The 61054-nt window shown below is 39.5% G+C and overlaps 2 protein-coding genes and 1 long non-coding RNA gene across 19 annotated transcripts in view; all 3 read right to left on the bottom strand.

Annotated features, from left to right (window-relative positions):
• Positions 1–13680: 13680 nt before the first annotated feature.
• On the bottom strand, positions 13681–43399 carry LOC100495427 (solute carrier family 2, facilitated glucose transporter member 9). Of its 3 annotated transcripts, none has more exons than XM_002936772.5 (14): positions 43309–43399; positions 42348–42393; positions 41544–41722; positions 35330–35428; positions 33853–34013; positions 31797–31921; positions 29967–30112; positions 29241–29373; positions 25234–25421; positions 25042–25152; positions 20717–20818; positions 20242–20317; positions 14529–14656; positions 13681–14143 (listed from the first exon to the last, which is right to left on the bottom strand). In XM_002936772.5, exons 3-14 carry the CDS (start codon positions 41586–41588, stop codon positions 13913–13915), a joined length of 1545 nt encoding a protein of 514 aa, XP_002936818.2. In that variant the 5' UTR covers positions 41589–41722; positions 42348–42393; positions 43309–43399; the 3' UTR covers positions 13681–13912. The 3 variants fall into 3 exon arrangements, with proteins under 3 accessions (XP_002936818.2, XP_004915911.1, XP_004915912.1); XM_004915854.4 differs by lacking the exon at positions 43309–43399 and adding an exon at positions 43245–43282; XM_004915855.4 differs by lacking the exon at positions 43309–43399 and adding an exon at positions 43222–43244.
• Positions 43400–51806: 8407 nt separating this feature from the next.
• Positions 51807–55119, bottom strand: LOC116412145. The gene is made up of 2 exons (XR_004223565.1): positions 54474–55119; positions 51807–53389 (listed from the first exon to the last, which is right to left on the bottom strand). It is a non-coding gene; the product is annotated as an uncharacterized LOC116412145 (long non-coding RNA).
• A 1602-nt stretch (positions 55120–56721) lies between these two features.
• btrc (beta-transducin repeat containing E3 ubiquitin protein ligase) overlaps positions 56722–61054 on the bottom strand; it is a 101865-nt gene continuing 97532 nt past the window's right edge. For 14 of the 15 annotated variants that reach the window (XM_012966585.3, XM_012966580.3, XM_012966576.3 and 11 more), the window contains one exon: positions 56722–59230. The gene's annotated coding sequence lies outside the window, so the exon portion shown is untranslated. The remainder of the gene's footprint in view (positions 59231–61054) is intronic. The other variant, NM_001016386.2, reaches the window with a different exon arrangement.

Below are 61054 nucleotides of genomic sequence, written 5' to 3'. Positions count from 1 at the left end.
GGCCACAAATGGACCAAGTAGTTCCCAGGCTGGTAGGACCTAGCAACATCCCACAAAACAGACAACCATAAAACAGTGCAAGTTGGTGTCAGTCCTGGATGACAAACTGGTAAGTTAGATTTCTTGTTGGACCATGCCTATCTAGCTAACTGCCACTTTAAAATTGAGCTACAAAGAGCTACATACAACAGAGCACATAGGCCTTGTAAGTAAAAGGATTCTGGGAGATGTTATTCTGCCACAGCTACAGTGTTTAGGGTTGCCTGTCCCTTTTTTAAAATGAGGCATTACGCAATTCTAAGGCACAAATTCTTCTAATAAATAAATATATATATATATATATAGAGTTCAGGCCACAGCTTAAATCCATAGCATCCATAACATAAGACTATTCACTTAGGACCAGAGCTATGAGCCATTCAATGAAAGGAAGCCGCAAGAATAAGTTATGAAATACCCCTAAGAAAATCTGTCGACTTGTAATTAAGAAAATAAATTGTGCAGATCGTTACAGGCGAATTATCTGGAGATGTCTGATAAGAATTACTGTCCTGTTTATTTCAGATTTCTTTAACTTGTTTTTTCCTCCAGTTTCCAGCAGAGATGTGATAAACTGAGAATTAAAGTGTATCTTGCCTGGGTGTATTGGAACAGTGTAATTAAAAAGGAAAACAAAAAACATTAAGAGCATTAGTATTTAAACGAAAAAGGGTTAGTGTGCCTTAATTTATACAACCAAACACTCCGAGAATAATGGAGTAGAGCCTTTGGTGTAGGTATTTAGGGAAGGTGGAAAGGATAAATGGAAGGTACTGCAGGGACTAATTAGTATATTTGCTTAACTAATGCACATTTACTTAACCATTCTTGAGAAAGGACAGGTTATTTAAACAAGCAGCCCCACGTAATAGACAAGAATATATGAAACCAATACACCAATTCCCCTGACTTTTTATAAAAATGAAATTATCCACAGTGCTCTGGGATGTAGAAAAAATGCAGTCAAAAGTGCAAACAACAGTGTACCTAATATTATTTCATTGCAATTGTTTAGGGCATAGATTCTTTTACCTGCACTTATATTGTAGCAAAGAATTTTAAGGTGCGATCGTTGCGGCAGTTTAGACATAACTACAAAGGCCAAGGTTACGTATCTAATCCCTATGGGGCTGTCGACACTAGGAATTTCAAAAATGTAATGTTGACCATCCTATGGCCAAAACCTACAATAAACATTAGACCCCTGATGATTAACCAGATATAAGCACAAGTTAGCAATATGTGGATGACCTAATTGGATTGAACTGATGGCACAATATTGTTCCATAGATAGGCAACAGCATGGGTTTATCAGTCAACCAATAAGAAATAAAATGCATGTAAAGTCATTAGGTCTAGGAAATCTTTTTGCCAATTAATTTGAGCAATGGTACAACTTCCATTAAAGATTATACTCCAGATCCATTCCATAAGGATCCATAAGGACTTAAAATGGTCCTGTATCAAGCAATGTGCTTTGAACTAAGCATCACGTGGATATGTGCCCTTGTCTTTCTCTAAAATGCATGTTATTCAATTTAAAATCATAAGTGGTCATTGTAATGCTTCTTGCTGCAATGTTGTCACACACTTGTTGGAATTAGCATCTGAGATTGGGCATCGGGTCAGGGCTGTATTTATATGTAGGTACCCGGGGGCCTGTGTCTAGGGAAGTAGCTTTTGGGGGGTGGCCCTTGGGTGCCTATATAATTGATTTCTTTGTTTTAAAAAAAATAGAAGCTAGGGGTGAGGGTGTACACAGGCACGATGTGCAGAAGTGACGTCATGTGTGGTCAGAAGTGACATCACGCTGCAAATGTTGCCACTTCCACTGACTGGGGGGGAGCATTTAGGTCCGGTGCCACCCTAGGCCTTGCTTTGGATGCTACCACGACTTGGCTGTCTCCTTCCATGGCCTACTGACAACATGGGTATTGGTAGTCTATTGTGATATTTATGTCTTCCTACAACCTGCTCTGCCCCTTTTAACAGGTGAATATTACAAAAAAATGACCCTCAATGCTTATATTTATATTTAGAGGGTGAAAAAGACAATTCCACATCTTCTGTAAAAAATACTTACAAAATAGATGTGGGAGAATTTTTTTAATGTTTAAATAAATATCAATTTGCAGATCTGCTGCACTGAACAATTATAGAAAAAAGTCAACTGCACATCGGATATTTGAGAATTCAACACTGAGTGCAAACTGAGGACTGAACAATAAGAGAAGAACTTGCCAGTCACAGATCTGTACATGCAAGAAATATATCTCTAAACTGAATTTTCCATTTAAGTTATTTCTTATCTGCACAAGTCCCTTTTTGTCAACCACATACAGTAGATACATTTGGTTCAATGATGTATCCCATTGTTGTGTATGGGGAGATGACTGGCTGCCATGGAATAGACAAGGGGGACACAACTCTCTTGCTTCTCATACAATACAAGCCCTCAGAGCATGGACTGGCCAATGAGATGAGTGTTATTAGCCCATCATCAAATATAAATACTATTCAATGATGAATCCAAGTTGGTAATTGCAGTAATTGAGAATCTACAAACATACCCTGTTAATAAAAAAATAACTAGTTTTTTTGTCAATTCCCTTGCAAAAAATGATTTGAAAAGGAAATACGTGTATTATCCTGAATGATTACAGGAATGCTACCATCTTATCTGTGTTTCCTCAAAACTAGAAAAGAAAAAAAATATTTCCCAATTGATTTAAACCAAAGTGTTTTCTACACAAAGGAACTGATGGATCTATATGAGCACCACATGAGGTTGGCTATCAGCCACGGAAAGAGCCAAAGCTTGTTGCCAGGGTGTGTGAGAGATTAAATTAAACCCAGGTGCCCTTCTCACCATGACACAATAGCTTGTCACAGGCAGATGACAGCATCTCACACAAGCTGAAGAACATCCAGAGAACCCCTGGAAGAAGGTTAAACAGGGAGTTTAGCACAGCTGATTGGGTTTGAGAGACTGAATAGCCCTGGCTATAATATAGACTATGTTACCAGTGAGACCGTGGTACCATGAGAAATGCGCTTTGCTATTTTATCTGTCTAGGGACTACACCAACCAAATCAGCCCAGGGGAGTTTTATTGAACTACAATTTACAAATAAAATAATTATGAATCTGAATGTTAAACTGATCAGCTTTAATGTCATATTTTCTGTGTTAAAAACTATAAAATAGTACACTTGAGATTATTACGCAAGAAAAATGTATGAAAAGGAGAAATTTCGTCAAACACATTGGAGGCAATGGGAATTTTTATTGTTACTGGAGAATCCTGAAAGATACCGAGCAGTTCAATATTTTCCTCAATTATCAAAACATTCCTGACCATCAGTTGCCTATCTCCGCATTACCTCTTTATGATGTAGACAAGATAAGCCCAAACGATACTCAGTCAGAGACAGATTGGTTCACTCATGCCAAATGCAGTATAACACTGAATATAAAGTAAGAGTATTAGAGTAAAAAATACTCTGTAGACATATTTTTATACTAATCCAAATACAGAATTTTCTATTTGTGAGAACTAGAACAATCCCATAAGCTTACTATTTGCCTGTACCCTGTTTTCCCCCTTTTCTAGCTGAAGGACACAAGGCCACCTCTTTAGCCTCCTGAACTTGCTCTACTGATTCTTTGAGTCCCTGGTTCCTAGTTGGATCGGTTTCCTTGAGTCCCTGGTTGGATCGGTTTCCTTGAGTCCCTGGTTCCTGGTTGGATCTGTTTCCTTGAGTCCCTGGTTGGATCTGTTTCCTTAAGTCCCTGGTTCCTGGTTGGATCTGTTTCCTTGAGTCCCTGGTTCCTGTTTGGATCTGTTTCCTTGAGTCCCTGGTTGGATCTGTTTCCTTAAGTCCCTGGTTCCTGGTTGGATCTGTTTCCTTGAGTCCCTGGTTCCTGTTTGGATCTGTTTCCTTGAGTCCCTGGTTGGATCTGTTTCCTTGAGTCCCTGGTTGGATCTGTTTCCTTGAGTCCCTGGTTCCTGGTTGGATCTGTTTCCTTGAGTCCCTGGTTCCTGGTTGGATCTGTTTCCTTGAGTCCCTGGTTCCTGGTTGGATATGTTTCCTTAGTCCCTGGTTTCTGATTGGATCTGTTTCCCTTGAGTCCCTGGTTCCTGGTTGGATCTGTTTCCTTAAGTCCCTGGTTCCTGGTTGGTTTTTGTTACTTAAATCCTAGGTTCTAGCCATGTTTGCCCTAAGACAGTGGTGCCCAAAAGGTAGATTGCTGTCTACCCGTAGATTACTTAAAGGTTCTGGTAGACATCGAGGTGGAATGCAGTAGGATGAAATCCCGCCACTTCTTTTTTCCCCCCAGCATACTGGAGCTTTTTGTGGCTGCATAAGCCATCCGTCTTTGTGTTTCATCCCAGTATAGATTATTCCCACCAGGCCGCTGTATATATTTGTTCCTGCTTTATATATATTTCTGTGTGCAGACTACAAAGTGGGCCATGTAGAAAGGAAGTAAAAACTACTACAATCCTTTCATATTAAACTTGAAGTTGGCACTTGAATAATGTTATGTGGCCATTAATTGTGAATTTGGCACTGCATTTATATATTGCTATGTGTATTTGTTAAACATCGATTGATACTTTTTCTTGCTTATTGCGCCAAATGATAGACGTCGCACTATTTTAACTGTGGTAGATCTCATGATGGAGGCCAGGTGGCAAGAGTAGATCACAGGGTGACAAAGTCTGGGTGCTCCTGCCCTAAGAGAACAAAGACCTGACACTAGTGTATAAACATGCATCTAAGACCTATGTGGCTTGGCATACAAGTTGCTGTATTTAATTCACAGTACAAAGATAAGAAAACACCATACAATAGCCAAATAAACTAATATCATACCAATGAATCCCATTTCCTGCAAAATGAGGAGTTAAATATTTAATGTATCTGCTTTTATTTAAGGAATTTGCTTGTACAAGCATCTGTTGTACTTTTGCCTTATTTTGAGATCATATAACAGAGTCGTACACTAGTTTTCATTTTCCAGTTGAATTCTTTCATTAATGAATACTTGTTAAATTAACATCATTGCTTACTCTGGTCCATTAGTTAAGTGTTTAAAGCATTTTTGTAATTTGCACCTTGAAACCTTGGAAGAATTCTGCAAACAATGGTGGCATTCATAGTCTATGCTAAGTACTGCATGCCACTTAATACACACAAAAAAATAGCTGATCGCTTTACTGTGTAAATCTGAGTTGTGCTTATATATACGCACTCTTACAATAAAACTGTTGACGATTGGGCATTTTTAATTCCTAAGTACGTATCATTTGGAATAAGTAGGAGAGTGTGAAGCTGCCTGTGTTTAGGAAATGATTGCAAGCCATTCATTGGGATACAGTAGCTGCCAGCTCTCCTGGGAGAAACAGCATTTACGTATTAACAGTAGAAGAAACTTTACTGGCTCTCTATTAAAGTGCAATCTGTCTTCCGCAGAGAACATCTCCTTAGAATATGGTAGGCTAGGCTTAATTCATTAGAAACAAAGCTATTTGTTAGCAGTGAGTTAGCTTTGATGATGCACAAACAGAAATATTGAAAAACAAATTGCAAAATAATGTATTGGTCAAACAGAGGAAGCTACACATTTCCCCAAATTTGATATAATAGCTCAGTTTAAAAATGAATTTGATTTTAATGGATAGGTAGAACCAATGTTGTAGATGCATGTCTATGTTGTCAAGTGCTCACTTCTATGAGATTGGCCAACTCTAATGGTCTTAGCAGCAACTGGTGTTTCATTGGGTAAAACCAAGCTTCAGACTCCAACAGATTTACAAAATACAATGTAGAATTCTTGACTGACAGTGCCACAAACCCTTGGTGTAGTCAAAGTGATCTACTACAGAGGAGCTTTTGCCATCTTTGAAAAAATGTCCAGACCTAGATAGACTGCTTCACTCACCATCACTCAGCAAGAGGTTCCAAGAGCAAACATTTCTAATGGATAGCATTAGACTTGCACTATTTTATTCTTAATGGCAGCTGGCATATTGGGATTTGGGTTAACCTGGTATAATGCTGCTGTTAAAGGTTTCTTACTGGCATTTTAGGCTTAAGTGTTTTTGATGCTATGCCAAGGCAAACCCTGATGGTGATTTCAGGCGCAATTTGTAGAGCTAGGTGCTACTAAAGGTAGTGAACAAGGTGCATGTTTTGTCCCATAGAGCACCTATCTCTACCTTCTGGGAAAGAAATTATTTTTGCTTCAAAGATTTCTATTTTCTTAGGATACACTGTGGCAAATGTATTAAAATTTGATATTGTGTGAAATGAGTCAAGAAAATTAGAACAAAAAAGCCATCTTGATTTTTTCAAATTTAGGTTTTATGAACTTGAAATTTTAGATAGTTAATGTGTTTCCCTCAAGTTTGCATAGATTTCCAGTACCCTGGTTTTGTTCCTCACGCCAAAAACATATGGCCGGTAAATTGGCTACGGACCCTACTGCACTCCATTAATGAGATGCAGTAGCCTATAGGGCTGATTTATCAATGTTCAGATTTGTTTTTCTGCAATTTAAACTTTTTTCTGTTTAAACTCCAAAATTTGACTTATGGTTTCTAAAACTCAAATGTACAATATTTATGACTTCTGGAAGCTTGTGAGTTTGTGTAGAAGTTAATGGGCGATGTCCTTGGCAACATTTATGCAGTTTTTTAATAATAAATTCTTTTTAATAAAAAGCAATAATTTGAGTTTAGTAAAATGTTGAGTTTATTCAGATTAAAAAATGACCTCTCAATCTTCAATTCACAAATTTGAAAATCAATAAATAAGCCTCTTCGATTCTATTTTCTGCTGTAAAATGATACAAAAAAGAAAGTTCCATTTTGTTTGTTGCAGTGTAACAGCCGGGTAAAAAGCACCTTTTTCCTTATTAACCCTGATCACTGAAGTCAATCAGCGGTTTTTCGTGGTAACATTTTCCAGTTCACACAGCTTTTTTTGCGACCATTGGAGTCTATTTACACGGCAAAACCTGGCAAAAAAATTGGCTCATCGCTAAAAAGGTGCTTAATTCTTTGTGGGAATCCTTTGCATCTCAGTGCAAAAGTGCACTAAGCCATAGCAACCATTAGACCTATTAAGCCAGATTGGCTGCTACAGTAACACGTTGAACCATTGCCTCTGCTTCCCATGCACTTTGTTCATAGACTGGATAACATACGGAATAGTCCTCAACTTGCCTCCTACAGAATTTGTATTTTCTTGATGCAAATGACATTCGCCAATTAAAAATAAACGCAGCGAGTAAAAATAGCACAAAGAAGGGGGAAAATACGGAAAGAAACAAGGAAAAGAAAATTCCCACTTGGGAAGTCTATTGCTTGTTCCTTGTAAATGAAGAACATAATTAACATTAAATTAAGGTAATACAAATGAAGGCAACGTGAAGCTTGACAACATGAGTGTTTGGGGAGGCAGCAGAGATGTGATTCATATTTTTAATTTACTGTACAAATAGACTGGCAAAGCCAGGGAAGAGGCCTTCAAAGTGGAGTAAAGGTTTTGCCTTTTTTTTCCACAGTGTTGTTTGCTGTGCTTAAATACACAATGACTATTAAGCTCAACTGTCCATATAATAGGACATCCACTACATGAGTGAATTCCGAGAGGCAGCTTGCTGTAGCTATAAATTTTTTAATGCCGTCTGCTGGTACACAACCTTGGGGATGCATCAAAGGCAATTCTTTTATGTAAATACCCTTTCATCAGAGATTTAAGGGCAACTGCTGACACCGCTCCCTCCAGCAAGTGACAAGCGCTTATCTTGTGTGAACCAAACCAGTGATATTTGGGTATTAGACGAACAGCCAGCTCTGAGGCTAAACAGGCTAATGCGTTGTATGAAATGACGTATCACATGTCAGGCTCCCAAGAAGCGCCCCACTCGGCTTCTGATGAGAGCACTGGGCCTGGAGATACTTTCCTTATTTCACTATCCAATATCCCTATGTTTCCGTTAAGTCGAATTAAAGGAAATCAGCCTCCCTGCTTTACTGCAGACTTTATAAATATTCCAGTTTATATGCACAATAAAACACATGGCTAAAATCTGACTTTTACTTCTCCAAAGCATAAAGTTTGATAGTAGATTAGATTGCAAGCACATGGGTCTATTGAGTAGTTTACAGGTCTGTTAGTCTTATAGAGAGTCAATCTAATACAAAAAATTGTGTGTGTGTATACAATATACTAGATCCATAAATAGCTGGTAAAGTATATTGACATAGAAAGTGATAATTGATACAATTAATGGTGCTTAGTGATGTCACTTGTGTCACATGGTTCATTGATAGATGAATATAGACATAATGTAACCCCAGTTATAAAATATAAATATAACAGGAGTCACCTTGGCTTGTTTAAAAGTGCTCAGCCCATGTCCTTGGGCCTTTATATGGCCATTGTGACGTCTACCATCTGCAATCTGTATTTTACAATAGGGGGTACATTTTATATATATTATAGGAAATACTATACCACCTATAGGAAATAATAGGGATATTAGTAGTCACCAAGGAGTTTTATGACTCTATAAAAACACATGACCAACTGCTTTTATTGAGTTCATGGAAATACAAGGTGACATCTAAAATTATTACACATTAATATTCAGTGGTACATGATTTCTATAACGCAGACACATGATATTATTAAGCTCAGACTATAACGGATTCCATTATTAAACACTATTTTTACGAGTGCATTTTATAGTTTCACAGTTTAGAATGTAAGCTCTTTTTCCCTCTGATCCCGATGCCACTCAATGTTGAGTGGAAAGAGTTTTGAATTTGGGCACAACAGTAAAATGGCTTAGGAGTAAAGTGTAAAAAAGGGGATATTTACCAGTGCACTATAACAGCACAGTTGTTACCGGACATTTAAGGGCAATAGTATTTAGTAGCCCAAACCTATAGATCCTTATGGGGACACACTACCCAGTACAATATATACCAACATCTTTTTTTAATTAAATGAATGTATGCCCTACTTAAAAACAGACAATATTGTGCCTTATATTGTGCTTAGAAGATCTAGAAAGATGTTCATAACAATCATAATATGATGAAATCTCCATCCAGAAGTTTAGCTTGGTTCCGGCCTGACTCCTAATTTTTAATCTTCAGCTGTGTAAACATTATACTATTTTCCCCTTCCCCACCATGTTCCCCAAGTTAAACTAGAAATAAATCACAAGGACTACATAATTCAAACAGTGTCCTCCGCACCCCAGCTAATTTTCTTTTGTATTACTATTTAACCCCAGTCTTGTTCTTTCCTGACTGTACAAAACTGTGTACGCTATAAAAGCAAATAAATCACACTAATTATAATTAATGGAAGGCTTTTCATCGGGACCAGTTGCTAGTGGAGTACCTTCTGGATCTGTTAGCAGCCCACTTCATTTTAATCTGTTTATTATTAAATAGCCATTGAGAGTCTATCCGTGCAGGCAGACAAACAAACCTTATGCAAGGTAATAAATGCCAAGCAGAATTGTTATTTTCCCATTCTGTCTCTCTCTGTCTGTCTGTCTATATACAGCTGGTTATTATCTAAAAGTTTTTCTGTTTTCTTCATGTGTGCATTTGTGTGTGGCCCCTTACATCAATCTGCTTGATATTTCTCTGGTTTAAAAGCACTCATAATAACAGTCATATTGTATAAGGCTAATGCCCTATGTAGAAATTTGTCACCCACAAGATTAGTCGCCCTTTGTTTTTCTGAAGTTGAGTGAAGTTTCCTCCCGCAGCCAAATTTGTGGGACTTCGGAAAAACAAAGCGACGTGTAGGCCTCTCCTCCGGCTATTTACTGTTGCTGGTGGAATGACATTTCAACCCACAGTAGCGGGCGACTAATCTCTCTATGGGGCATTAGCCTTATGGTACCATATACAAAGATGATCGTATAGTTTGACATGATACGGTGACACCAGTAGCCCCGGCTATGCATCACCGCGCTCAGTGTCCCCAGCAATTTATGTCATGGTGGCCCCAGCATTTCTGAACATTGCTGCAGAAGAAAAATATGTTCTGGAGCACAATTAGGGATGAGCACATTTTCTACCTGATACAGATGTGCAGCATTTTTTTTAATTATGCAGTAGAATGTCACCATGTTTATTGGCGTAAAAAATGGTGTGAAAAAAAATATTTTTTTCTCGTGGGGGAAAAAAAGACAAAAAATTTGACTTCAATATATTTGGCATGAGAAATATGTGCACAATGACTTTACTGCATTTGGCATAAGAAAAAAAACAAGAAAAAAATGCCTGTTGACAATGAGAATGAGCAAAACAGAGGAAAAAATACTCACTGACTCAAGTGCATTTGACATGAGAAGGGACAAGAGATAAAAAGGCCATTGACTCCAATGTATCTGGCACAAGAGAAAGTGCAGAGAAAAAATTTGCGTTTGGTGCCAGAAATGACTTGAGTAATAAAAACCACAGTGAGCAAAAGGGAACTTTAGTGTATTTCTCTTTAAAATTGACAAGAGGGCTTTGGAAGGATATTGGACATTTGTAGAAAGAGCAATCACCTGCTTCCATAGGGAAACCTGGGTTAGAAACCTTTATAGAAGAGAAACCTGTTTCCCTAAAAAGTCACTTGTTGGTTCTTCATTGTACAAATCACTATTATTGCTCGCCGCACATTGCTCCTCGTATTGCTCTCATTACAGGTCGATTGCAAGCTTGTAAGAGCACAGTCCAATTAACAGAATAATTAAAATTCATTTCCTACCTCCCAGATTGTGGGCTCTATAAAATTGTTGGGGAACAGCCAACTGATTAGGCATTCGGGGAATACAAAGCACTTAGATAAAATATTTATTCCTCAAAGTCTCGCATTGCGGTCAGAAATATTTTCACAACATTATGCTGCGCTTCATCGACCATCTGTTGGAAATAACAACCCACTAAGTATGTCATCTGTATTGCACAAATACTATCTGCATATATACTTATACAGCACTGAACAGAAGGGAGACGAACTGGTTAACCCCTAAAATCATTACTTCCTTAAGCTTCTAAATACACCCGAGGTCATAAACCGAGCAAAAAAGATTCTGTCTAAAGACAAACCTAAGTATTTTAATTCCGGTCCGCGTGCTTTTCCAATGCAGCGCAAGTGTAATTTAGATTAAGATATCATGGAACTCTCTCTGCTCTAAAACAGCGGGATACTCAGTGGCTCATTAATAAAGAATAAACTTGGAATCTATTAACAACACAGTTTTTAGTTATTTACACTCTGTTGTGGGGATGTAACACAAAATTGCAGGGAAAAAAGCACACACAAGCAGGTTATTGGTTGAATCATTTTACAGTTATGGCTGAATTTTAAAATATTCAATTTTGTGCAGAAAAACACTTATACTGTGGATCCTTCCAGGGGGAAAACCTTAGTTGTAATGAGGTTTTGCCCTTGATGAAATCTCTCCCTTGATTCAGATGAAGCCAGATATCTCCAAAATCATTTCTAAATGTAACTTTTTTGGTCACATTGAAGGGGAAGCAAATCCATTCTTGTATTTATCATGTGATCAAACCTCATACCAGAGAGACTTGAAACTATCTAGTTACACTTGCATTGTAAAGTATGATGATGTATGGACTAAAGTGAGTCAGGGGTTATTGCTTTATTGTTACTTTATTTCTCTTACATGGAAGAGAGTTGGGTAAATTATTTTAGTTACCAAATCCCACTGTCCCAGGAATGGGGCCTTGGCTATAAGTAAATAAAACATTTTCCTTCACAAAGAAGTAGACTATAAAGGGGTAATACATATTTTTCAATGAGATCTAACTTAAATAGCCTAGTACCAACTGTTTTTTTGAAAACCCCATAATTATTTACCTTTTCTTCCTCCCTTCCCCTTGAGTGGTGTTAGTTGAAATGAATGGGGGGTTTCAAATACATTTCCCACCGTTCCCTTCTCTTCTGTTGAGAATGTTATTTTCCCAGGAGTAATTGTAGATTCTAAACTCTTTAACACGTTTCATATAGAACTGCCCAGTTTGTAGAATTGATAAATTATGACTGAACTGTAAATGTGGAAATGGACAGTTATAATAAAATCTAGAAAATCTCCATGAAAATCTCCACTTGCCACTTGTTAGTGGTAAACTCTATGGCAAACACTGATAGGTAGGGATTGCTGAGGAACCCTGACTTATGCAGAGAGTTTACCATTTATAATAATGGAAAGTAACTGCCAGTAGATCTGGTTGTTTGGATCACTTTGAATTCCAAGACAGAACTGCTACAATGTAAAATACCCATGGCCAATGGCCAGTCCTGTGGGGTATCATATAAATCGGCTCGCTGGACAAATGAATGAAACTCTACTATATACAGCCCAAACAACTAGAACTTTGGCTTCTCTTCTCTTTTTTATTGGCTGATGTAAGATGAACTGGGACACAAGGAGCATAAGAGATAAAGAGTAACAATAACAATAAAATTGTAGCTCGCAGAACAAGTTTTTTTGACTGCCGGGGCCAGTAACTCCAGACAGCCAAGGCAAATTCAGAAACTAGGAGTGAATTGCAAAGATGCTAAGATTTCCATAACATACACAAAATTAACTAAGGTAAATAAAGTAAACTACGTCTAGAAGAGTGATGGTCTGTCTTCTGTCTCATATATGGACTCCATGCTGTGGGCAAGGTGCAGATTTCAGACAGAAATCTCCATAGTGTTTTTATAGTGTTTTCCCACAATGCAACAGTTTCTCCAAAATTCCAGCATTATTGGTGGATGCCAAGTTGCATCTGAGCAAGATGCACCAAAACATGCTCTAATTACCTTACATTTACACAAGTTGTGTCCAACATGGTCTTATTTGAGATGCCATCACTCGCTGCTCACCTATGCCTGCAGGGTTAACAACAACATTAGCTTCTACCGACTAGTGTGAATACATACTATTGATACAACCTGACAGGGGAACCCTGAGCATCACTCCATATGCACAACTTTGCATCCACATTAGTATGCCTTAAAGGGATTCTGTCAGGGAATAATGTGGTTTTTTTTTTGTTTTTTTTAAAGCATCAGTTAACAGCACCGCTTCAGCAGAGATCTGCACTGAAATCTGTTTTTAAAAGAGCAAACAGATTTTTTATGATTAATTTTGAAATTTGACATGGGGCTAGCCATATTCTTAGTTGCCCTCAGTCATGTGACTCTTTAACTTCAGTCACACTTTACTGTTGCGCTGCAAGTTGGAGTGATATCTTCCCCCCCCCTCCCAGCAGCCGATCAGCAGAACAATGGGAAGGGAGCAAGATAGCAGCTCCCAGTAGGTATCAGAATAGCACTCAATAGTAAGAAACCCAAGTCTGACTTGGGACTCCTCCAGTTACATGGGAGTAGGAGAAACAATAGGTTAGCTGAAAGCTAATGTGTAGCGCTGGCTCCTTCTGAAAGCTCAGACTCAGGCACAATGCACGGAGATGGCGCCTACACACCAATATTACAGCTAAAAAATACATTTGTTGGTTCAAGAGTGAATGTTTTGCTATGTAAGGAGTGTAATTTAGAAATAAAAAGAACCCCATAAAATATAAATTCAGAGAATTAATATTTAGAGAACTGGATTTAGAGGTTTTTATTTTATTATTTTTTAGAAGTGTTTTTTGTTCTGCTCTTTAAAGTTTATAACATTCTGTTTAAAATAACAGTGGAATGGCTTGTCCATTTGGAATACTTAAACAACTGTCAGACCAGTCCATCCTTAGTATGAAAATATAAAGTTCCAAAGAACCCGAGTCCCGTCATGTTGTGTTGAGAGTCTTTGCCGCTCACCGCGCTTGTCAAGAGAATTCAAAGGAGTTGCTCTCCATTGTGCCGTATCCATTCAGCCTCCTAAGTTTCAAATCATCTGCAGTCACTTCATGGGTCACCGGGGACTTTGAGGAGGAAAACATCAGGCTGATTTCCATGAAAGTTCTGTTCTTGGTCTCAGGGATAATGTAGTAAACATAGGCGGCTACAAACAAACAAATCCCGCAAAACACCATATAGCAGAATGCCCCAGCTGATATCTACAAGGTACAAAGGAAAATCTTCTTAGTTTCACTGAAGTAAAAAAAAACCCTAGAATATACCTTGGCCTAATCTAAGGCCTTATTTCATAAGCCCAACTGTAACCGGTTTCCTACTAAGAATGAGCGTGTCATCATTAGGGAATATCAATTAAGAGCAGTATCCCATAGCAACCAATCAGCAGGTAGAATTTCCTAGTCACCTGTTTAGCACACATCGTATTAGTTGCTATGGGTTACTGCTACAGGGTAAACTTAGTGCCTTTTATTGCATATAGAGGTATAACTCTTTCAAATTCCAAATGAAGTTTGCCATGAGTTCTCCAACTGTTTGTCCTAAAATAAGTATGTAAGAACGGCAGATGGGGTGACTCGGGTGCCTTACCTGAAGGAAAGGGAAGACAAATCCCACAGTAAAGTTGGATAACCAGTTTAGTGTTCCTCCCACAATGAAGGCGGCAGGACGATGAGACTGGGTGAATAACTCTCCAGTGATGATAAATGGGAGCCCAGCTAAATAGCAGTAGAAAAAACAGATAAAGTTTTTTTTATAAGTTTAGAAAAGTTGGGTTAATAACAAATGAACATGCTAATTATTATCTATATTATATTAATTGGCCGATAGGACCTTGCATGTATGTGTGCCTTGGCTTGTTTGTGTGCACTGTGAATCCTATGATCCCAGGAGGTGGCCCTTAATTCTTAAAATGGCAATTTTCTATTTAGCATTACCCAACTGCACATACTACTAAAAAAGTATATTTTTATGAAAATGGTTTATTTAGGTTTTACAAATGAGCGTGTTTATGCAATATAATTTTAGGGAGACCTACATGGTTTGGGGGTATAGTTTTCTTTTAAGGGTTTGCTTAAAGTCTACATCTTCTTTATACAGCACATCAGCTTTTTAGCAAATTAATATTATTACAGTTGAGATATGAGAGAAAAGAATCCCACTCTACTGGCAACCAGGACATAGAGGTACCTTACATGTCTGCCATTTACATTGATTTTGTTATTTAAAGAAAATAAAGTGAGCTACAAAGTGTTACTCCACTCTATTTAACCTCCCTAATCCCCAAGTACCCCCCAGATGTAACCTTCGCTCTGCACACAACCTCCTTCTCTCCTCCTCACTCATCACCTCCTCTCACTCTCACATCCAGGACTTCCCACGCTGCACCCATGCTCTGGAACACCCTTCCCCGTCCCATTAGGCACGGACAGACTCCCCAAGCCTTAAATGGTCTCTTAAAACTCACCTTTTCACTCAAGCCTATAACCTAAACCCCCAAACATTCAATAACCACTGGTTCCACCCTTCACTTCGCACTTACTGTCACTTTACACACCTACATGAACTCTAACACCATGCTAGTTACCCTGATCTTATGTCTCACCCCTCCCTTTTAGAATGTAAGCTCTTGCGAGCAGGGCCCTCCCCCTAGTGTCTCCGATCCTCATCTGATGTAACTGCAAAACATTTTTGTGAATTGTTTATATGTACATGTTAACTGTTATGTCTTTTGTACCCCTCTATTCTGTAAAGCACTGCATAAATTGATGGCGCTATATAAATAATAATAATAATAATAATAATATTACAGAATAACAATATATGTCCATGTTGAAAGAGTAGAAATAAGTTCCTCTTTAGACTTCACATCTCACACATTAATATCATAATGTACCAAGCTTATCATGACACAAGGCAGGATGAAAGAACAAAGACGGTTTGCTATTGACAGGATACCCCTATATATGTGACTTGTTTAGGTATCTATGAAAACGACTTCCTTTCAAACTCTTCGCCAGTTGCAGCCAGGAGAGGGCAGGCACCTTCAACATTTAGCAGTTGCACAGACAATTAGAAGAAGTTGAAACATAACGGCTAGAATCTAATACTCTATGTGGATAGAATGAACATGATTTTGTAATTTTAAAAAAGTGCATTGCTGAATTAGAATTAAACCCCCACTGAGCCTTAGAGACCCAAACATGTTCCCTCAAGCACTTTAGCTTTGGTCTCCATGATCCCCCAAAATAATGTGAATTTTTTTTTTTGCGTCAATTATTCAGTGAAAACAAGGCAAATATGTAGTTTTTTGCAACAAAATTTGGGTCCCCTGGCAAAAAGGTTAAGAACCAGTGCCCTAAAAGGATCATAGTAAATGCACCCACATTCCAATTACTTGAACAAGAAAAGTGCCGTCTGCATAAAAGCTTCTATTGATATGTCTAAGGGATACACCACCTACCAACAGAAGTACCTGCTGTAGATACGACATTTATTATTAAACCCAATGGAAAGTAAAGGGATGACTGACAAGATGGCAGTTTGTTTTGAACACCACAATTTTTCTTGAGACAACTGGAGCATTCATAGATGCTGAAAGCCTTGATAGTTGGTTAAATGTCGGCTTTTAAATATCTCCATTGAATATACATAATACAGGTATAGGACCAGTTATCCAGAATGCTCAAGACCAAGGGTATTCTTGGATCTTTCCATAATTTGTATCTCCATACCTTAAGTCTACTAAAAAACCCAATAGGATTGTTTTGCATCCAATAAGGATTAAATTATATCTTAATTGGGATCAATTACAAGGTACTGTTTTATTATTACAGAGAAAAAGGAAATCAGTTTTAAAATTTTTAAGTTTTTGATTAAAACAGAGTCTATGGGAGACAGGCTTTCCGTAATTCGGAGCTTTCTGGATAATGGGTTGCCGGATAAGGGATCCCATACCTGTACAGCTGTTTCACTCCTAATGGTCATGTATATTCAGGCGAGTCCTAGAGTTTACATGAAACTATGCTAAAGATATTAAACTAAAGTTATTACTTGTAGCCATTCAGAATAAGTGAGATGAATTATATAGAAACAATTCTACAGAACCACATGGCACTGGATCTGCACTGGTTCTTTCCTACAAAGGATTATCAGAGAACAGAGAAGACTTATTTGAGGCATCTGTGCACATGAAGTGAATGTGTTGTGGGGCACTTACCTCAAAAGGTTTGTAGGTTTGTAGCTTAATTCTGTGTGTAATGCAGAGTAGTTTGGGAAAATTACTACATTTATGCTGACCATAAACCTCTTGTCTCCCCCTTCTCCTATCTGATGGTGATGCCAGTTTCCAAACAGATAAAACAAGCTATTTATGCAGACATGAATGATTCCTCAGATTAAGAGACTAGTGATAGTGTGCCTCCGACTCACATGGAACATTCCCCCACCCACCCTTACAATGAGTCTTTCGAGTCCTCCTTCCTTCCATGTTAAAGTGATAGATTCAGGGACTTGAAGTTCATGGCAAATTGTACGCAAATTCTCTAGAAAGCAATGGGCATTCAGGTTTCAAAATCCATTACTTAAACATGGGACAAGGGAAGGGTTGAATTACTGCCAGTCAACAAGGGTGACAGTCATAGTTTTCACTCTCTCCCAAAACATATACAGTATGTCTGTGTAAGTAGCTTGTTTTATGCATTTAAATATCATGACTCCCAGAAAAAGCTAATAAAGAAACTAATATAGATCCTGCACTGCTGAGCCTTTTCAGGAGATAATCTTCTCACATCTAGATAAAGATTTTCTTCCTCTTTCCTCTTTGGATACAAACAGAAGACTGAAGGCACCACCTCCATCTTTCATATGTGCTTTTGCTTAGGGAACATCCTCTATGGCTGCCGAGATAAGAGTAACACCTCCATGCTTGTTTTATGGAAGACGTTTCCCTATCTTATAGGCTTTCGCTAATTGTAGAGCTTTTCCTTTTGGGGAGAAGAATTTTTCCTTCTTCTTGTGTCCAAGATCATGACCAAAACTCCCCCAATCATTTGAATTCCACCCTTTCTTGTAGTTCTTGCAGTGTGCCCTTTCTGCCCTTTGTCTATACATATACTACGTATTCCTCTATTTATCAGTACAGCAGTTTATAGGAGACATCTAAATGATCTATTCCTTTCTTTCAATGAAATTAGCATGATATTCTAATAAATACCTAACTCTCAGTGAAACCGCCAGTGAGAATTTCAGCAGCTTACAGTATACAAAAGAGATTATTTTTTCTCACGCTGAAACAATATTCTTTATACCCTGACACTTTTTTAAACACAATCTACAAACTGGTTAAACCGCATCGTTCATTCGGAGCTCATTTCTGAAATAATGAATTTCTTTGATTCCGAGCGACATTTAGAAAAAGGTTCATTATTTCCACATTACAATATATACAGTTTTTTTTATATGCCGAAAAATGTATTCTGAAACAAAACAAGAGAAAATGGTGCTCATTGTTCACCCTAAAAAAATTTTTTTCTTAATCCTTGTTGCTTTAAAAGTCATATCCATCATTGTTTATGAACAATGAGCCATAAAAATCCTAATTAAAGATGTAATTACACTGAATAAATTCTCAGCTGAAAATGAATTATAGATTTGTTGGAGGCACTGCTAATACATCAATGGGATAAACCACCCCAGTCTCCATCCATCATTTTTAGATAGAGTCTGCAAATTTTACATTAGAATTTTAACTCGTTCATTCTCACAAAAATGAGATATGTTTCTGTACCTAAGAGGCCACATCTTTACTCAGTAGAGGCTCACGTAGGCAGAAACGCTTCTACAGTGCTTTTTCAGACAAACGCAGCTAAACTGCTTTGTCCGTGGAAGTAGAATAGAGGTTTTGCCAGCTAGTAAACAGCTAGAAACATCCTAAGAAAAGCATAAGTAGGAGGAGAGAGCACTGTTTCTCAGTCATATGTTGATGCAACTGGTTGGCACGTGGTGTTCTTATAGGGCACTAATCATAGGTTTCTACTGCTTTCAAATAATACATATAGTAAGAAAGAAACTTCAGCTGGAAGCTCTTAATGGCCACCATTCATGACCAAGACTTGCTGTGTTCATCTGATGTACTGAAAGGTAAGAGGCTAATAAAAGTCAGAATTGGGAAGGTTATTTAAGTAGAAGCCACAGAATGATGAGATTCCCCACTCTGAATGCTGCCCGACAGATCTACTTTATTATCACCCAAAGCGTTTATTGTTTATTTTGGTCAATCCGTTCTCACAGTTTACCCATATGGAAAGGCAACATGCCCTGTCAGTACTGTACTTGCTTAGAGCTGCTATTATTGTTCCATATTATAATCTGTGTGTGTATGTTGGCCTTCAGATGCTGACTGATATACATGTACAATTGATTACTTTTTCAAATTGTCGCACAAAAAACCAGCGCCAAAAATAAGAAAACCGCTAAAGTTTCAAAGTAAAAAAGGATCCTTCAGGGAAGGGACATCTGCCATTGACGTCTACATGATCTCGGCAAGTTATAGCTGGATAATTTTTAGCCATTTTGTCACTTAGTAAATCTTATAAAATTCACAACTTGTGTCTCAACCCTTTCTCCTTGTAGTTTGTAAGCTCTTTTGGGCAGGGCCCTATTCACCTCTTGTATCGGTTATTGATTGCTTTATATGTTACACTGTATGTCCAATGTATGAAACCCATATATTGTACAGCGCTGCGGAATATGTTGGCGCTTTATAAATAAATGTTAATAATAATAACTTTTCTACAACTTTTATGGCTAATAAATCAGAATTGGAAAAAAATCATACTTGAACGCCCCTGCAAGGGAGTGCAGCAAAAAACGTTTAAGTACAAGCCTTAAAATAAGTGTATTGAGGGAACATAAATGTCTGCTAAATTTACTGAAAAAGACCAAAAACACAACATAAATTGAATTTCTGTCAAGTGAATACTAATCTTAAAGAAACTATTTCAGTAAGAGCTTCAAAATGCATTACATTTCTTATAGATTATTATGGGAATCAGGGATAGGAGGACTGGCATTTTGACCACCACTGTTATTTGCTGTAGAGAGCAGTTAAAATCTCAACATTAGCCTTAAAGCTACTAAAAAACATTTAAACATAAAACATACAATATAGGTTATTTGCCATCAACATGGATATACTGTATGTTGGTTTATTTAACAATATACTGTTAGATTTACCTGTGCAACTATACATTTCTTGTAGTTAGATATATTAGCACAACATGACTGCAGTATCATGACCTACCTGGTCCTATGCAAAACCCAGCAATTATACCAATCACACAGGCCACGCTGACGTAGCGCATCACAGGAACCCTGGCCTAAACAGTATAAAGAAAACATTAAGTCATTATAATGTAAGACCCTCACACCTAATAAATTATGGTGAAATTAACAATTTATGGCAAATTTCAGATCATGGACACAAATGAAGAGATAGACATGGCTGGGCCACAGGACCTATAACTGGAGACTACTGCGTTATAAATCTACAAATGCGACTTTTGGATTATTGTACTTTAAAGCCAGACTGAGAAGCAACCCCGAAGGATACTAATATATTGTAATATCAATAGAAACCAAGCATCTGTGGATACACCCTACAGCCGGCCAGTTATTTCATGCCTAATTCAGCCAAACCCATAAAATGTGCGAACATTCTTCATAATTATATAAAATTTAGAAGGAAAGATATCTATTTCATGAACGGTTGCATTTACCTGAAACACCAAGGCTAATGTGATTCCAGCACAGCAGAAACCCATGAAACTGAATCCACCAATAAGAAGAGGTCGTCTACCCAATTTTTCAACGGTAAAACACTGCAACAAGGAAGGAACAGAAAAATTGTACATTCCATAATGTGTGGGATAAATACTGCATGGGGTTTAACGTAATAAAAGATGCAGATTCTGGTACAGTTCTATTAACCAATAGCAATATATAATATGGTTGGTTGGAATAGGATATCTATGCCCGAGAGCTCTATTTTCTTTTATTTACCTCTCCACCATTGTAGCTATGATTTAGATTTATCAAGCCTTAATGTGTTAAGTTGTTTCTTGGGGCAGTTTTTTACGTCTTTAGGTAAACAGAGTCCAAAACTATCCAAATCGCACAAGCTATTGTTATGGCTAGCAAAGACTATGTATGGTTTAAGAGGGTTTGGGCAGAGTGTTACCCAGAATTTCTAGCTGCATGGTAAAATTACAGAATTTAAAAATGAGTCCTACTATGCTGATACCTTGAGCAGTAAAATGGCCAGAAAAGGTAGGGCAAGGGATGAGCATGGTCGGTGCATTTTTGGAGCAATTCCCTGGGGCTGGACGTGAAGTTCCTATCAACTTGGCATTCCCCAATGATTGTACTGTTTCTTGTACTGTACAAAGAGTCACAGCACTGCAAGTCTTTGTATAAATCAGAGTTAAAAACGTGTGGATACCCAAGATGAAAGGGGGTACAGTATAAGATCATATGGTTGGTTATGGGGGTAAAATACTTATTTTCTTATCTGGATGGTCCAGGTTATCTTTTACAATATTTTGGGATTGGAAAAGAACATGGACACAGACCTTGGCCAAATAATCCATAGTGACCAATTATTAATGAGCTTTTGCTGGTTCTTTTTATTATAACATAAGGAATGCAAACATCTGTTAGGTTATTGGGCCAAAGTTTGCACCTCTGTGGCTTGTGCAGTAGGCACAATGAAAACAGAATTGCAGTCTGTTTATATCCTGGTGTTTATTATTCTAGATATTTTGACATGCAAAGTCAGCATGTTTCTCAGTGGGTTGCTTTGAGCAATGTCCTTCCCACCCACCCCTGAGGGGTTTCCAGTCTATGGGATGGTAAAGTAGTTTGTGTGACTGCTTACATTGTCACAGCTGACAGTACAATACCTTACACCAGGGTTTCTTTATAACTAGGTAATCAATGGGGGATGAGAGATATGCTCTCTGTGGGTACAGGTCCTGCTAGTTGGTGCAATCAGTTGCCTTTCTAACTTGCCTATTGGACCCCTAAATCAAGTAGGTGGCATGTATGGGAGCCATAAAGATTGTGCTTGGTGGGATTTGTGGCAAACATTCTTTGGGGGTGGGTTTGTATTGTTAGTTTGTCGTTTTTGAAACTACTTTGTAGCAGTTATCATGTTGTTATTAATATTTGTATGTTAATCCAAAACTAGAATCTCTTTCATCTTGAAATCGCTCTCATATGGTTTCAGAATGGTTCAAAAAAAGGAAACAAGGCTGTAGGTGGGGTAAGTAGTGTGATTGCTGCCTGCCCTGCCTACCCTACACATGCCCAAATCAGCCAAAGCATGTCCAGAACTGTCCAATCAGCTTTTGTTGGCAATGAGACTTATACATATCTAGCCCATTTTGTGGGCGAAGGGGGCAGAGAAAGAGAAACCCTCGGGTATCAGTGTTGGTATAGAAATATTAAGACGGCATGCTTGCATATTACTTCTCCCAAATTCTAATTAATTAACTGTATGTACCCATTTATTGTATTGTGCTTTTAATATAACCCGCTGTAACGTTAATCTGCACAAAGTCTTTTAAAGTAAAGATGCAAAAAGAACTGGCTCGATAAAAGCTTTTCTACTAATCACGGCTATCGAACGAAAACTATGTAAGAAGGAATCTTAACAGCAACATTATCTTTAACTTTCTTCCTCTCGTCTGCAAAATGAAAGGGAAAAAAAAAGCTTTGAGCAAAACCAGCAGAAAATATTGACAGCAGAACAAATGCTTGTAATTTTATAACCAATCTCATGGTGTCCATCGGGTGCCATTCCTGTCTCCACTCAGGACCAATCAGACTTCCAGAGCTATGAGTCTGCCTGAGTGAATGTGAGGCGCTTACTGTAAAACCATTCCTTCTCCACCTCTTCAAGCAATTTTATTACTGCTCAATAGGAGATGGCAAGGGCCGAGGACCATTTAGCGGGTCGGAGTCTAGCGGAATAAAGAGGGGAAATTGAGAAAGATAGAAAGGGGTAAATAAGTAGAATGGGAGGGAGATCTGGATTTCACTTCTGCAGTGCGTTATGTTTATTAAAGGAAGACCATGCTGCGAAATGTTGCTCCTGGGATCCGATGGCTCACATTAGTCTCTCTAATTGTCAAAAATCTAATTTACTGTTATGTAGCGCAGCTCAGGCCAGCCCTGGGTTAAAAATATGGAATGTGCGCCTGGTTATAAATCTGCGCTCCACTGAGGTAACTCTCAGCTAAGGAGACTATAAATGGTGTTGGAGTGGGGATTGGTGGGGGGAGGTCGAGGAAAGGAGCAAAAGGGGAGAAGAGAGAGACACAAAAACAATCAGCTTGTTAAGCTGCAATTTTTCTTTGTGCTTATAAGGGAAGCCACCGGCCGGCACTCACACAGTCCCTGTCACCGCAGAGCTCACCCTTTTGCCATGGAGAATTTCATTTCCAATAACAGACATATTTCTTTTCATTACACATTTATGTTTTGATATACGCCCAAATATGCCTGAAATGGAATCACTTTAATTGTACTAAAATATTAAAGCCCAAAACTGCAAGAGCAGCAGCTTCATTACTCAATTGTGCTTACTCCAATTAAAGGGAAACTACACCCAAAGTTGCAGCAGTGTAGCCGACAACTGGATCTGTTGGCATTTAGATGCGTTAGTAACACAATTAATCATCCCTACCCCCACAAACGTTAAATATCACGTACAGGTATGGGGACTGTTATCCAAAATGCTTTCCCTTAATTTAGAAGACCATGCCTTTTGAAAATATCATTTATAAATTTATGACATTTTTCCATTGATGTAGATTTTGTTTTTTAATACAAAGAACTGATTATTATAGAGAAAATTCAAATCCAAAAATTAAGAATTGCTTGTTTGTACTCTGGAAATTGGAGCTTTCTGGGTAATAGTATTTATTCTGCCAACTTTTAAATCCATTAGCAGTTGTTATACAGTTACTGGGAAGCTGATTACGTATCTGACACACTTTCACTTGCAAAAAGAATAACCTATATAAATAATTAAAATGAAAATATACCCCCTTTTACAAACAAAATGTTTTTTTCTTAACACGGCATTGCTGATTCCACAGACTGAAAGTAAATCATGATACTGCTGCAAATTATTTCCCTGCCTCCTTAGGCTCACAGTATAATGCAACCCCTGCCTTACTTTGTGCCAATGTGAAGTGATGGATTCTGGGACTTGTCTCACTGCTTTGAGTAGTGGCTGTTACACTCATGTTTAAGAAAGTAGAAGGACTCGGCCTCCCAGAATCCATTACTTTACAACAGAGCAAGGAGATGGAGGGGTTGCATTAACACTGTGAGCCTAAGGGATGTTGGAAATTCAGTAGTCTCCTTTCAGCTGTGAATCAGATTTGTTTGTGTAAAAAAAAAAAAAAACTCACAAAAACAAAACAAATTACACATTTAAGTGTTTATTGCACCTTTTCTACGTAAGCACCTACAAGTGCAAGTCAATTTGGCTGCAAAAAAAATCACCGGGCGAAAACGTAACCAGTGAAAAATGCTGCTCTGTAGGGTTGGATCTCTCTTTTTTGGAAAAGCATAGTATCATAACACAGAATTCTGTTTTACCCCAACATTTGTGCGGTTGCTATGAGTTACAAGACCAAACTTTGCCACCCTCATAAGGCCTGAAGCAGAAAATAATTTTTTTCTTTATATTCATCTATTGCCCCAGGTAATGATTCTGGGCAAAGTTCATTAATAACAACTAGTGTGAATATGGATAGAATGAGTTAAAAAATGTACGGATTTGTAAAATACAAAAAAATAATTATTAATCACAGTAGTTGAGTATGAGCCAATGGTTGTTTGAGTAACAAAAAATGATTATCTGAGCTAACTGTGCATATACAGATGATTACCAGAGGTAATGGATGCAAATGCCTGGGTATCTGAGGTATGGAGCCATAATTAACTGGTTTCAGTAAAAGCTAAAGGCAATGGGGGTTGCGGTACCAATAAACATGTACATTTTACTTCTGCCAGCAGAACGGAGACCTACCCCAATCAATCCTGCAACTATCTCAATTGCACCAGTCCCCACTGTTGTGTATGGGATCTCAGCCATAGGAATACCAGCATTCTCAAATATGGAGTTGGTATAGAACCAGATCTGTAAGTAAAGATATGCCAGTTATTAACTAAACTAATAAAACAATAACCAATAAAACACTGCAATATAAATTCAACTTACTGCATCAATTCCAGAAAGCTGCATACCAATATTTATGACAATAACAGATAAAATCTGCCAAAACAGGGTCGGGTCAGACAAAAACTGGCACACCGAGACAGTATCAACACTCGAGAAAGATTTCTGCTCTTCTTGCATCTCTTCAATGACATCTTGGACATCATATTCCCCAAGGAAACACCTCAGAGCTAAGGAAATGGAAACATTATGATATTTTGTTACTACTAGAATGGCCCCAAGTAGGTCTATTCCCTGTAGCAGGAGTAAATACAGTATATGTCACCAATACATAGCTTAACCTTCATTTGGCTTTTGGAAAAAATTAATAAATGATTTCTCGCCCAAGCTAAAACTGGTATATCTGGCACAAGGCTGCTGATAAATTTAGAGACATCTGGGGTCCCTGGGATGACTTCTTTCTTCTTCCTAGTATTATTGTATCACTGTATGAATGTTATTTTTAAAAACTGGTAAAAACTTAGGAGGGGACACTAAGTGGTTGGGGAAAGAAGTCAGGCCTGGACAGGAAATCGTGATACTTCTCCAAATAATAGGATAGCTGCAATAAACTTCCATAGACCGCTCGTATATAGTTGGCCTGTGTGACGCTGTTTGGTCCTTTGTGTACTTAATGCCAGGATTTATTTTGAATCTCAGTCCAGGCAAGATGCACTGTAGGCAGCAATGGGGAGCAGAGAATGTTGAAGCATGGGGGCTAAATGAAGAAGGCAAGGGAAGGAAAATCAGGAGAAAGAAGGAAGGTGTTATAGAGGAGGATACCAAGAAAGTTGCAGAAATAAGAAGGGAGTGTTTAGATCAAAGAATGTAATTCCTATGAACACAGTGGCAGTCATTTATAAACACTGGGCAAATTTACACCTGAGCAGTGACTCATGGCAACCAATCAGATGATTGCTTTCAGTGTTCAGCCTGCAGCTGGCTGGAAAAATGTAACTATTGATTGGTTGCTATGGGTTACTGCCCAGGTGCAAATTCGCCCAGTGTTTATAAATGAGCCCCCATTGTGTGTGTTGGTGAGAGACCCTTATCCATGTACGATGAGCTCAGTAAAGTTGCATAGCTGTTTATGCTGTTTTAGGTATCTATAGAATAGCAATTATTTTTTCCAAATCACTTTATCCTTGTATGTTGCATTTTGAAAATTAAAAACGTCCCCAAGTAGTCAAAATATATCTATTGTTAGCTATTTAACTGTGACATCTTTTATTAATAGAAATGCAGTTCAAGCATCAGATTATGCATCGCAATAATAATATCGACTGCATTTGGAAAAAAGGAAATCTGTCCAAATAATCATACCAAAGATAAAGTGCTAAAATCCCTGCCCATTTGGTTTTCTCCCTCCTTTCAGTCTGTTGATTATGAGTCATTATAATGGGTTGCAGCGTTGTCTGGGTATCAAATGATCATTGCTTTGTGTGTGCTGGGCCATCCAACAAGCCGACAGAAAGAAGAGTGAGAGAGAGGAGGCCACAGGTACCTTTCCTTCCCCGAGGGAGGCAATCAAAGTGAAAGACAAGACTGCTAAGGAAATCACACATTCATCTTTCAAAGCGCTTAAAGGCTACTGAAGGAAGCTAGAGCAAGGCTTCAAAGGGAAAAAAATATCCTGTCACAGGACAAGACAGCAAAAGTCCAGATTGTAATGCAAACATTATCAAACAGTTGTATTGTGATGGCCGGCTAATGATTTCCTGCTAAAGCTTGATCTTCTGACAGCTGAAGAGAAACTAGCGCAAGGCTGGGAAAAAAAACAAGGAGTTCAAGGGAAAACTTTCTTAGAGATTAAAGGAACAGTAACGCCAAAAAGTGAATAAAAAGTATGGTACTATTTACAATATTAAGTACTGTTTCCCTGCACCAGTACAACTGATGAGACTATGATAGTTTATATAAACAAAGCTGATGTGTAACCATGAGGGAAGCCATTCAGAGGAGAAAAGGCACAGGTAATTTAGCAGATAACAGATAAAACCCCATTATATTCTACAGAGCTTATCTGTTATCTGCTATGTAACCTGTGCTTGAATGGCTGCCCCCATGGCTACACAGCATTTAGCTGTAGCATTTCTGTAGCAAACACACCAGTTTTATCAGTGCAGGGCAACAGTATATTATATTTTTATTACTTTAAAACACTTCTTTAAGAAGCAAGCGTTCAGTAAAAGACCACCACAACTGAGTTGGAAAGGTTCAAGTTGGCTAATGGGTAGCAGTCTGGGAAACGAAGAGTGGCAGTTCCATTGACCATTGGAAAGTCCTATTCAGCAGAGAGTGGTTATCTAGTATTATAGACTTTAGAGTTCTATAACCCTATAAAGGCACTGAGGGGCTATAAAACATTTGTTGTTTTCATTTAAACTCCCAGGGCTGAGCACAAACTACATAAGATGGGCTACAGATAAGAGGGCTGCCATTTTTAGAGGTTTCATTTACGTTTACCACTAGTTCCTATTTGTGCTAAAAAAATATCAAAGCACCAAAAAACACAATTTACGTAATGGCAAAAAGTATTTTGTGATTGACCCTAAAACATCTTAAAGAAATGGTTTAACCAGACCCATGTCCAGATATATGGGCAGCAGTAAAGAACAAAATACAGAAAATTATTGGAACTGAAAAAACTCAGTATATGAGAGTAAGGAGTATTGCGTCAGACCCCATGACAGAGGAACCAAAGGCTTTGTGAGATGCAACGGAGACTTGCAGAATGGGGTTATCCAGAAAAGTTATTGATAACACAACTATCCCAAAACAGGAACGCAGGAGAAAAAAAGAAAAGAAGGGAGACATGAGATTAATTTTTATTAGCAAATAGTGATGAGCGAATCTGTTCAGTTTTGCTTCGCCATAAAATTCGCCATAAAATTCATGCGCTACATGAAGTCCTGTTAATTGCATACCATCGTGGCAGAAATTTTAGCGATTAATCCCTTACAACCGATATTGGGCCTTTAAAACAGAAACAAATGTTTCTTTGAGAACCCAAATTTGGCACTTTCCCTTGCCTGAACTGTGCTAACTGTAATAACATCACAAAGGGGTCCTTTTTTAATGATGAGCAAATCTGTTATGTTTCACTTTGCCAAAAAATTAGCGAAACTATGGAAACATTTGCGAAATTTCGTGAAAGTTTTGCAAAACAATGGCAAAATGCAGAATTTCACCTGGCGAAAAAAATGCTCATCACTACCTGGGATTGCCGTTCACTGCACTTACAGATAGACCCAACAGTGTCTAAAATCAATGACCCAATGGGGCACATTTACTAATCCACGAACGTCATGATCGGTATTTTGCGACTTTTTCGCGAATTGTCGCAAATTTTTCGAGCGCTCAATATGAATAAGTCATAATGGCTATGCAAAAGTCGCGACAATTCACGAAAGCCATAATGGCTATGAAAAAGTTGCGACAATTCACGATAGTCATAATGGCTATGAAAAAGTCGTGACAATTCACGAAAGTCATAACGGCTATGAAAAAGTTGCGACGGTGACGAAAAAAATCGCAAAAATACGAAAAAGTCGCAAAATGCTCGTTTCCAATCCGATTTTTTCCCATTCGGGATTCGGATTCGTGGATTAGTAAATCAGCCCCAATGTGTATATTATCTAGGTTCAGCTCAGCATTTACCAACTCCTTGTATATTATTGTTGCGACAATTCACGAAAGTCATAATGGCTATGCAAAAGTCGCGACAATTCACGAAAGTCATAATGGCTATGAAAAAGTCGCGACAATTCACGATAGTCATAATGGCTATGAAAAAGTCGCGACAATTCACGAAAGTCATAACGGCTACGAAAAAGTTGCGACGGTGACGAAAAAAAAATCGCAAAAAATACGAAAAAGTCGCAAAATGCTCGTTTCCAATCCGATTTTTTCCCATTCGGGATTCGGATTCGTGGATTAGTAAATCAGCCCCAATGTGTATATTATCTAGGTTCAGCTCAGCATTTACCAACTCCTTGTATTTTACTCACCATCTATAGTGCCATGCACATTGCTTTTGTCAATGAGAAGGTAACGAGGGCTTTCTGGAAACCAAGGCAGGAGCACAAGCTGCACAAAGGTAGGTACCACAACCAGGGAAAGGAAAAGGGGCCATGTTTCATCCTGTAATAAAAATGAAGCACTCATTACAGATTTCTGATATTTGAAAGAACATTTAATGTGAAACAAAGAAGAGATGTGATTAAATAAACAGATATACAAATACAGCCAAGATCCTTTCCCATGTTGTTGTGTTATGTCTCTTCCAGTTACCCCCGGGGGTCATATGGTCTATGGTGTTTTCTATTGTGGTTTGCTGGCAAGTCTTTGCACTCTAGCACCATCTGGAGGCACTCCAAAAATGGTGTCTGGACATAATGAGACAATATGTGAAAACTTGCTGGCTGCATTTGTACATTAATACCTACATCAGCAATGTCCAACCTTCTAGAGAGCCACAGCTTAGATATTCCTGATTTATTAAATGTTTTCTTCCTTTAGACCCTTCAAAAAGGGTCCTGCTGTCAAGCATTAAAAACTACACTAACAGCAAAGATTTTGCCATTTGGGGTGCACAAATGACTTGCTGCAAAAGACTTTGGCAAAAGATATTTATTATTTTCATTTATTATTGTCTCCAAAAGGGCAACCTTAGAAGTTATAGCAGAAATCAGGGAACTAAAAAAATAGTAAAATAAAAACAATGTTGTACTAACCTGTCCCAAGAGCTCGGGGAGACCCAAAACCTGTGCAGAAAATACGCCCAAGCAAATGAAAATACTTGGCACTAGTCCTAAAAGCCCTCGCAAGTTCTTTGGTGAAATTTCTCCTAAATACATGGGTACCACACTGAGAGAAATACCTAAAAATAAAATTCAAAATAAAAGGGTTTTGTGGAAAATATGAAAATACTCAAACTGAAAACAGGTTATCTATTTACCAGTTAGGTTTGGAGAAAAAACGCAAAAGCCTAGCAAATATTATAAGCTTGGCAAAATGTAGTTGGATAACAAGGTGCAAAAATTAAGAGGGAGATAGCATGAAAAATAGACCTAAACCACACCCTATATAGCAGTGCTGTCCAACTTCAGTGGTACCAAGGGCCAATTTTTTAAATATCACTTTTCATTCATGCGTGAAAGAAGTTTATTATGTCATATTAAGCCACACCCTTAAATCCATATGCCTCCCCTGTGGGTAGCACAGCAACCCCCAGCATAAAATTACACACCTTAGGGACCCCTGCCAGCTTCTCCTCCCACAGGCAGCATAGGGCAGGCAGAGTATGGCACACACAGACAGACAGGGTAGGGCAGGCAGAGTATGGCACACACAGATGGCATAGGGCAGGCAGAGTATGGCACACACAGATGGCATAGGGCAGGCAGAATATGGAACACAGGGGCAGCATAGGGCAGGCAGAGTATGGCACACACGGGCAGCATAGGGCAGGCAGAGTATGGCACACACGGGCAGCATAGGGCAGGCAGAGTATGGCACACACAGGCAGCATAGGGCAGGCAGAGTATGGCACACACAGGCAGCATAGGGCAGGCAGAGTATGGCACACACAGACAGACAGGGTAGGGCAGGCAGAGTATGGCACACACAGACAGACAGGGTAGGGCAGGCAGAGTATGGCACACACAGACAGACAGGGTAGGGCAGGCAGAGTATGGCACACACAGACAGACAGGGTAGGGCAGGCAGAGTATGGCACACACAGACAGACAGGGTAGGGCAGGCAGAGTATGGCACACACAGACAGACAGGGTAGGGCAGGCAGAGTATGGCACACACAGACAGACAGGGTAGGGCAGGTAGAGTATGGCACAGTATGGCACACACAGGCAGCATGGGGCAGGCAGAGTATGGCACAGTATGGCACACACAGGCAGCATGGGGCAGGCAGAGTATGGCACACACAGGCAGCATGGGGCAGGCAGAGTATGGCACACACAGGCAGCATGGGGGCAGGCAGAGTATGGCACACACAGGCAGCATGGGGCAGGCAGAGTATGGCACACACAGGCAGCATGGGGCAGGCAGAGTATGGCACACACAGGCAGCATGGGGCAGGCAGAGTATGGCACACACAGGCAGCATGGGGCAGGCAGAGTATGGCACACACAGGCAGCATGGGGCAGGCAGAGTATGGCACGCACACAGGGGGCATGAGACAGGCAGAATATGGCACACACAGGGGGCATGGGGCAGCAAAATATGGCACAATATATGGGGCAAAATATAAGGATTTAAAGAGTGAGACTGACTGCCTCATCCAAGAGAAGAGAAATCAGATGGCCAGTCAGGTCTAAAGAATTATGTGACCTGTTTGGTGTGAATTAAGTACATTTCTTGAAGCTTAAGGGTATGCACATACAGAGTAGAAGGGGGAGTGTGTAAAATGGCAGCTAGAAACAAGACCTGAGAGGAAAAGACCTACATTAATTTAGAGAAAGAGGACATGTGACAGAAGATAATGAGTGCATATGTTACGATTGGGTAGAATTATATGAATTGGTCACTATCTTTTGATCTCATACCTGAGTGGATGCCAGTAATGAACCTCCCAATGATTACCATCTCTGGGGATGAAAAGATGCGACTGAGTCCCATCAAGCCGCCAGCAACAAAGACCAAGGGAGTGCTCCTTATTATCGTGCCTTTCCTGCAACACAATACAGAGAACCTGCACTTTAGTGTGTATCAGGAAAAAAAATATCACCACCCTCACGGATCTAAGTTCTGGACACTCCAATTAAGTAACCAGCCCTCTAAAATTTCATTTCCCATTTACACTTCATTGAGGCAAAGCTAAACTACTACTATATAATTAAGCTAGCCGTAATTAAGTTAAAATTAATTCCTAACGTCTTGCATTTGACCATTCCAGGAACTCAGAAATGACAGAGGGTAGTGTTTCTTTTTCTTTTAGCTTCAATTCACTCTTTGTTGCTCTTATGTCTGTGCACTTCTATGTAACATTAACCATTTAAGTGTTAAAGTTGTCCAAGAAATCACATTAATTCCAACGTAATTGTATGTTCTTTTAGGTAATTATATACAACAGTGCACTTATTTGTGCAACTATTTTCATTATAAAGGACCACCAATAGAAAAGCTACTGAAAACAAAGGCCAATTTTGTCCACAGAAAGGCTCCGGAACAAAAGTGGAGACCATAGAGGCAGGGTCATGATAAAGAGACAACCCGACATAATGCTCCTCAAAATACCCACTGGTTATCCTTGTGTGTTTAACAGCCCCCAGCACCCCACAGTTTTCTCTTGTTGTAGAGGGGCAGCACTCTGTACATCTTGGAGTCTCACTATATCATACAATTATTGCATAGAGTAATAATAGGCATTAGTACCTATACCAACATATTATTCCTTCCTTATAAACACTCTTTGTGGCTGGTGTCCCCAGCAGTAGACATTCTCGACTTCATTCTAATATCATCCATGTGGGTGGAGGGAATTTTTTCCTACACACACCAGATTTCCCAAGTAAAATAATTGTAGTGCTATGTGAAACAGTACATGCCTTTTACGGCATATTGATTGAATAAATACATACAACCTGTTGTTCAGACTTGGCAACCCTTTTGCAAACAAATCTAAACACATCTGAAAGAGATCATTCAGTTACCTTGGTTTCAGAACAAGCCATAATCTCTCATGTACTTATTGTTAAATATTAAAATGCTCTGCGGTGAAAGAAAACATGTTAAGGCAAACATAAGGCTTAAGCTGATAAAAAAAAAAGAACGGCATAAACTGTTATTATCTACAATGGCAACCTCTTGCCATTAAGAGAAAGACATTATGTAAATCAGAAGGCCTGGGTTAATAGAGTGAGAAAGTGGTTAATCTGGGATGTTGATAGCAGGCAGCCTTGGATGAGGTTGGAGTAAACTATATTCTGCTCGGCTAGACACAATATGTTGTCAGCATACAGATATATTGTTATTAGGAAAGTGCAGTGAGCCAAAATCCCCAGTTTTAAGACTGGAGCTGAACCAGTATAGGCCCTCACACTGTATTTCATATACCCTTAGAGAATATTATCCATTTTTCCATTACATAGAGTACAGTATTGCTTGCACGGTGCACTTCTTTGCACATTTTCCCTAATACCTGCAAATGCAAGTCCCCATGTTGCAGGGGTCCCCAACCTTTTTCCCCCCAAGAGCCACATTTACACGTCAAAAAAGTTGGAGAGAACCACAAGCATGTAAAACATTCCTGCAAAATATGGACTGTAACTGGCTATTGGTCGCCCCTATGTGTATTGGTGGCCTACAGGAGTCTGGGTTTGGCAGTACATGTTCCTCAACTAAAGCTTGCCTTTAAGCTAGGCATTTAAAACTAAGCACCTGCATTGAGGCCATTGGGAGCAACATCCAATGGCTTGGTGAGCAACCATGGTACTAGTGAGCCACTGGTTGGGGATCATTGCCATTTTACTTGCCTTAGTGGAGACATCAGCTGTCAGAGGTCCGAGGTCAGAAACAGAGATAAAACAAAGGTTGCACCCTGCGCATCACATTGTGACAGATTTATGGAATACGTGCTGCTTAATAACTGCATGTTCTCACCTTCCAAACCTGGACACCAGGATTCCAACCAGCAGAGAGCCAAGCATTCCTCCCAGAGCAAAGACTGACACAGTCAGAGAGTACATGAGCGTCAATGGACTTTGTTCAAGTGCTTCCCCATATCGTTGGTTCCATGTTGTATTGTAAAAAGCTTTTATATACTGAAAAATTCAGATGAGAAAGAGGAGATTTAGAGAGCGAAAATCACTAGAGACGAGCTGCTGCAGAACTACAATTAGCACCCTACTCTGTCCAGGTAAATACAAATACCACCAGGGGAATAGGCGCCACTGGCAGTTATAGACACAAACATTCCTCTACATCAGGGATCCCCAACCTTTCTTACTTGTGAGCCACAGTCAAATATAAAAAGACTTGGGAAGCAACACAAGCACCATAAAAGTTCATGGAGGTGCCAAATAAGGGCAGTGATTGGCTATTATGCAGCCTCTATGCACACTATCAGCTTACAGGAGGCTTTATTTGGTAGTAAATCTTGTTTTTATTCAACCAAAACTTGCCCCCAAGTCAGGAATTCAAAAATAACTCCCTGGTTTGGGGGCACTGAGAGCAACATCCAAGGGGTTGGGGAGCAACATGTTGCCCCTGAGCCACTGGTTGGGGATCACTGCTCTACATGATGTTCATTCTACTGTCTATGCAAAATAGTGCAATGTTTTATTGGTTGTCTTTGTACCTTCCATATCAAAGCCAGCTTAGGTGCAGTAGTAGTAGTATTTTTATCTATGTGCTACATATTTAACATAAAAGAGGAAAAAAACAGCTACAATTTTCAATGAAAACAGACAAAGTAGATGAAGGTATGCCCTAAATCACTTTTTGCTACAGGGTAGAAATCAGATTATGATACCATTGGGCCCCTTTGGTGAGGGGGTCTAGTTACGTAAGTTTCTAGGCAAGTCAAGGAAGTTACCAAAGTTGATCATTTTAATGTGGCTGGCCCCCCTTATTCAGTTCAAAAATCAAAGGACCTTAGACAACAGTTTCCCCCACGGTGGTCCTGAGGCTGTCAGTCCCCCTACTGATACCTGTTAGGAGCATACAAGGTTGGGCTGCCATGCTGGCACATTGGGAGAAATCCTGGTGGGGCCCATTGCACCAGGCTCGTTGTCTGCCCAGGACCTGGGTGGTTTGTAGACAGCCAGATGTTAGCAGAGAGCTAAAGGTATGTAGTGGGGGGGCCTTGGCAGCTAGGGGGGGGGCTTTAGAAGTGACAGTTTTCAGTGGGCCCCAGACACCTCAGTCCAATGCTGGGAACACAGGTTTGGTTGCCACCTTTTCTGGAAAAAAATTTCCATTAATGACATTGGCATCAGGTTAAATGTTTAACTGTGGTTTCTGTACAAGATTATTATAAAAACAGTCCTTAATGGCTACAATAGACTCTGTTATTAATAGAGTGCCCACAGTCAGACCAACTCAGTGTCCTAGGACAATATGCACTTTAGTTTCTTACCTCAGAAGGAGAGTTGACTACAGCTAAGTTGTATCCATACAGCATAGAGGATCCAAATGAGGAAAGCAAGGAAACGGCCAATAGCGAAAACGTCAGGTTCTTCAAAAAAAGCAGAATGAGTAAAAACCTGTAAGTTACACTAAATATGTTCTGAGAGCAAATGATCAGAGGCAAAGGACTCCGCTTCTTGTTGCTTCTAAAACTACACAATCACCAGAATACATTCATGTCTGATTACAGCTGGGAATAGTTATTTAAATATGAAAAATATTTCTGTTACGTTTTTATGTTCTCATAGGAAATCAGTTCCTAGCGCTTATACAAAGGTTTCAACTTTATTAGCAAATCGAACAGCAATTCAGCGTTGCTTTATGGCTAGAAATTAAATTCTGGCAGAGTCAAGCAGATAAGTCACAACTGCTCAGTCTAAATCTGGGAACCCCATCCTTGTGAGCCACACTCATGAGTACAGAGTGTTAGCGAGCCACATAAGCATGAAAAATGTTCCTTGAGGATGCAAAATAAGGGCTGTGATTGGCTATTGGGTAGCCCCGTGAGGCTTGCTGGAGGCTCTGCTTCCAAAACTCATCTCCAAGCCAAAAATAGGCACCTATTTTAAGGACACAGAGCAAAATCAAAGGAGGTGGAGAGCTACATATTGTTCATGCACTACTGTTGGGGGATCACTGGCCTAAAAAAATCTAAGCCCATCTTTGGTTTATGCCAAGGCAACTAAAGGTCCAGAATTACTGAGGGTCCATTTATACCCTTGACTTTAACAATGATGCAAAAGAACCATACTGGTTAGGGAGAGAGGGGCTAAAAGAAGCCAAAGAGCCCTTCTCCAAGGCAAGACAAGCTCAGAGGGCCTTCTCAAAGCAGAACGTATTCACTGCACTGACACAAAACCAAGAATGAGAGGCTTTCATTTTTATTTTAAGAATTATAGGCGGAGACATGCAAATGACTACATATAGTCCCAGCTATGTGGCCAAATCTGCATCCAGAACCACTGGTTTAATAGAATACTAATAGTTCTGAGCATATATACAAACTAGCATGCAGCCTGTTTCAATCTCCACAGTGGACGAAGTAGTGATACATTTTTATACAATATATTTTAAAATTCCTTAATATAAATAATTTTTTGTTTAATCTAAATGTATTAAACCTTGGAAAGTTCTGTGCTGGTTTACCTATCACCCCCATTGTACGTGGCCACTAAGCACCTTCTAAATGCTCTTCTCAGCAGTGCTGTGCTCCTCTGATGTACAGCTCAGCAGGCAATGGTCGCTCTCCTGGGAGCCGTACTAATCAAGTAAGCGAGTTATGACTGGTTAAGCTTCCTCTAAAAAGAGAGACTCTGTCCTTATTTTTTGCAAGGCTTGCTAGGTTATAGATCAAAGGGTTCTCTGATGCGTATATGATGCTGCTGAGAAGGGAATCCTGAATGTACTCGGGGGAAAGGAAGAGGGGCAGGCAGAATTCTACTGAAATATTATGTTCTAGAATTTTTTTAATGAAATTGCATTTTTCATGGATTTGGCTCTTCTGTGTGTCTCAACCCTTTCTCCTTGTAGATTGTAAGCTCTTTTGGGCAGGGCCCTCTTCACCCCTTGTATGGGTTATTGATTGCTTTGTTATTCTGTATGTTCAATGTATGAAACCCACTTATTGTACAGCACTGCGGAATATGTTGGTGCTTTATAAATAAATAATAATAATAATCTGTCTGTATTTAGCAGGTATTATATAGTGTTGATTCTGTCTTATATATAACATTCCCAATGTGGTATGTGCTATTGGACAACATCAGGATCGGACTGGGCTATCAGGACACTGGGAAAAAACCCGATAAGCTCCACCAACCCAATCCCTGCCTGACTATTGGCGATGCGCGCTGTGTAAGGGTGGTGCCCATGGTGGGTGAAGGGCGGCGGACTGGAGTGGGGGCCCCAGGGTTGGCAGTATATTATATTAGTCATTACATTACTAACACATATTTATAAAGGACCCAACACATAAATTAGTGTTGTAAAGTGTATGTATATGAAACATACAGCTTCCATACAAATATTGATTAATACTGGCGGTGTAGCCTTAAGGCTCACCAACTTTTGTTTTTAATTTTTAGAGAGATTTGGTTATTCCCCTTTAGACTCCTTATAAGGAAGAAGCAAACCCTGCGACAGCTGAGGGACCCAGAAGAGCACTGGCCGTTACGTAGTTCCAATATATGTTTATGGCAAGTGTCTTCTTCACAAAGTTTAGGGGGGCTCTGAAACCATTTTGTTATGGAGCCCAGCAACTCCTAGGTATTCTACTGGCTGAAAGGGTTTGTTCAAGTGTTTATTAGATGGTTCCCACCTAAAGATCCTTCAGTGTTTGGCTGTTTTTGAGTTGTGTATTTGGGCTACTATAAATACACAGAGGGCAAAGTCAATGAAAACTCCCACGTGCCCTTTCCCTTATTATAAGCTCTAGGACAATGGCTGTTGGCACTTAATTAAAAAAAATTCAGGTGTCTCTTCAGCCTGGCATTACTTACCCTAGGGATGCACCCAATCCAGAATCAGTTTGGGATTAGGCCAAGATTAGGCCAAGATTTGGCCTTTTTCAGCAGGATTCAGATTCAGACAAATCCATGCCTTTGGCCAAACCAAATCCAAATCCCTAAAATCATGTGACATTTTGTCACACAAACACGGAAGTTTCAAATGTCCCACTTCATGCTTTGCGCACGGGTTTCTTTAACGATTCCTCCTTCTAATTTGTATATTCTGTGGTTATGGTTTTCGGCAGAATCTTTTGCAAAGGATTTGGGGTTCGGTTGGAGAAGCTGAATATCAAGGTCTAAATCAAGCTCATAGTTAAAGCAAAGATGTGGCCACAAGGTAAAGACTGTGTAGAATGTTCTTGCTGTTTAAAAAGAAGCTAAGAATGTGACCTTACAGTCTCTGTATGTGAAGATGCAATAGTTTTATTGTAGGCAAACTAAAGGGATGATCCTTTCATTAAATAAATGTAACACTTTCACTCTACATTAGAGTTCCCTCAGCAGTCCGTGGCCTCCAAGACCTCTCAGTGGCATGTAATATATTACAGTACATGTAACCCCTACAGACAGTATTGGATATCAGAGTCTCTTAATAAACAAGAACTCTATCCTTCAACTCATCAAACCTTGAGGGGTGGTACTGGGTACCGGGTTCTTAAGGGGCTCTTACTGCCTTATCACTGTCAGTATATGGTGACAGCAGCAATTCACAGATATTTATACAGTATTCAAGGTAATGCTTCACTGACCATGTGTGCTGACACTCAGGGAGGTTACTTCACTGGCCGTGTTAAAAATAGTTCATTACATACATATAATATGGAGCTAGGAACTTCCATATATTGGGGCTCTTATTCGCTAATAAATACACTCACTGAAAAAGCTGTTACATTTCCAGGGGCACTTCCCATTGGGACCTGGCTCTCCTGTTTGTATCACACTATCCTTATAGGTTAGCATCACTGGGCCACATCAATATCAGAGTGAAGTAAAATGTATTATTTATAAGTGCAGAGAAAAAGGCCAAACTAAAAGGCTAATGAGTTTAGGACATTTCTTTTGTATCAAATGCCAAATATTATACTAAGCAGAGTCAGATGACAAGTGAATCTAATGAAGGATTATATAACCGCAGTGGATGATCTGTTGCTGGAAAAGTATAACAAAATTAAAATATAACTGGTAGAAAGGCGGCGGGGGTGGAGGGCAATTATTTCCATAACGACGGCTGCAGAGGAGTAGATTGTGGCCCTTTCTCAGCTTGTGCCATAGGAGGAAAGGTTTGGCACTGCTGAACTGTAAGTTCTAAATATATAATAGACGTAGAAAGAATTAGGCACCAGTGATTCTTGGAAGGGAGGGGGGTGTCTAGCCTAGGGGCACACAGTTTAGAAATCTGGGCCGGATGGTGTGAAGGAATATTTTCATCAGTAAAGAGACACCTTAGTTAAATGGACCCCCTCCATTGGAAGCAAACTGCTAGAGTCCCTTTCCAGACAGTGGCTATTACCTGGGAAGTTTTAACTTCACACAACCTCTCCTCATTGGAGCAAAATAATGCTAATTCTGGGCCTGTCCAACTCGCAGTCTCCTAGGCATGTGCTGTGACAGCTCCGACTATCACTACCATTACCTATTCCACAGGGTCCCTGCTCCCCAACTGCACTAAGGTTGTTTGGCACCTTATGACTCAAAGCTTGATAATGGGGCCTTATGCACCAGGGTCCCAGTACATCTGCCCTGGAACTAAATGGAGAGTAAAGAGTTATAACACAAGACTTTATTTGCACCATCATAAATCCAAATTAGACAAATACCCACTGGCACCAAAAAAGTGTTAAACAAGACTGGAGTGTTCATCGTATACAGATTAAACTGTGCTTAAAGGACAGTCTGACCAAAATATACAGTATATATACATATACACAGACGTCATGGTGTTGCTATCAGACAATGAGAGCACAGTTGCACACACATTGCCTTAGGAGAATAATTAGAATTTAGGGGAGAATATGCTGAGCATGAACAGGATGGAAGGTTGGAATGTGTGATGGGCCAATGGGAGAGAGAAAATCAATGTAAAGGATAAAGCAGCTCTACATGTGAGTGGCTGACATGATCATATGACAAGCACTGGCTAATGCAGACATTACTGACCCTGGTTGAACATAGTCACTGACTCATTCATAAGGAGACCCTTTCTTCTCATGAGCCTCTGCAAGCCCTGAGCGGGCTACATTTTTAATCTGATTGATCAGCGTACAGGCCAATGTTGTCCCATTGGGTCACCCACTTTGATGGACAAATGGTACCAGTCTGCCATGTGCTTGAATAAATCTGTATGCGAAGGGGCCACCTTAGAGGAAGATAGGTAGAACCACTATACATGGGGGATAGAAATACGGAAAGGGGGCAACCTCAGCACAACTGTCGCTTTAAAGGGGATGTTCACCTTTTGCAAATTATTCCACAGTGGCAAAACTTTGCAAAAAAAAAAAAAAAAAAGAATGTATAACATGCACATCTAGCAGGGTAATAACTGACTGTGTTTAATAAAAGGTTGCACTGAATCTAAAGCTAATTCTGGAAGGCCATGTTATGCACAAGGGGCCCTATACTGCTGTCTAGAGCCACACCAGGGTACGGTGTTCCGGTAACAGCACCATAATCTTGGAGCCACCTTTGGGGATGAAAGGGCCCAGGGTACACTGATCCTAATGTACAACTCTTCAGTTGTTGTGGAACCACAGCTACCAGTGGGAAAGAATATCTATTTGTGCAATAACAACAACTACACCACCACCACAGGTTGGACAGCACTGACACAAAGCAAAATGGTTATTTACCCTACTGTCACCATTGTGCCCTACTGTACCTACTGTCCCCTCCCCTCAAACATGTTGCCCTGGGGGACACCACTATGAGGGCAACCCACAAAAGTGGAATAAAATGAATTTGGTCACAACAAAGAAAATCTGAAGCCAGTGTGCGTTTTGGTGTTACGGCGACTGCAAATTTGCCATTCAAGGGTTATCTGGAGTAAATAAATTATTTTACTCTAATTATACTCCAGATTTACCTCACAGGATCCTCTCTGTGTCCCTGAACTGAGACCCCTCCCCTGCCATACCTAGAGCCACCAAAACAACTTTTACAAATATAAATAAATGCAATTTTCAGTGTATGCTCCTCACTTCAGATACCTCGTGTCCCAGGTCAAAATAAAGTCCAATAAATTACTCCAAAGTGCCCTCTTCTAGAGCCACATTTGGGCACTCTGCCACATGCAATTTAGGCAACAAGTCATTACTACAATTCTTTATTTATAAAGTACCAACACATTCCACAGCGCTTTGCAGAGATTATACATCATTCACATTAGTCCCTGCCACAGTGGAACATACAGTCCCTATCACATTTACACACTATGGAACCAATTAACGTTCCTGGAGGAAACCAGGATACCTGGAAGAAACCCACACAAGCACAGGGAGGCATAAAAACGCCTTGCAGATGGTGCCTGGTTATAATCCAACATAGGTCCCCCGTGCTGCAAGGCAGTAATGCCAACCATTGCCCCACTGTACTGCCCATACTCATTTCCCTTAAACCCAGTAGAACCAGCACTAAATCCAATTGCAAAACTGTGAGACTTACCCCTGTCACTTGCTTGGCAGCAAACACTCTCTTCTTTTTATCCATTTACAGGGCCGGCAGGTTGGAGCAGCAGTGAGGGAGAGAGCAGAACTCTTTCTTCAGTCCACTGGTCCCACTGTCCATTGAGAAGAGAGCGCTCAGCCCTTTCCTTGGTAATCAGCCCTTATCTGATTGAAATGCTGTGGAGAAAGGCAGCAAATCACATGATGCGACTTCTCAGAGGGAACAGCCATCAATTTGTTAGGCTGGAATTTAACATCACAAAAAAAAAAAAACCTATTGAAATGAGAGAGTCACAGGAATGTACCATTATTGGCTTCCCAGCTACAAAGTATGCCATGGCGTTCTATAGGGGGATTATTAGTGTGACCTTTGGCACAGCACACATGGTATGTAGGGTTTCTACTAGGTTAATGTAATTACCCCGGCTCTGAAACTACTGCTTCCTTACAGGTCCAAGAGGCAAATAAAAAGGAAAGATTAGGCTCCTTCCAGTCACTTTCTATGAACAAAACAACCTGTGCAAGAGTTGGCCATGTTGACCTAAGCCACGTGGGTTGGAAAAATAGAAATAAGAGCACAAAAGAACTATATAATTTAATGCCCCCAGTCATTTATGAAGTTGTAGTTCAGCAGGTTAGAAACCCCTACTATTCCAACACAAACGATAAGAAAAAACAAGTTCCAGGTCAGGGCCATGTCCCAGGGTGCCATGCTGCAGGGGGTTGGGGGGGCAAGTTTCAGGGCTGTTGTACAGAGGCATTTGCTGATTGATTCCATTATATTCTGCCTGTTTGTACTCACCTGCCTTCACATTTGCCTTTCATTACAGCAGTTTTTCCTTGCATTTCTGTAGAAATGTGAAATAGAGAAATGTGAGTTGAATACATGTGAAGTTGCCACCTCACCCCTTTAATACCGGGGGGCAGATATTGAATCCACATCCTCCACCGTGACTTAGTTAGATGTTGGCTGCAGACTGCACTGCTTTGTGTGCCCTCATGTGGTCTGTATCTGATTAACTACAAATGACTTATCTTGTGGATTTTATGTGTATGCAGCTTAAGGCTAATGCCAGACGAGGCGTAGGGCGGATATTTTTGGCAAGCAGAAAAACGTTTGGCGAAAATACCACCCTACACCTCCTCCATGTGCCTGCACCAAAATGAATGGAATACGCTCAGGTGCAGGCACATGTAGCCGAAATACGCATAAAAACGCAAGATTTCCGGCAAGCTTTTTTCCACTTGCCGAAAATATACGCCCTACGCCTCATCTGGCATTAGCCTAAGGGCTCACACACACACTCAAGCAGGTCCTGCATTCACATACATGTTAGCAATTCATTTAGATGCTAGTTACATGGCTGCACATAAATCAGTTCAGTCTGCAGCATGCCTCTAAATTAATTAATTAGCCATGCAGGATGTCAATTTAGTGTTAAAGGGGTGAGGTGGCAACCCCTAATGTGTACTGATGCCCTCAGCGTGGATTTTCAGAAGCACCAAAAAATGCCATGCCACAGTTAATCAGATACAGACTGCATGGCGGCACACAAATCAGTGCAGTCTGCAGCCAGCATCTAAATGAATTGAACTGTGCAGGATGTAGATTTAATTTGGGTCCATTTAAACATATTTAACTGAAAGGGGTGAGGAGGCAATGATGGAAATCTCACGGGTGAGTTTAAGGACCCCTTACACGGGGGTGAGAGGCAGGTCTAAACAGGGAGAAAAGGAAGACAAAATGACAATATTAGAAATACCATCAAAGAATTCATCTGTTTCCTGGTTGGTGGGTGTCAGGGGTTGAGAAAATGCTGTGTGTGATCCCATGTGAATTAGTGTTCTCTGATTCCTATTGGTCATTAGACTGGGGGGGGGGCAGAATTCACAAGGGTGGAGTTAGAAACATTAATGGAGTTAAATGAACAGCGAATTGTCAAAATCCTTATTCTATTTTGCTGGGGTTAATAATGTCAAATTCCAAAAAAAAGAAATGAAAAATTGATTCATACCAACTTCTTGGAAAAAAAGGCAACATTTTGGCGCAGGGAGATGTAAAATAAAAAGTGATGTTGTGAATTCATTGTTTTCTGGTGTAAATGGACGTTTTACTTGCCAAATTCATCCCTAATCCCATTCCCCGCATGGGTTTTTAAAGGGGTACTTTACCTTAAAATAAACTTATTATACAGACATGGGATCCATTATCCGGAAACCAATTATCCAGAAAGCTCTGCATTATGGCAAGGCTGCCTCCCATCCTCTATTTATATATGAAATCATTTATTTCTAAATGCACATAATACGGGTATGGGACCCATTATCCAGAAACTTGCTATCCAGTTCCAAATAATGGCAAGGCCGTCTCCCATGAACTCCATTTTAATCAAATAATTTTTAGAAATGATTTCCTTTATCTCTGTAATAATAAAACAGTACCTTGTACTTGATCCCAACTAAGATATAATTACCCCTTATTGGGGGCAGAACAGCCCTATTGGGTTTATTTAATGGTTAAATGATTCCCTTTTCTCTGTAATAATAAAACAGTACCTGTACTTGATCCCAACTAAGATATAATTACCCCTTATTGGGGGCAGAACAGCCCTATTGGGTTTATTTAATGGTTAAATGATTCCCTTTTCTCTGTAATAATAAAACAGTACCTGTACTTGATCCCAACTAAGATATAATTACCCCTTATTGGGGGCAGAACAGCCCTATTGGGTTTATTTAATTTTTATATTATTTTTAGTAGCCTTAAGGTATGGAGATCCAAATTATGGAAAGTAATCCAAAAAAACCCAGGTTCTGAGCATTCTGGATAACAGGTCCCATACCTGTGTGATATAGGGAGAGGTATTCTGAGACATTTAGCATCTGGTCTCCATTTTGTATTGTTTATGAATATATATATATAAAACAGACCAGTCCCATGTGTCCCCTGGACAAATTCTAGTAAAGGGCATGAGCAGTACAAGAATCTCACACACTGCAGCTACGCAAACCTGGTTTGGGATGGGGGTAAAGATGGCGGCGCAAACAATACTCTGGGCGGGTGCATTTTTTGAAGTGCCACTTTTCAAGAAGTGCCAGTCTGGGTGTAGCACGTAGGCAGCTAGAATCACTAGGAGGTGCCTAAAAACTTGGTACCCCCCCCTATGATGTTACCATTACTTCTCCTTTAAAATGACTGAAACTTTTCAATGAATGTATACTTTTGTTTACTATGCAAAAAAAATATTTTGAATGGAAGACCCCTTTAACAGTTGTTTGGTTGCTGGGTCTTAATTACCCTAGTAACTAGAAAGCACTTAGAAAGTCCAAATCAATAGTATATGGGCTGAGTAAAAAAATATAACCATAAAAAAAAACAAACTTTAAAGCTTTACAATACAGTGGCTTGCAAAAGTATTCGGCCCCCTTGAACTTTTCCACATTTTGTCACATTACATTCACAGACATGAATCAATTTTATTGGAATTCCACGTGAAAGACCAATACAAAGTGGTGTACACGTGAGAAGTGGAAGGAAAATCATACATGATTCCAAACATTTTTTACAAATAAATAACTGCAAAGTGGGGTGTGCGTAATTATTCAGCCCCCTGAGTCAATACTTTGTAGAACCACCTTTTGCTGCAATTCCAGCTGCCAGTCTTTTAGGGTATGTCTCTACCAGCTTTGCACATCTAGAGACTGAAATCCTTGCCCATTCTTCTTTGCAAAACAGCTCCAGCTCAGTCAGATTAGATGGACAGCGTTTGTGAACAGCAGTTTTCAGATCTTGCCACAGATTCTCCATTGGATTTAGATCTGGACTGTGACTGGGCCATTCTAACACATGGATATGTTTTGTTTTAAACCATTCCATTGTTGCCCTGGCTTTATGTTTAGGGTCGTTGTCCTGCTGGAAGGTGAACCTCCGCCTCAGTCTCAAGTCTTTTGCAGAATCCAAGAGGTTTTCTTCCAAGATTGCCCTGTATTTGGCTCCATCCATCTTCCCATCAACTCTGACCAGTTTCCCTGTCCCTGCTGAAGAGAAGCACCCCCAGAGCATGATGCTGCCACCACCATATTTGACAGTGGGGATGGTGTGTTCAGAGTGATGTGCAGTGTTAGTTTTCCGCCACACATAGCGTTTTGCATTTTGGCCAAAAAGTTCCATTTTGGTCTCATCTGACCAGAGCACCTTCTTCCAAATGTTTGCTGTGTCCCCCACATGGCTTGTGGCAAACTGCAAACGGGACTTCTTATGGTTTTCTGTTAACAATGGCTTTCTTCTTGCCACTCTTCCATAAAGGCCAACTTTGTGCAGTGCACGACTAATAGTTGTCCTATGGACAGATTCCCCCACCTGAGCTGTAGATCTCTGCAGCTCCCCCAGAGTCACCATGGGCCTCTTGGCTGCATTTCTGATCAGCGCTCTCCTTGTTCGGCCTGTGAGTTTAGGTGGACGGCCTTGTCTTGGTAGGTTTACAGTTGTGCCATACTCCTTCCATTTCTGAATGATCGCTTGAACAGTGCTCCGTGGGATGTTCAAGGCTTTGGAAATCTTTTTGTAGCCTAAGCCTGCTTTAAATTTCTCAATAACTTTATCCCTGACCTGTCTGGTGTGTTGTTTGGACTTCATGGTGTTGTTGCTCCCAATATTCTCTTAGACAACCTCTGAGGCCGTCACAGAGCAGCTGTATTTGTACTGACATTAGATTACACACAGGTGCACTCTATTTAGTCATTAGCACTCATCAGGCAATGTCTATGGGCAACTGACTGCACTCAGACCAAAGGGGCTGAATAATTACGCACACCCCACTTTGCAGTTATTTATTTGTAAAAAATGTTTGGAATCATGTATGATTTTCGTTCCACTTCTCACGTGTACACCACTTTGTATTGGTCTTTCACGTGGAATTCCAATAAAATTCATTCATGTTTGTGGCTGTAATGTGACAAAATGTGGAAAAGTTCAAGGGGGCCAAATACTTTTGCAAGCCACTGTAAATCTGTTTTTCTTTGTATGCATGGCTCAGTGACCCTGACAGCAAGATTGCATTTTCAGCTGCAGCAAAAAAGGACAGACTAACGATGCTAATATTCTGAAAACCATATAGTCCAAATAAAATGTTGCTTAGAACTGGCCCACCCATAACATACAAATAGTTTATACCAAGTTGCCTGTAGGGGGTTTGCTGCTTTGGGATCATTGTGTGCCACCTGTTTGCACCCACTAGTTGTGGGACCCCATTACATGGCGCGTGGCAGTGCAACCAATGAAATACAGCCAAAGATGTCAGTTAACCCCATGTCACTGAATGTTATTAAATATTCCCAGTGGATCTTTATCCCCCTAATGCCATGGGGGTTAGTTGACACCTCTATGCTAGTTGGCCATTTATTTTTTATTAAAGAAAGTCATTATCTATTACTCTCTCCTGTAAGTTAGAATTTATTTCATTGTGAAACCATGCATGTGTTTAGTTCCAGAACCCTTTAGGTCAGTGGTTCCTACATTGCTCTAATGCCCCCTCCTGTGGCCAAGTGGTCCAGTCCAGCTTAAATCAACAAAAGGGAGGTTTGGGGTTGAATTTTTTTTTTTTAGTTCTGAAATTCACATGTAGCAAGGGTGATTCCTACTATGTGTGCAGGTATCTGCATGTAACCTTTAGTGAGATAAGTGTACTACCATATATTGGACCACAAACTCTGTCCTGAACCCAAAAAGTCTGAAGACTTCTGCCTTTGGAAGGAATTAACAAAATTGCAGTTAGGCTGAGCCCAGTGGCATCGGACAAAAAGGAAACTAAAGGTGGCCACACACGAGGCGATTTGCGATCATTAAATCCGCCACTAACATTCAGGGCTGAAACAGCAGATAAGGAGGTAGAAACAATAGAATTTCTACCTCCTTCTGCCGATTCAGCCCTGACGGCAGATTTTGCTCAGGCGCCTTCTATGGCGCCCGATCAAAATCTTTAACCTGGCCGATCGGCGAGTCGACCAATATCAGCAGCTTCCTGTGTTATTGGTCGCCTCGCTGACTTGCCATACACGCACCGAATATCGTATGAGACGAGGTTTTGTGCGATATTATCGGTGCGTGTATGGCCAGCTTAAAGGAGCAAGCACAAATCAGGGCTGGTGGGAGTGAATAATGGGAGGAGCATGGGTGTGATTGTGCAAAAAAGCTGGTTGGAATAAAGCAGCAATTGGAAAGAATGAAGGCAAACTTAAACTAAATGGCATAAACAGTGTTTGCTGGCCATCCCAATGGATTTTTTTCAAGAGAAAATTGAAAATGCATGCCAAACAGCTGAAGTTAAGTATTATTTAGTCCTATAATATTGTTTTTGTGTATTATTTCATGTGTAAAATGATATGCCTTACCCATATACCAAGTATGTACCCTTCCCAGATTTGTGACATGGCCTGTGCCTTACATGTTATATTGCAAGTTTAAAATATAGAGACAATAAGGAGTTAGTCTGCACATGTAGATTGTAAGCTCTACGGGGCAGGGACCTCCATCCTCTTGTGTCTTTGACTCTTATCTTATAGCAACTATATCTTTTATTTGTGTTTATTGTTATACTTTGTATTTATCTATTATTATCTTAATAACCCCCTTTTTGTATTAATGTATTCTACTGTTCAACGCTGCGTACATAAGTAGCGCTTTATAAATATATACATACATTCATACACACATACTTCAGAAACAGCAATGAAACATTTTTAAATTTATAAGGGGTCATTAACAAACTGTGCAAAAACTCGGCACCAACCACCATGTTTGTCATGTCACCCCACCCTGTGGTCTTTAGACTCCTTTCTCAAAAGCAAACACCCCCCCCCCCCCCCCCCGGCCAATACCACACTGGTCATTCTGCAGGCCTGTATTTATGATGGAAAGGCTGGGGGAGGTACATAGCAATAGGCCCCTATATATTTTCTGTAGAGGTAGAGAACAGGGCTTTATATAAAGCACCATCTATTCCTCCTCCAAGGCTTCCCCTGCTAGTCTCCCTTTGGGTTCCACCAAAGAACCTTTCTTTCTAATAATTCACCTCCATTTTCCTAACTTTAATCTTGGTTTGGATAGGCTTTTCTTTTCTTTTGGTGTTCTTTTACAGTTCCCCATTAAAAATTACATTTGTGTATGTGTAGGATTCTTCAGAGGTAGTGACTTATAAAGGCCTAGTGCTTATTAACAAAAAACGGGTTAAGCTGTACAAAGACCACATTTGCAGTGGCATCTTCAGCCCTTCTGGCTCTCACTGTGTCACTCTCCAGGTAAGTAAAGCTATTTAACCCCTTAATCTCCTCACCACAAGTGTCACTGTCCCTGATGTTTATCCCCCCCCCATAGTTTTGGTCTTCCATGAATTTAATTCTTACAGTGGCAGCTTTGCCTTACAGATCCTAGAGCTTCCCTGCCGTATGTGTCTTCCTGTGTGACATACATTATTGTCTGCAAATAAAGATCTTTAGTGGTTTATAACCTTGGAGCAGACTGGATACCTCTAGTCTCTCACTATCTGTTTGCTTCAAGTCATCAGTAATGAAAATACTCTGCTAATTCCCCCCAATGTGCTACTTGACAGAAATCAAGCTTCCCTTGAATAGGTCGGTGATCTTCTAAAGGAAGCAGGTTATATCGTAATGTATAAAGTATGTTATTTTCTTTTTTTTTTTTACACTGAGTTGGGATGTTTTCACCCTGAACCAGTTGTACTGGCAGATACATTAGAAGAATTAGATTCAAGAAACTGTTTGATACCTTTCAACTAGTGTATTTGCTATCTGCCATGCATTTCTGGGCTCCGTTTGAATCTTGTAAAATGCAGTTCTGCTAAGCACACACTTCCGCATTGGCGCCGATAGAAAATAAAGAATGTCAGCTTCTGACCCTCATTAGAAGCGGCATCTTCTCTGTATCCTGTAACAATGAGCAGGTGATCTCTTTGCAGCATAGCGCCGAGGGATGCATAAGAATTCATACTTTATAGAAGGATTGTAACAATTAACTTTAAAGCTTATGGTTAAAAGTCGTTTGTAACTGACTGCCATCATCATTAGGGGGCAGATTTATTAAAATTTGAGTTTAGAGCTCATTACAGAAAAATCTACTTTGATTCATTTTTATGGGATTTTTAAAAGCGCATTTATCAATGGGGGAAAGTTAGAACTCAACATTTGCTAAGTTTGCTTTTAAAAACTCCATAGGAATGCATAAATGCGAGTTTTTATGTATTACGCTCTAAACTCACATTTTAATAAATCTGCCCCTAATTGTTCAACATGCTTTTCCATTCCTAAAGTAGTAGTACTCTCAGCACCAAATTAGAAATGTAATAGAGGAACGTTAACTATAGTTCTAACTTGCTTTATTCTGATTTCTAAATTTCCTTGCAGAAAGCTTTACTGATTTAGTCCCCAATACTCCTAATACAGGCAGATCAGTTCTGTAATCAGACTTTTCACGCTCCTACCATCAGGCAGGCAGTACAGGAGCATCCAGACCCGCACCAGCAGATACAGAGACAGTTTCTACCCACAAACCATCAGGCTTCTGAACTGCTGGCATTCTGCCTAACCCACACTCCCCATAACTACTGGACTCTTCGCAGTGTCACTTTAAGCAAAGCCACTTTAAATCCTCACTGCACAATTTCAAATATTTCATTGCATTTTTTTTTAATTGTAATTACTTGTACCTTTATTGCACACTTTTATTCTATTTAATATTTGTATTTTTTTTTTTGTCTATGTAAAGTTGGGAGGAACACGGGTCAAACAGTAATGATGCTTCATTGTTATTTGTATATGACAATAAACTTGAAACTAATCAGGATTCCAAAAGGGCAGGGGCTAACCAGTAAGTGGCTGTCTCAGGTGAATTGGTGTGTGCCCTAAACGGTCTTGGATTTTTCATTTTTAAATGGTTGGGGGGGGTATGGAGTGGTGTTGTAGCACCTAATGGTTGGGAGGTATGGAGTGGTGTAGCACCTAATGGTTGGGAGGTATGGAGTGGTGTTGGAGCACCTAATGTTAGGGAAGTATGGAGTGGTGTTGGAGCATATAATGGTTGGGTTGGGAGGTATAGAGTGGTGTTGGGGCATCTAATGGCTGGGAGCTATGGAGTGGTGTTGGAGTATCTAGATTTATAGTTTAAGAGTTTTGCTGGAGTCAATGTGTGAAAAATCTGGAATGGGTGAATAGAGATCACGCCACGGCAACTGCAATCACGAGTTGTATTATTGTATTCATTTCCAAGGAATTTGGAAAGTGTGACTGGCGTAAAAATAAATTGTACACTATTAACTTGGTTAGTGTACATGGTGTCACTTTAATGTTCTTGATTTCTATGTTCTCCTTCACTATTCCCCCTTTATTCTCTTCTTTCAACAGTGAAATCACATTCTACACATTTCAAATGGTTCTCAAAAGCTCGAATTGAAAAAGTGCTTGAATCTTTTTTTGCAAACTCAAAAAATTGAGTTTTGGAAACTATTTGCGATCCAGTCATAAAGGCTTCTATCCAAATGTTAATAAATGACTCCTAGCGTTGTCCGGCTCTGTAGCTTAGGAGCAAAATGCTCTAAACCACTCCCAATTAAAACATCAACAGGAGTCAGCAACAAACACTGGGCCCTGTCTAGTGACAGACAGTTATCAATTGCAAATGTGCAGTGCTGCATTTTTGAAAAACTCACCTGTTCCTTGACTGTCTGGCATAGATTCCCAAGGATTTTAAATGGGGCTATTCTAGATCACCTCCCACAGAGAAAATGTTGTGATTGACTAAATGCTAAAAAGCCCCTAAACTGGCATTGCCCGGAATATCCGCACCTATTCCCACTTTTCCCCCACAAGCCCTGTAAAGCTTATGCATTATCTAAAGCAGTGATCCCCAACCAGTGGCTCGTGAGCAACATGTTGCTCCCCAACCCCTTGGATGTTGCTCCCAGGGGCCTCAAAGCAGGTGATTAGTTTTGAATTTCTGGATTGCAGGCAAGTTTTGGTTGCATAAAACCCAGTTGTACTGACAAGCAGAGCCTCCTGTAGGCTGCCAGCCCACATAGGGGCTGCCAAATAGCCAATCATAGCCCTTATTTGGCACCGTCATGAACATCTTTCATGCTTGTGTTGCTCTCCAACTCATAGTGTGGCTCACAGATAAAAAAAAGGTTGGGGATCCCTGATCTAGAGCCATGCCATGGATTCTCGAGCAACAACAATAATAAAACAAGCACCATTAAATTAGTACAGTTTATTAACATATTATCCCTGTTGAACAATGAAAAAAATACCATGATCCAATTGCATGTGAACATTAATACATCACATCACATGAACAACCACAAATTCCAATCATTAATTTTTTTTTTTCTTAAACACTGGGAATGAAGTGACATATAGAAAAAAGTTGTAACAAATTAAAATAATTTAAAAATTAGTAAGGCAGCAACTGTTAATAGTGCTATGGGCAAATAAAACATCATTTAAAAAACCCACATCACACAATCCCAAAATGCAGATAAGTATTTATTACCAGTATTGTAAGAAAGAACATATACATACGGCCAAAGGAAAGCCAATGGTGTTTTGCATTTTTTTTGGAGAAGAGGTAAAACTTCTCACTTTCACACGTTAAGTTACCAATGTGGTAATAAAGTGCTAATCTGCTCTATGTTCAGTAATGCGATTTTTCTCATGTGTGTGTGTGGCGTGGAAACCGATTCAATGGTATTCACATAAAAGGGGGAAAGAAAAGAAGAAGAAATATAAGACTGCTTGAATATATGTCCATTACAGTCCATAACAACACATTCTACACATAGAACTGGTTGGGGCCAAGCATAGACATTAAAATTGCATTTAGTCTTTGTTTGCAAAGTACTGTTGCCCACAACACCGGATGCTCAAAAGAGGAAAGAAAACCATATGTATATAGGTGTGTACGTTAAACAATGCCTGGAGATGGACACGCAAGTCACAGAAAACTGTACCCTTTATTACAACCAGTGCCCCTCTGTGATCCGTAGCCACGCAACTCCATAATGCCAAGCTTTGCAGGAACACAGCGTACTACTACCTGTGCTATCTAGTAATCGGACAAAAGAAAAAAAGGGGGGCAAGGCTCACTTCTTGCAAGATTTGGAAATCACCTGGTTTGAAACACATCACAAAAAAAGCACATTTAATATTAAACACAGAAAGTCATGAACGGAACTTTCTAGTGGTGGTTTCTGTATGCAAGGTTCTATTCAATGCTGCTCGAACACACACACAAAAAAAAGTTTACCCCATTGACACCAAACTCCACCATAGCCAGAGGGCTTCCAACGTGGCGTCCCCTCTGGCGAGCGCGTTCACTTATCCCGTATACCTCCATGCACTGTTACAAGGCATACATCACAACAACAAATATCTAGGATTGCAAATTTGTTTTTTGACTTTTATCTTAGGAAATTTTAAGCATGTTTTTTTTTTTTAGAATTTTTTTTTGTTTTTTTTGCTGTTAAATACTTTGGATAATATTGTATACCCTGAAAAAAAAGCAGTTTCATCAAAACGTTTCCATTGAATAGAACGCATTGACTACAGTTGTAGATTTTAATACATAATACCTGGAAGGAATTTGCATGATTTCTATTCCAAGGTCTCCTATCATACTCTCTCCCTCAAACCCTCCTGTGAAAAACAAACAAAAACACTTTAGCGCTGTTCGTTGAATTGTTTTTTCGGATTTTTACTTAAGGGAAACTATCACCAAATGATACGTTCTGCAAGGTAAGCTTGCTTCTTCCGAGAACGTACTTGGCTTTGCCACAAACTCTTTTGTTGAAGAGCTTCCAGGAATGTCTAAGAACAAATAATCAACCACCAAAAATCTGGAAGACTCTGGTCTCTGACTTTTTAGAATGAATTTTGACCCTTAAGCAGGTGTTTTTTTTTTTAAATTTGTATTTGACTAAGGCAAAGCATGCAGGACCACAGTACCTTGATTAAAAGAATGTTGCACTGAATGGAGCACAGCTGTAGAAGAGATGCTACATAAACTTATGCTGCAAGATTACAAAAATAAAGAATGGGTGGTTTGAGCAATGATGATAGTATCCCTTTAATTGCACATCCGACTAATACACAACTGCTACTACCCATAATGGCTCAGTCTAATCTATACATGTTTAATATGCTAACAACAGACCACTAAGCATGGCAATACATAAAAGCAAAGAGTAGTATTAAAGTTTTGTCCTGGAAGACAATGACGTTCCCCTAGAGCACATATTCATAACGTTCTATGTTTAGATTGGATACTCATATTGGCATAACAGCAATGGGGCCCTGGGATTTCTCTCAATCGTCTCCTTTTGGCACAAATAATAAACCTTCCTGTTTTTACTATTTTAACATTTGGTCCAGATAACAGTTCCTTGTCATGTTTCTGGGTGCTACGCCACCGCACCATGGGTTTGTGTTCGATACAAAAGAAGTACTTTATTCAATGTAAAATCTCTATATATTTATATATATATTATATATGTGATGACTACCTGCATATATGAATGTGTATATGGGTGTGTGTACATATATACTGCATTCAGTGTAGTTTTTGTCCTAGGCTTGGGAAATTCCACTTTTTATGGATAATACTGACAAATATTTTAGAACACATTATAGATGAAGCTACTTGCAACCTTTCAATTGGTCTTCTTTATAATCCCTGACTCCCAACATCCATAAATATCAGACTGAAGTTCCAATCCCACGGTTATTTTTTTACTGCAGTTTTCCCAAAGGGCTGTTGAGCGCTAGTATTCGCACTGTGATTTAAATGCCAAGCCTCAGAGCAAAAACGTAAATAATTAAAAAGTTAAAAAAACAAAACAGAATTAAAACGGTCTGAATGTTACACCACAATAAAAGTTAAGTTTGCTCAATGCCAATAAGCCTCCAGAAAGCCCTATAGTTTCAGGTGGAGGCTAAAGCTATGGGGAAGCAATCATTATCATTTAAATATCATATTAAATTTATATATTTTTTCCATGAAATATGTGAAGGGAAACAAAACAAAAAAAAAAAGTGACAACGTCCACAAATATATGATGGATGCAAAAACCTATCCATGTTTTATCCTTGTTTTCACTTGACTCCCTCTAATGAAACCCTGCCTGGGGTGAAATGACACCTTCTTCCTACTGGAATTCAGCTCTTCTGTAGAAAACATTTGGGGGAAAAGAAGAATCAAACTTTGCTATGAGTATTACTTTCTTCTACAACCTGCCCCATTGTAGGAACATAATTGACATAAAATCATAAACTTCTCTAAGATTCCAAAATCCAAGGAATGATGGCGAGGCTTCCCTTGTATTGTACCAACCCAGCTTGGATTTAGATGCCAATGTAAAGATGGAGCTCATCTCATTAAAAAGTATTCACAATGTGTTTTAGACTCAACCCCATTTGCTTTCTACCTAAAAAGCAATTTATTTGTATTATCTGGGGTACTGTTTAATATACAGGTATGGGATCACTTATCCTGAAACCCATTATCCAGAAAGTTCCGAATTATGGAAAGGCCATCTCCCATAGACTCCATTATAAACAAATAATTCTTATTTTAAAAATGATTTCATTTTTCTCTGTAGTAATACAGAGTAATACAGTAAACAGTACCTTGTACTTGATCCCAACTAAGATATAATTAATCCTTACTGGAGGCAAAATAAGCCTATAGGGTTTATTCAATATTTAAATCATGTTTAGCAGACTTAAATTATGGAGATCCAAATTAAAGAAAGATCCCTTATCCGGAAAACCCCAGGTCCCGAGCATTCTGGATAACAGGTCCCATACCTGTACAATTATGCCACAGCAGGATATTATGTAAAGTACTGGGACCATTTCTAAATATGGATTTACTCATTTTGCAAACAGTTTTAGTAATATTTGTGCTGGCTCGTTTCTACTTTATTTATAGCAAAACAACAGTTGTATCTTGCTTTATGGCAGGGATTTTACATGACACATTAGGAGCAGATCTATCAAAAAGTTTTGAGCTTAATACATAGAAACTCACCAATATTCTGTTCATTCCTATGGGGTTTTTTTTAGAAGTGCATTTATCAAATGGTGAGTTTTACCCATTGATAAATATCCCATAGGAATAAACAGAATGATGTTAACACTTGTTTTTGAAGGTAAATAAGATTATTTAAAGGGGGTGTAATATGCCTTTGATTTGTCATTAAGACACACTGCATTAGTATTGGTGTAGAAATATTTGCTACAGTCACTTACAATTCTAACTATTTCTGCCAGGACGTAGTTAAAATCAATGTACAGTTCAAAATAACCTGAAGAATATGATGCTTATTCTCTAATAAAGCCATCTCCTTGGGATTGCACGGCTTGCCTTTCCTTTTTTGCTGTGAATGTCAATGTCCAGTGAGACAATTAGGGAATAATTTCAACCCATAAGCAGATCTCATTCACGGCAAAAGGCCATCTTATAGATTTTTTGCTGCAGTGGAAATGCAACAATATAATAATATATGCTACATTTCGGATCTACATCAGCAAATGTTTATCATATTGCTGTCTTTCCTTGTGAAACTAGCACTTACATTTTAGCCAAGCAAAAACAGAAAGGGCTTGATGCACTAAAGGGAGGTATTGCCTCTGTTATTAACAAGTCATTTTATTCCCCAACTTACTAAGAAACAATATTTTGATAGTAGAAGTCGTGTCCAGTGCTAATATTGTAACTTCTGCTGCAATTGAACATCAAAGAACATCCCTAATTAATAATAATGTCTATTTTCCATTTAATATAATAATGATTAAAAACCAACGTGGCTGATTTACGAACCCTTTATCATTTTTCTTTGATTGAAATTTAACCACTTTCCCCCCCAAAATAATTCTTTAGAGCCTTCCTCCCCATACTTGATTTGTAGAAGGTAGTAAGGATTTGGACCATCATAATATAGATGGAAACCCTTTCGATAGTTCGACCCATAATGGATCTGCCCCCATGTTTTTAAGTTTATTGCGTGTTATCACGTTTCTTTGGGGGGGCCAAAGTTAGCCAGTGCAGTGAAACACCTTCTAGTGACTGAAAATAAAACCCCATCATGTGAATTTTCTTCTGGACACAAGAGTTTGTTTACTTCATATTTTTATTTTACATAATTTCTTTAAGTAAAGGGTAAAATCATGTGCTTTCTCACTTATCAGTTAGATGACAACACCACAGATACCTTTATAGCAAAGCAGCATATGCAGGAATTCATTTACACAAAGGCAAAATATTGGCTGAGGAATTGAGAATTGAATATCCCCCCCTCCCGCCTCCTTCAGAGAGAATTTGGGAACAGCATCAACCCACAACACACACCTTCTGGATCAACAACAATAACAGGAAGGACATTGGTGCAAGGCTGGCCTTGGGACTTATTTACACCTGCTCTTGACATCTATTCCTGCTTATTGTATACAGGGTAACGGCAACGGTTGATTTGACAGCAAGCATTTGCGGCAATTCATGCATTTAAGACATAACTGTTAGCTAATGTGCCTCCATACAAGGGAACTGACAGCAAAAGAGAAAAGAAATGACAGAAGTTACAGAATTTTTTTTTCTTTTTTTTTTTTAAAGATATGTTGCTTAGTGAATACCAGCAGTGATATATCAATATCTATTTGGGCTATAGTTAGCAGTCTAAGCTCTTATAGAGTATTAACTCAGCTCTCTAGCTTGTTAGCGTATTTCATAAATGGGACACTGGCAGAAGAAGCTTGCCCTTTGTACATGCAGTAGGATGTTGTGTACCTTTAGCTGTGCCTGGTAATTTTTTTTTTTTTTCCATTTTTTGTATAGCAGAAAAATAAATATTTTGCATTTTACGGATTAAGCGGTTTTGTGGCGCTAGTAGGGCAGTCGGATAGCTGCAGTAATGCACAAGGAAGTTCTCTAGTGAGCCATCAAATCCTTTGAAGGTGCCATTCTGGGGCAAGATAAAGTCATTATTTATGAAAGACAAGAATTCTGACTTCTGCATTAGGATAATGAATATGATCAAAATCTGCTATCATGAAGCCTAAAGCTTAGTTTCCCTTCATCCATGATTAAACTGGAAGTTTGGCATAGTTTTATATCATTTCTGTATTTTTATTTCATAGGAATACATATACACTAAATGGGATCATGGGAACCTGCATTGGAAAGCATGGCTCCCTACCCATAGGCCAACAATAGCCAATATAAAGGAATTTAATAGGAGCACAGACACCAATGTCAAACAATTTCTTTACATGATCACAATCCTAAACACTAACTGAATTATAAAAAAAAAAAAAATCTATGCACTGTGGTGATTTCGAGAGCAGATTTTTACAGTGTCTCTTTAAAAAAAACAAACAAACCCCCACAAGTTTGGCTTTAAGTAAAGGACAGAAAACGAGTGCTTTTTTTTTTCTTCTTCTAAAGGACAAAAAGATACTTTCCTGTTGCGTTACGTTAAGTGTTTGTACCTCAGTTTTCAGATCATGCAGAATATTTAATAGTGGTTCACATGCAAGAAGAGATGAGTTTAAATACGTATTTACGAAGAGCGCTATGGCAAATAGGGCTGCCCGCGAAGATCAGAAGCATGAGTTAGTAGTCGTGTGCAGAAAATATACATGGTGTTTTGTGACGGTCAGTACAAGCGCGGTGACGGAAATAACCACCAAGAAAGACGAACGTACTGCTGTGCCAAGCCAAGGGAAGAGGGAGAAAGAAGAGGAGAACCCTCACTAGAAAAATAAGAGGAGACACTTAAATGGAGACACATACCAAGAGGGAAAGTGAGTTTTGCGCTATCCTTACCCTTGTGCCATGTGATAAGAACATCTCTAATCAGTTTATTTTTTTTCTAAGCTTTTAATGGCCCATAAAGAACTATACAGATAACTACAACACTTGATTTGGTACTATATGCAAAAAAAAAAAAAAAAGGAAAAAAAAGAAAAACTGGATATACACGCAAACACTGAAGAATGAAAAAATTAATGGAAAAAAAAAATAATAAATAAAAAATAACCTTTCATGCTTACTATGATAAAAACATACATTTTTATATCACTTGGGGGGGTCTTAGTCATCATCTTAAAAGAAAGTAACCCATTTCCCGCTTTTCACTTCACAAGTACTTGCAAAACGTTCAGCAGATCTCCGAATGGAACCACACCTTAAAGCAGCGTGAGCGTGGGACAAAAATGAAAATTGTTCTTTTGCTGACAGCGAAGCAACAGGAATCCTGGCAAGACATTTAAATAGATTTCAAAGATCTGTGACTGCTACAGTCTCTCAGGTTTCATCTCTAAATTGCAAGTTTTGAGTAATGAGCCGCCGCCACTGGAGTGTGCAACCCACCGCCACGCAATAAGTTGCAGACTCCGGTGACAATGACGGAGATACAAGAATTCTTCTCATGGCAGCAATCATGCAGTCCACTGTGCAGATTGGCCCGGGCTGCTTCCAGCTGCCTGACAGCAATATTCCAGGATGAGTCAGGATAATGGGTCTCTCTCTCTATATTTTTTTTTTTTCAGCAAATACTGGTCAAGTAGAATGTTTATTTCCCGGCGTTCACAGGTGGTTTAGTTACCATACTTCTCAAGCAAGTCCTGTAAGGGAGTAAACGAGAGGCAAGATTAAAGGTTCATCTATGTTTTTTTTTTACAAAGAAAGGACACAAAAAGCTACAACCAGTGTCAGATAAATAGAATGATATACTCCACTTCTTGCTTTTACATCCCAAGGGACCACGAGCCACATCTCAGCCCTACTTTGGAATGTCCATGTGTACATACCATAAGGGAGCCGGTCAGGCTGACACTTAAGAAGCATCTGATGTGCGCTGAACTCAAATGCCTGCAGCTGAATCCTAAATGTACTCTCAAATCCTCTCTATTGTGTTCAACCAACCTGACATCAGTCTCTCCTGACAGTGCATTTTTCCTTGATGTCAAGGCGAACAGAAGAAAGGCAATGTAAAAAGCAGAAGGTATCAGATGTGCACAGTGTGCACGAGATGCCTAGGGTAACATCCATCTGATGGCATGTGTAGGAGGAGATCACTTGCCAGCAGATATCTGGTAGCCTCCTGCTGATATCTGATGGGGTTTAAAATGCGTCAGATCCAAGGACACAGCAGAAATTTTGCACGTGTGAAAGCATTTACAGTGCTATTCCATTTCTTTCTTATCCTCTTTGCTGTATGGCTGTGGTCCTGTTCTGTAACTAAGTTTACAAGGTGGAAGTGGTGACTGTGAGGAGGAAAGGCAGGCCGCAATACAGATATCCATAATACTTTTCGTGCATCTCACTGCCCTTCAGCTGAGTTTTTAAGGAAAAATGACAGCTCCAGAAACCAACCCTTCCTCTCCATTCTGCTGTATGGTGTCTGCACTCAGAGGCACAGCGTGGGCCTGGGTGCAGACACACAGAGTGGATTTTGGAGTAAATATTCATTCTCACGTGTTTTGGAGCAGAAAATGCTCCCCATGTGTGGGTGCAGACACAGAGTTGGACTGGCCCACTAGGATACCAGGAAAACTCCTGGTGGGCCCAGGTGTCAGTGGGCCCTCCTGCTCCTGACCATTTGGCCTGTTTCATGCTTATTACCCATTTCTGAATGGAAAAAAGAGGAGAAATACATGCTAGCATGTAAATAAAAGAGACTTGGAGAATAAAGTGGTTTTAGTGAGGAAAGGAGGAAAATTAGTTTGGAGAGTGGGCCCATGGTCTAAAGTTTTTTGGTGGGCCCCTGGGGTCCCAGTCCGACACTGCAGACACACCATAAAGCAAATCGGATTGGAGAGACTCTAGGCATGTGCTTATATAGAGGCCAGAAAAAAAACCCCACCCCCGTGTGGCAGTAGCCTTACGGGTATATTTATCATGCGGTGTAAAAAGTTAAGTCAAGCATTACCGATGATGTTGCCCAGAGCAACTAATCAGCAATTAGATTTCAACAGTTAGAAAACAAAAGCAAAGCATCTGATTGGCAGCTATGAGCAACATCACTGGTAATGTTTCACTCCACTTTTTACAAAGCATGATAAATATACCCCTCAATGTAAATGTGGTCCTGGGGGAATGGGAATGTAATCAGTACAACAGTAGTGATAATATCCTGGCATGCACATATCATCAAGAGGGATCTGGGCACCAGAGCAGATGGAACCCAGTGGATTACTGCCAAGACAATCAGAGGAGAATCCCTTAAGCACTGGGATACTGTGAGTAATGACACAGTAGACTTGCACATTAATACAAGCTAAAACAAAAACTGGCCTTTAGGAAACACAAGTTAAAGAAAGTATTAGCTAATAATGGCCGACTGTGATCTAAAAACTCATAATCCCACACAAGATTTACTATTTTCCCATATTTTTTGCCTGCAAATGTAAAATGTGTCAGTGACAAATGACTGGTGTACTTAGCAC

This window comes from Xenopus tropicalis, chromosome 7 (assembly GCF_000004195.4).
Source record: "Xenopus tropicalis strain Nigerian chromosome 7, UCB_Xtro_10.0, whole genome shotgun sequence".
NCBI classification, from domain to species: domain Eukaryota; kingdom Metazoa; phylum Chordata; class Amphibia; order Anura; family Pipidae; genus Xenopus; species Xenopus tropicalis.
The sequence above is the reverse complement of the archived record's forward strand: the minus strand, read 5'-3'. Positions and strand labels throughout refer to the sequence as shown.

Excerpts from the sequence above, each read along its gene's own strand:
- LOC100495427 (XM_002936772.5), bottom strand. The coding sequence starts at position 41,588 with ATGGATAAAAAGAAGAGAGTGTTTGCTGCCAAGCAAGTGACAGGG. Across the intron at positions 30,113-31,796 it reads CATTACTGGCATCCACTCAG|GTATTTCTCTCAGTGTGGTA; the intron begins GTATGAGATCAA and ends TTTTATTTTTAG. Across the intron at positions 14,657-20,241 it reads TGGGTTTTGCATAGGACCAG|CTGGGCTCCCATTTATCATC; the intron begins GTAGGTCATGAT and ends ACTGCTATTTAG.